The 60,948-nt window shown below is 34.1% G+C and overlaps 4 protein-coding genes across 4 annotated transcripts; 2 read left to right on the top strand and 2 right to left on the bottom strand.

The window, feature by feature from the left end:
* Positions 1 to 2,220: 2,220 nt before the first annotated feature.
* Positions 2,221 to 4,891, top strand: LOC131618559 (uncharacterized). The gene is made up of 6 exons (XM_058889756.1): positions 2,221 to 2,818; positions 3,001 to 3,173; positions 3,261 to 3,339; positions 3,434 to 3,613; positions 3,747 to 3,919; positions 4,465 to 4,891. Exons 1-6 carry the CDS (start codon positions 2,348 to 2,350, stop codon positions 4,520 to 4,522), a joined length of 1,134 nt encoding a protein of 377 aa, XP_058745739.1. The 5' UTR covers positions 2,221 to 2,347; the 3' UTR covers positions 4,523 to 4,891.
* Positions 4,892 to 13,549: 8,658 nt separating this feature from the next.
* On the bottom strand, positions 13,550 to 18,162 carry LOC131644367 (uncharacterized). The gene is made up of 4 exons (XM_058914850.1): positions 17,648 to 18,162; positions 17,423 to 17,536; positions 15,456 to 15,833; positions 13,550 to 14,003 (listed from the first exon to the last, which is right to left on the bottom strand). Coding segments are annotated over exons 1-4 (750 nt in total). The 5' UTR covers positions 17,649 to 18,162; the 3' UTR covers positions 13,550 to 13,746.
* A 28,829-nt stretch (positions 18,163 to 46,991) lies between these two features.
* On the top strand, positions 46,992 to 51,387 carry LOC131644365 (pentatricopeptide repeat-containing protein At1g25360-like). Its single transcript, XM_058914848.1, has 4 exons — positions 46,992 to 49,624; positions 49,743 to 49,894; positions 50,183 to 50,381; positions 50,842 to 51,387. Exon 1 carries the CDS (start codon positions 47,086 to 47,088, stop codon positions 49,471 to 49,473), a length of 2,388 nt encoding a protein of 795 aa, XP_058770831.1. The 5' UTR covers positions 46,992 to 47,085; the 3' UTR covers positions 49,474 to 49,624; positions 49,743 to 49,894; positions 50,183 to 50,381; positions 50,842 to 51,387.
* A 1,400-nt stretch (positions 51,388 to 52,787) lies between these two features.
* LOC131644366 (plasmodesmata-located protein 2-like) lies at positions 52,788 to 54,796 on the bottom strand. The gene is made up of 3 exons (XM_058914849.1): positions 53,760 to 54,796; positions 53,251 to 53,358; positions 52,788 to 53,128 (listed from the first exon to the last, which is right to left on the bottom strand). The coding sequence occupies exons 1-3, from the start codon at positions 54,544 to 54,546 to the stop codon at positions 53,121 to 53,123; spliced, it is 903 nt and encodes a 300-aa protein (XP_058770832.1). The 5' UTR covers positions 54,547 to 54,796; the 3' UTR covers positions 52,788 to 53,120.
* Positions 54,797 to 60,948: the final 6,152 nt, after the last annotated feature.

The following is a 60,948-nucleotide window of genomic DNA, read 5'->3' as shown; positions in this document are numbered from 1 at the left end:
TCAGAAGTTCATCTCCGAAAACACCCCCCATTTGGTGTTTTCGGAGATGAACTTCTGAATTGTGAAATTTTTTTTTAAAAAAAGTGCTTCGGAAGTTCATTTCCGAAGCAGGAGTAATTTGGGTTTTTCGCTGGGGTGACACCCATAGGGAGGTGGCTAAAGAAAAAACCAATATTTATTATAAATTATAAATTTATCGTTGACTACATATTTAAATAGATTGAGACAATCGTCTCGCCTGCAAACAATGCAAGAGTTGTGATTAAAATGTTTAAAAATACCAATTCTCATGGTTCGGTGTTCCTAGGTTGATAATATACAATTGATTGAGGATCACACTTCATTGCTAAGTAGTTTGAGAATCTCTAAAAGAAATATTTAATGAAATACAGAGTTGCAACACTTTACCATCCGCAAACAATTGGCTAGGTGAAAGTCTCTAAGAGAGAAATTAAAACCATCTAATAAAAGACAAACTCCCTCTCAAAAAAAGAAAAGATTAATCCGTAAACTCGATAACACGTTGTAAATATCTCAAATTGCTTTTAAAGGGTGGTTTTCCCTCGGGGCCGGCCCAACGAATTTGGAGGCCTTTTGCAAAATTTAGAATTTTTTTTAAACAAAAAATATATTAAATTTTTTTTATAAATTTTTTAATTTAAAATAAGAAAACCATCAACAAATTTTTTAAATTATTATTTTCTATAGTTAAATCTCTAAATAATATAAATTTAATATATTAGTTTTATTAATTCAATCTTTAATTAATATAAAAAATCATGTTATTTTTTATCATCTAACTAAAATGAATTAAACTTACCAATTTTATGTACTTTTGAATTACATAATAAAATATATGTTACTTTTTATATAATTTAAGAATTATATTAAAAATAGAATATTATATTAGAAATTTAATTTAAAATTATTCATCAAAAATATTTGTTTTTATTAGTGTGGAGATAATAATAAATCTTAGTCAAGTTTGTATGTCCAAATAAAACTAGATAATGTATCAAAATCAAAATTATATATAATTTTCTCAAATGACAAATAAAACATAACTATATTTATAAGTTTTAAAATAAATGATTAATCATATTAGAAATGTGTTGTTAGATTGTATTGAATGATAAATGATTTGTAATAAATAATAATGAAAGAAAAGAATGAGTCTCCAAAATTACTATAGCATGAATTGAACCCTGCCTAGAGAGAAAAAATTGATTCTCTGTTACCGCTTGGATACCACATATATTGGGCTTTGTATTCATTTTCTAGTATATAATTGTTAAGATATTTATTTGGAGGCCTCATATATAGAATCAAAAAGTGAGGCCCAAGGAAAAGGCCTTCCTTGCCTTGCTCTTGGGCCGGGCCTGCTTTCCCTAGAATATGTGTAGCATGTGCCAAGTATGATGAATTTAAGATTTGGATTATCATGTGTATTAGAATTTGTGTAGCATGTACTAGTATATAGAATTTGACTTATTTACTAGAATTTGTGTAGCATGCCAAGAATTCTTTAGGATATTGAATATTGATGAGTACATTTTAAGCATTTTAACTGTGTAGTCATCAATATTTAATGAGTCTTGCTAATCAGTACGTTCATGATAATGGTTAAGCATTTTAAAAAAATATTTTATAAAAAATTTAATATTTTAATTTTCGAAACATTAAATATGCAGATTATCGAAATAAATTTGCCTCGAGGGCACTGGTAAGCATTTCTCATATTTAATATACTAGTATGTGATTAAACACTCCTAGTTTGGATCAAGAATTTATAAGTCAACTCATTTATTTGCTTTAAGAAGCAGACAAATGCAATTTTTCTTAGACTACTTTCATGTGATGGGAAGTGAGACTTTTCTTCTGATCTTCTTTAACATACTCACGTTCATCTTGTTTTGCCCCTTGAACTAATTGTTTCGAATTTCAATCTCAATCCTTATATTAAATTAGTCTATAGAGTGAAGATTTCTCTATTCACTACAATTTTTTTTAAAATATTACTAATATTTTTAACATTATTGTCATTTTATATTTTAATGTTTAATTTTATTTAGAATTGATTCTTATATATATTTCTATACCAAAATCTAATCATATTATATTCATTATCTGGATTTTTTTAAACATATTCTTAAAAGGAATAATATTATAACATGAGTGCCAGAATCACAATATCTCAATACTTTTGTCTCTTTTCGCAACACTGCTAGAAATATAATTATTATCATAAACCAATATTGCTTTATAAACACACAAAAAACTAGATTCTAAATTTCTCAACCTCACAAATCTAGTAACTTTTAAACTATATTGTAGTTAATTAACCACCATGGAAGACGAGACTCATTCAACATTGCGTTCAGCTCCCTCATTTGAAATATACAACAAATCTCATCATCATGAAGATCATGATTACAACAACAACATCAACGATCCAGAACAAGTTTTGAGAAGAACTGCTTTGAGTTTAGAAACCATTGGTAGTGATGAGTTCACCTTTGAAAGAGGCAATATGGATTTGATTGAAGAAACTGAGAATGAGGTTGAGAATGATTGGTCAACTGAGATTCAGAACTTGAATATTGATGATGATGAAGATGTTCAACCTTCTACTCCTCCTATGTATCTTGCAACAGGACTTGGAGTTGATGGTGGTGAAGTTGCGGTATCTGGTAATAATGATATGTTGTTTGTTCCCAGTTTGCAAGAAAGTGAAGATCTTCAAGAGTATTACAAGAAAATGGTTCATGAGTATCCCTCTCACCCTTTGATTCTTAAAAAATATGCACACTTTTTACAAGTGAGTTGTTTACTTTTTTTAGGGATTTTGTTTCTTATTTTTACAACTAGTTGACTTACATAGCTCTCATGAAAACGGTTTTAATCGTTTAGATTTTAGTTTAATTTGCATATACGTTGATTCTGAGTGAATAGATGTAGATTTTAGTTTTCGAGCTGTGTTATTTTGATAAATGTTTTTAGGGTAAGGGAGAACTTCAAGATGCGGAGGAGTATTTTCATCGCGCTACTGAAGCTGATCCTAATGATGGTGAAATCTTGATGCATTATGCAAAGCTGGTATGGGAGAATCATCATGACAGAGATAGAGCATCGGTCTATTTTGAACGAGCAGCTCAAACTTCGCCGCAAGACAGGTAACAACAGTGTTATGGAAGAAACTTGCAAAATGTTAAGATTTCTATCAAGAAAATATAACAGTTAACATGTATCATTCTTTTCAGCGATGTTCTTGCAGCATATGTAAGTTTTCTTTGGGAAACAGAAGATGATGAGAATGAAGATGGAGATTGTCAAACTCAGGTGTGCTTATTTCTTTTCTCTCTATCTTAGGGCCCTTGTTTTCCAAATGACACACATTGTGTATTGAGTACTTAAAGAATGTAATTGAATACAGAATGACATGGAAAAACAAGAGAATGTACCTGTCAAGACCTCAAAAGAGGAAAACGGTGTAGAAAATCTTACAACAACTAATTTTAATGAAGACAGTAATGATGCAGATTATTTGAAGTTGATCGATGAGAATCCTAAAAACCCTTTGTTTCTGAAAAAGTATGCTCAGTTTCTGTTTCAGGTGAGACTTTAATATCTTTTTTTCACGAGGCGCATACGCATCATTTAAGAATAATGTATGGTATGATTCAACATTGTTACTTGGTATATGAGGCTTATAAAATTGCATTACTCCACCTTAAAATAATGTGCAGACCAAGAAAGATCTTGAAGCAGCAGAGGGTTACTACTCAAGAGCAGTTTCAGCTGATCCCAGCAACGGTGAAACCATATCAGAATATGCTAAACTACACTGGGAGCTTCATCATGATCAGGAAAAAGCCTTGTCTTTGTTTGAACAAGCAGTTCAGGCTACCCCTGAAGATAGGTACATTTCTTGAGATACATCTTTAAGATATAGAAAATGCTTTGTTACTTCACATTCCTATTAAAGCTAAAACTAGAAGAAGAAAAATGGAACTCATAGGTTGTTACAGAATATTACGAGCAAGGCCGTCTCAAATTTTTGGAGGCCCTGTGTAGATTAGCCGCAATTTAACCATAAAAAATTATTAGAGACCCTATGTACTCACAATTTAACCTATCTGATATTTTATGAGGCTCTATTTAGTTATAGTTTAACTCTGGAAAACTTGAGGCCCTGTGCGGTAGCCCGCTTTGCACGCCCTCAAAGACGGCCCTGATTACGAGTTTAGTTAGCTTGTTATTCATCTTGCAAGGTCTATAAATGGAGAAATTGTATCTCCTTTCCTACATCTTTATTAACATGATTCCTTATGAGATTTTCCCTCAATTTTGAAGCTCTCGGACTTCCTTTTTCACTTCATTTGCCAAGTCCTTCGTCGTTAAGAGTACCTTACTAAACCAATTTAGATACAAAATACAAGGGCTTAACACTTTTCTTTCTTCCAGCAATGTTCTTGCAGCATATACATGCTTTCTTTGGGAGACAGAAGGCGGAGAAAGCTGAATTCAAAAGCAGAACCAGGTTCAATAGATCTTCTGCTGGAAAATGACATAACATGACTGTTGCTACTTTTCAAGACAGGTTGCTTGAACAAATGCAAATAAATAGATGAAGCAACAAGATTAGCTCCTCTATAGCTTAAAGAAAACTTACTGTTATTCTTTTTTATTTGCTGGATTTATTTCTTTTTTCTAGAATAACAAAGCTAACTACAACCTCTTGACTCTTTGCACATATCATTACTTTTGTAAGGAGGAATTTGAAAAAATTTCACCATAAGTTTACCATCCATTATTAGTACTCTTTCTTGAAAGATCAAGGTTCTAAAACAAATCAATTTATTTATTACTAAAAGGAAAATGCAACAAATCATCAAAATGTTCTAAATAATAGGATAAAATTAGGTAGGTTATTTGAGATCAGAACTAATTTTGAATATAATTGTAATGTTGATAATTATATTATATGTCATATACATGATATAAAAATTAAATTAAATTGCTATGCATTATCAATAAATTGAATTGCTATACATCATCAGTGTAACTATTACACCGTTCAGCACGTCACAAAAATAATCTTTAAAAGTACTTAGAAATAAAAGTCAAATATTTTTAAAAATTTAACAGTTGTGATTGATCCATAGTATAAATACTTTTTACATTGATAATATATATATAAATTGAATTTTACAAAAATTATATTCAAGTACTTCAATAAAAAAAATACTAAATAAATAAGTCCTTTAATAATTTTAAAAAAAACTATAATTAATTATTAAAATCAAAATACTAAACAATTTATTTAATATGTATAGATAAATCGATTAAACTTTTATTAACCTCTTTTTCAATTTTAACTAAAAATATATATATATATATATAGGGAGCGTATCCGGTGAGAACTGATATCTTTTATGAGAAATGAGAACTATTGATATCAGCCGTCAGATTTAATTAACGTTTAAGATTTATTGATTCCATATTAAGAACACCTTACTGAATTTTTATCAATTATGATCGATATTTAAAAACTTCCATAAATAAAATATCTTTTCAAAAGAATATTTTTATTTTTTAATTATTAAAATATGATCAAAATAAGAGAATCTTTTTTAGAATTATTATGCTTAATATTTAAATGTTGTCGCAATTTTTTTACTAATACTATTATTACTTGGAATTAATAAATCTTATGAGTGATAAATAAGATTAAACTTTATGTGCTTTTTTATCAAATAAAATTAAAATATTGGTGATAAATATATTTTAATCTTATGAATGAATAAACAATATTTTAATCATATTTATCACTCATAATATTTATTAGTTCCATACAAGTAGTACAGTATTGTCTTTTTATCTATTATGCTCAGAATTTAAATTTTTCATAAAAAATATATTATTTCCGGAATTTATTTCTTGTTTTAATTATTAAAATTTTAACACAATAATATAATTTATTTTAAATATTGATGATTGTTAAAATTTTAAAAAAAACTACCGAGCTTACAAATTAATAATTCAACCAAATCTATATATATCTAATAATTTTAGATTCTTAATACTTTTAATCAAATTAAAATATATTTGATAAATCAAAAATATGTTTTAATTTAAAATAATTGCAATAATAAATTGCAAAAACAAAATATTCCGAACTTTAAAATAAAAAAATCAACCAAATTAAAATATAAGTAATAATTTCGTTTTCTTCAATATTTTTTATCAAATAAAAATATTAAAAATAAAATTAAAATATAAGTAATAAATTTCATTTTCTCCCTTATAGAATTCAAAAGAAAAAATTAAATCATCCGAATCAAAATATAAGTAATAAATTTACATTCTTAAATTTTTTTAATTAAAGGAAAATATAAGTGCCAAATTAATAATAAGTTATATTTATAATTTTGTGAAGAATAAAATTATATGAATTCTAAAGTATAAATTAAATTTTATATTCATAGTTGTGGACCTCCGATTTTTAATCCCGGGCCATACCTCTGTTCTGTAGAGATACGTGAACTGACTCTTTTTTATCGCTTAATGCTTTCGCATTTTTAAAAATTCACAGAGTCGCCACCGACCTTTTATTTTATCCAATTAAGGAAAGGTTTATAAAAGAAACAGAAAAAAGACCTTTAAGAAATTCTGGGTAAGGGGGTAGGTTATACAAAGGGAAGGTGTTAGCACCCTTTGTATCCATGGTTATCCATGGGCTCTTAAGTTTGCTTAGCTCAATTGTTTTTCGATCACTTTTCAATTGCTCTGAAATTGCTCATATGTGGTTCCAAATACTTTTGTAAATTGAATTTTGTAATGATCCGTGTGTGGATGTATACAAAATGTTTGTTTATCTTTCGAAAGATGTATTGAAAAGAACGTTAACTTTGTAATAATCCGTGTTTGGATGTATACAAAGTATTGTCTTTTTGGAAAGTTTTGTTTTGAAAAACAACAGTGTATTGTTTGTTTTGATTTGAGCAAGCAAACTAGGAGGTCTACCCTGAGTTGTAAGGTCTTTATCCTATTTCCTTTAAAAATCTATCCTTTCACCGGATATAAACGCAAGGTTCGATTTTGTACTCAAAACAGTGGAATTTTGACTTTGATTTTGAAAAGAATGAGAAGGGTTTACCTTAAGAGGTGCAAGTGTGATTGTGTTTGTATTCAGATATTTTATCTTTGAAGTTAGTGATCTAACGGTTCAATTTTATCTTTGACATACACGCAGTTTATATTTGCTGGAAATTAAAATGCGGAAATGTAAAGTGCGGAAAGTAAATCTACGCTATTACATCGATTGTGCAGGAAATGTAAACTAGCCTATTTACATGAATTTGACATCCTATACATTTATCTAGGAATTTAAATTGCAAGAAAAATAAAAGGGCATGTTTTTGGATTTTTTATGATTCATTTTAATTATAATTAATGCATGATTAATTAAATTAAAATGAAGAAAAAAAATGAAAATAGATTTAAACCTAGAAATTAAGTTTAAAATATGTACAAAATATTTGTTAATTAATTATGAAACAAAACTAATTTTTTTGGAATTTTTGAAATTGATTTAAGTTAATTAAAACATAATTATGCAAATAATTATACAAATAATTAAAACTTAAAGATAAAATTATTCAAAATATGTACAAAATTAGTTTATAATATATAAACAATATTTAACATGAAGAACAATTTTTTTATGATTTTTTGATTGGTTAGAATAATTAAAAAGCAAATATATAAATATATACTAATTAATAATGCAAAATATTGAAATTTTGAAGAAAAATAAAATATTTTTATTTCAGAAAATAATATATTATTTTAGAAGTCTAAAAATATTTTTTGTGTATTTTTTGGATTTTTAAAACTATTTTTAATTAATTTTGTAAAGAAAATCAAAATAAAATAGAAAATAAAAGGATACATGATCCTGTGTGGTATGCATGTGAGTCCATGGTATCGATTGCTTGATCTGGTGCGTTGGATGAGCCATTAAATGAGATCAGATGGCCCAGATGGTGAGGGAACATCACTTATGACGCGCCTGCAAACACTGAAACCAAGGGTTATATTTAAAAAAACGCGCGCGTCAGAATCAATAGGGGGTGACACGTCTTCGTCTTCAACCTCCAGACAAGACTTTTAATAGCGCTTTTATGAGAAAAGCGCTGTAATTGGTTCTTCCTAAACCTGCAAAATAGCGAATAGGGTCAAACGTAACAATAAATTTGGCGCGACCTATCCATTTGATTCGTCTGATCCATACGAACTCAATGGTACCACTTAGAACCTCTAATTTTGCCTATTTCAGAAAGCCCTAATTTTGAGATTATGAACCCTAGAATGGTAACTTCGTGTGTAAACGTCTAAAACTCAATTAAAGTTCCAGAAATGATCTACACACCACACCAAGTTCAAATATATGTCTACATCGTGCTAGATATATGTGTGTTATGAGCTATGAGTCAGTTTTAGTTTGAACAAGTCGTGACCTGTAGTGCTTGATTCAATGAGTTTCAAAGCTTGCAAATGATCTGGATAGGTTCAGTGAAGTTCGAGGAACGTGTTTGAGTGTTTATTTTGTACTGAAACAAGCTTAAACTTAGAATTCGAATTTCAAAATTCTTTGAATATTTTAAGATGTTACAAGTGTGTTACAAGCAAGAGTTTGATTCTGAATTCGTGTCTCTTTCATTACTGAAGTATTGGAGCCTATTTATAAGCATTGAGTGCTTAGAATTGAAGCTAAGAAGCAACTAGTTGTCTTTGTGGAATTCTTGCATTTTTTATATTAAAAAAGCTTTGAATTATTGACCAAGTCTTCTTGCCTTCAATGCACCTGCCTTGCTCTTCAATTCTCTGCAGAAAGATGAAGATTCCTTGGGTGAGTCATGCTTGGAAGTTAAGCTACCATTTATCCATCCATTTTCCTTTTAATTTTAATCTTAAAATAAGATAAAATCATGCCAAAAATGGATAAAAAAGGTGTGGGCCTTGTCTTGCTCGTGGGAGGCCCATAATAACATGGCAAAGATGTTTGAACCATGAAAACTTGGCCCCATTTGGAAAAAATACATTTTTGAGCAATGTTGGTTTCATGCATTTTCCCAAAATTTAGCCAACTTCAACAAGGTGTAAATCCCTCAATTTTTGTCATATGAAGGAGATCTTGTACTTTTTGGAAACCTCAAAGAGTCCTTTAACCAATGTCTTTGGTCTCATGTCAAAATGATTTTTGATGCTCCTTGTGTGTCCTTTTGAAAAAAGTGTCTTTTTGTTGACTTTGAAAATGACCTGTAATGTCTTTGATCATATTTTTCAAATGGTGAATCCAATGACCATGGGATCAATGGCATTTGAAAGATAATTGAATTTCCTTCAAAATGAGCTTTGGTTTGAATTTTTTGGATGAAGGATGAGAGAGTTATGATCAGTCAAAGTTGAGTTGACTTTTCAGGCAAAAACCCTAATTTTGAATCTTAGGGTTTTGTTGATTTTTGATCTTTCCTTAATGAATTATGATCATCCAATGATCAAATGATGAATCCTTTGACAAAATATGGACTTTGACAAAAAAATTCATTTTTGACTGTCTGTTGACTTTTTGGTCAAACGGGTCGTCTGTTGACTGTTTGAGCTGCTGACGGTGCGTCTGAGTGAATTGAAGTTTGAAAATTTGTATGATGGTACTTTGAGATATATGGATGTGTATGAAATCCATTTGAGCTCTCAAAAACTTGTTGCTCCTGTAAAAACAAGAAAAACCCTGATTAGGGACTGTTTGTGTAGGAGACAGTTAAGCGTACCTGATTTTTGTGCAGTGCTGAGTTTCTGCTAATCGCGTGATATTCAGAAGACTTCTAGCACAAAGATCTTGGAATTTTGAATTGTGAAAGATTGATTTGATTGATGGTACAAAACATTGAGAATTGTACTGCCAGCAGTTTGGCTGTCAACTGACTGTTCAGGTAGCAGTTAGAGTGAAAAATCAACAGTCAAAGTTAATTTTCTTTTTTGTTGTTTTTGTTTTTATGTGAGAAATGAAAGTTTATTTACATGACTTGTTAAAAAAACACACACATAATAAATAACTAATATTTACTGTATGTGGGCAAAATTACCGATAATAACCCTGAAAATCATTTAATGCACAGAAAAATGAATATTTGACTGGCAGAAAACACACAAAATATTATCTTAGTAATTAAGCAATATTATGACAAATAGTACAACATTTAATACTGACAGTACAAATATTACATACTATATTGAACAGTACGACGAATAAATGGTACATTTAAGAAATAAGAAATACGGCAGACTTCAGGAATGACGGTTAATGACCCATGCTATGAACAATAACATGTAGATGATTGGGAGTGCAACCATTGCAGGTCCACACTCTTCAGGACTATGCAGGCAGAAGAAAGTCATGATCACCGTAGCAATGGTGATGACTGTAAGAGACAGTGTCTCTATCCACTTTGCCATTCTTGTCAGGGAAGAAGAGAAAATAGATATGAAGTAGGAATTTGAAAGATGAGTTAGAATTTGATGTGAGATTTTATGGAAAAAATGAGGGGTATTTATAGAATGGAAAGAAGGATAGAGACGTTGGGGAATGATGTGATTCCGTACAAAAGAAAAATTTGAGTGGAAGTAAGATTTGAAAGAAAGTGTATGATAGTGTTGGGAAAAAGAGAGATGTGGAGAATAAAGTTAGGATTTGATTTTTGAAAAAGAGATTTGAAAAGATTTTTGAAAATAATGGAATATAGTAAAAAAATTAGTGGGAAACAAAAGATAATAATAATCTACTTGTTACCAGTACAGTCTGAGTTTCCTGATTCTGCGCCTGCAAAAAAAGATTCAACTCTGTACCAATTGTGTCAGTACTATTTATCTGTAAATAAATAAATAGCATGTGTGAAGTAATAAACAGTATTTGGCGTTTGCGTAAGAATAAATTCCACTGCAAGCCAAATTACTGTATAAGAAAAATTCTAAAAACTAAGTATTTCATATATCAGGATATTTGTTGAAATAAAAATCCATGATTATATGAGACTCTTAATTTTCAGATTAGAGTTTTCTTGAAAAAAGATGCGGGCAAATTTTGGGGTATAACAATAGTATTATTCAAAATGAAATAGTTAACAAATCAATATCAATTATGAAGAATAAGTTTTTTTTAATTATAAATAAAATAATTTATTTTATTCAAAATAAATTATAGATCAAAATTAAAATGGAGTTAGAATAATAGTGAAAATAAAAAATTATTGTGATTACATTTGAATATTAAGCATAATAATTCTTATAATGGTTATCTCATTTTGAGAATATTATAATAATTAAAAAAATAAAAATATTTTTGAAAAGATACTTTATTTATGGAATTTTTAAATATTGATCATAATGGATAAAAATTCAATAAGGTATTCTTAATATGGAATCAATAAATCTTAAACGTTAATTAAATCTGACGGCTGATATTAATAGTTCTCATTTCTCATAATAGTATCAGTTCTCACTGGATACGCTCCCTATATATATATATATATATATATATATATATATATATATATATATATATATATATATATATATATATATATAGGGAGCGTTTCCAGTGAGAACTAATATTTATGTGAGAAACGAGAACTATTAATACCGATCGTTTGATTTAATTAACGGTTATGATTTAAAAATTCCATATAAAGAACAATTTACTTGATTTTTTTCTAGAATGATTAATATTTTAAAGAAAATTAATCAAAGATATTCTTACCAAAAATATTTTTATTTGATTTGTGAAATATATTTATTATAATCAAAATGTATTTAGTATTTTTATTTTAAATTAAAATTCTCTAAGCTATATATACATTTTCAAGACTAAAAAACATACTAAAAAATAATATAAACTTTAAAATAATAAGAAGTATAATTTTTTTAATCATTTTATTTGTATTTAAATTATATTCAATTAAAATTATATCATCTAATGTTTTTAAAAAAATATTAGTTCTTACAAAATTAATATAATTTATAAAAAAACATTTAACGTTTAATTCTTACATTTAACATTTTTAAAACAATATAACAAGTCCTTCTTTTTAAAACAAAACATGCTACCAAATATTTTAATCACAATTTAATTAAAGTATATGATTTAAAAGTGTAATTTTTCAAATTATATATACCGATTGTAATTAAATTTAAACAAAACTTATCTAACATTGTATCTCATAGTTTATAGAATTATATTTTTTCATAATTTATTTAGGTAAATAAATTGTTCTAAGGTCAATTTAATTTCCATTGTTCTATATAATTATTGTTAAATTTTTACTTATTAATTTCCATTGCAATGATTAAATTGTTTCTAAAATATTTGGTAGCATGTTTTGTTTTAAAAAGAAAGACTTGTTATATTGTTATAAAAATGTTAAATGTAAGAATTAAACGTTAAAATTTTTTTAAAATTATTTTAATTTTGTAAGAACTAATATTTTTTTAAAACATTAGATGATATAATTTTAATTGAATAGAATTTAAATAAATTAAAAATATTAAAAAAAATTATACTTCTTATTATTTTAAAGTTTATATTATTTTTTAGTATTTTTTTTAGTCTTGAAAATGTATATATAGCTTAGAGAATTTTAATTTAAAATAAAAATACTAAATACATTTTGATTATAATAAATATATTTCACAAATCAAATAAAAATATTTTTGGTAAGAATATCTTTAAATGATTTTCTTTAAAATATTAATCATTCTAGAAAAAAATCAAGTAAAGTGTTCTTTATATGGAATTTTTAAATCATAACCGTTAATTAAATCAAACGATCGGTATTGATAGTTCTCGTTTCTCACATAAATATTAGTTCTCACTGGATACGCTCCCTATATATATATATATATATATATATATATATATATATATATATATATATATATATATATATATATATATATATATATATATATATATATATATATATATATATATATATATCCTCCTTCAATCAAATTCATTACTCAAACTATGAACTTTGTTAGTCCAATATCAAATAATTATAAAGTTGTTTTTATTTAAACCTTAATTTCACTTTATACAAAATAGTTCAATTTTATTTTTACCAAATGTCATATTCTAGACCTTTTAAACAGTTTCTTATTCTAAATATATCATAATTACTAATTATTATAGAAACTTTGACTATATTGTAAAAGAAAATATTGTAAAAAACCATCAAGACAAATATGTGTCCCAAGTCCCAACCAAAAACACCGCAGATTAACCATTATTGAGATATTGACATTCATTTTTTTTTTTTTGACAAGGAGATATTGACATTCATTTTAAAAATTAATATCTTCAACATTTGATATTATGAAAGAATACTTTATCTCTTTGATATCCTGATAAATTAAGATAACAGACATCAAATTCTTTATCCTGAAACACTCTTTCTAAAAAAAGCTCAAATATAAAGCAAAATAAAAAGAAGAATATAATACCTCAGGCATTGACTTATTGCTTAATAAGCTTACATCCACACAGCACACACAAGTAAACATTGAAAATCAATGCTGAAGTATTAAGCATGTCATCATATTTCCATCAAAACATGCACTATATTATTCTTTTCTTTTTCCTTGGGATGGAACCTAGTCCTACATTAAGATCATAATATACTGGAACTAAAACTTCCAGGGCCTGTGTAAATTTTCAGATTTTGTGATGCCTTTATGGACCTTTTTCTTTCCTACAGGTTCAGTTTTATCTTTAGACTTAGGCTCCACGCTTTTTCTTGTGTCTGAAGCAATATCATTATTGTCATGTGATTTCACTTTACATTGAGCAAGAGAATGTCTATTTGGTGAAACATTACTATTCTTCGGAGTAGATGGTCTTCCATTTCCAATCTTGTTTCTGTTCCCAATCAATAGGTCATTCTCTGAAAATTAAATTGAGACAGAACTTTATAGTCATGTCAATAAATCGTGAGTAACAGATAAAACAGATGCAAAATGAGGAAAACTAGAGTTAGCATGCATTAGGTATAATTGATGGTCGATGGTGCTTTCAATAATTACAAAGATGCAAAATGAGGAAACACGAATTAGCATGCATTCGGTAAAATTGATGGTGCTTTCAATAATTACAAATATCCAACTGTGTTGGAGCATTGTATTGCACAGCGACAACCAATGAATAGAGTTCTCTTCTCTATCAGCTAGAAGTGAAAGTTATTTTAGAATATTATAAGCTTCTTATAGTTAATCAGAAGTTAGAATCTTGCATATCTTCTGTAAATATCTTAAGAGGTTCTATTCTCACTTTATGCATACCATATGATTTGAAGCAAACCCTGCTGATCATTTGAACAAAAAGTGATTGGCCACATGATTCTTGCAATTGTTATCACAATGATATTTTATGTGTTAGCTTGCATTAAATTTAAGATAGAATAATGAAAAACCAGCTTACATATGATAATCTTGCTATTCGGGTTTTGAGAACAGGAGAATGAAGACTCTAAATTGATTAAACTGGTATTCTAATATAATATCAAAATTAAATATATTTTTTATACTTTTTGAAGAAATGTAGACAAGAATACAAGTCACAAAGAATAGGGATCTTCTCCATTTGACAAAACAAATGGAGAGTTCCATTACTATAGTTTTGTGTGAATATAGGCACACAAGTTAATAAGATGTGACATGCATTAAACATTTATGTGACTTTATACTATAGTGATGGAGAGAATCACAACTTGAGCACAGAGAGATCTTCCTGATAAACATAGAATGCTTACTGATACCTTGCATGATCCATAGTTCTCCATTTCTATTGCACTTTTACTGCACAACAATACTAATACATTTTCCCATTGAGAAGACCCCTAAATTTGTCTCCTAACAATATAATATACTACTACTCAATATTCCTTAACAGATGTAACTGTCGCCACCATAAGCTCAAAAGTCCAGTTTTCCCTAAAACATTCTTTTTCAGCTCTCCAATGTTTCTTTTCTTGTTTGTGACTGAAGCAATTTTGAATTATAAATCATATGAAGTGTGCTTCAGTTATGAGGTTGGTATACCCCTTCAAGTTCAAGGTACTTCAAGTTTGCTTGACTCTTTATCTAAAAACTCATTTTAGAACTACTTTTATAGTAAATATTTAAAATAAAAGTTATTTATGTATTTTCTAAAGGATCTATTCTTTACCAGTCAGTAATGTATATCACTTCGCTTCAAAGCAGCCTGTTATCTACGATATAAAGTATAATTGTTCTTGTGATCTCCATACCAACTTTTAGTTATAGCTCAGACATTCAAATTGCAAAAAGCAATAGGTATATAAATATAAAACAGAAAATTGATGAAGTATGAAATTTACCAGGACTTGAAATGACAGCACGAGGACGAGGAATTGAACTGGCTCTAATGTTTACTTTATTCTCATCATCAGTATTACCATCCTTTTCAGGTCCACCATCCTTCTCTAGTCCCCCTGGTCCTGACAAATCGGTTGTCAAACCGCCATCCTCAAAATCTTCAGTAACAGATACTCGTGGAATCAAATTGGCTCTAATATATACTTTACTCTCATCACTATCTCCCTCCTTCTCTGGTTCTGGAGAACCGGAGGAATCGGATGTCAAACTGCAGTCCCCAAAATCTTCGGTTACAGATACTATTGGAATCGATACTTGTGGTACGTTACAGTTTGGAACTTTGACAATAGATGGCGCAGAGACGACTTTATGCTCCTTTACTGCAAAATTAGACTTAGCATATTTACTAACTGCTAATCAGATGATGACCACAGCCAAAAGAATGAAAAGGTTCAACATAATGATATCAATATCGAGTTCAATAAATGCGAATCACACTCTAATTCTCAAAACATGTGATTGATCCTTGTGATTACTGCCTAAATTATTGCTTCACATAAATTTCCTGCTTTTCAAGGAAATAACATATTTTACTGTATTGGAGAACATGTTGAGCAACCAGTGCTGATTCATATGCTCAAGCCACATAAAAGTAGAAAGTCTATGCATGTTATGGACATCATTTTAAAAAGTTTCTATTTCACGTATGGGCCAATAGTTACCCCCTCTTCTCAAGATTCAATGTTAATCCTGAGAAACAATATACAGAACCAAGATGATGCTGTGTGTGTGTTGAGGGGTGAGCGAACCATAAGATTCCATCACTTCCCCTTTATTCAAATTGCAGTGTCGGCCAAAGCACTCTAGCTCACTACAGCGTTAAAGTATGATAGACAACTATGGAATGTAAGAAATCCATATCAAATGCTGATATACTCGTATACATACTCTTGTGGTTGATCCCTGAGTTAATAATAGCGGCCGCACTAGACACTATCACGGGATTCTCTCCCGGTGCGGCAACCCTCCGCTACGGAGGAGGGGCGCACATCCCAGTTTTGGATAGTGGATGGGAAAGCTGGGGTAGCGGGTTGCGGGAGCGGGGCATTTCCTGGCCTGGAGTGGTTTCTTGCTTTAAGAGCATTTTTGGAGTGTGAAAAGACATGTTTACCCTTAAAAAAACTAAAATTGGAAAATTTATTATAGTCGTTCGTGTTTTCTCCTCTCTCATTCATGTTTTCACCTTTCTCCATCGCGTTTCTTCTGTTCGCTGCTTCTCTTGCCCTAACTCCTCCTCCATCTCAACTGCTTCAAGCTTCTCCCTATTCTTCTTCTTCTTCGCTACTTCTGTTTTCTGCTTTTCTATTTTGTTCTCTATCCTGTTGTTCTCTACTCATTACATTTCTATTCGTTTTTAGTTTTTTTTTTCTTTCTTTTAAAATATATTGATTCTGGGATTAATATACGTAGTTTATTCATATATTACTCCAAAAGGTTATTTAATCTACATTAAATATATAGGTAGATTATTCGCATAATTAGTCCAAAAAGTTATCCTGCTATTTGCTATTCCGCTATCCCATTTTTGGGGTCGGCCACTCCGATCCGCTATCTGGGATTAATAACTCTAGTTGATCCATGTCATAGAGTTTCGACAAAATTTTATGTTGGTTGTCAACCGCCTAACACAACCTTCTCCTTTTATCCAGTCTTAAGATCGAATATACATAGCAAAGCTAACATAGGCCATATGCATACTCTTATAAAAACATAATATAAGACTATTTGGGAAAGCTTATAAAATCAACTTCCTTATATAAGTTTTCCAAGATAACTTAGAAAAACAGTTTATTATGAAATATGAATTCTCGATTTGATCACTTTCGATTAGCAAAATTGGAAAAGAATCAATCAAAGTCAAAATTAGCAAGTAAGAAAATAGAAGCGGATGATTTAGAAATAAAATAACCTGGAGAAGTAGGTGAGTGGAAGGATAGAGAGAGGAAAGCCTTCAAACCAACAAGGTCTCGTTCATCACCACCGTCAAATTCATCTTTCTGTCTTAATTTCACCTTTGGATACACTGAGAGTTTAAGTTCCAATCCAAAGTCCAAACAAAACAATCAAATCACGTTTCATCAAAATTATCAACAAAAAAAAAAAACAGATTAAAAAAAGAAATCGTTGAACTTACTTGATGATTTGCAGAAAGTAAACGGTGATCGGTGGTGAACGTTGTTGTGAGAAGAATAAGAACAACAAATAGAAGCGTTTGATGATGATGATGAATAGAAAATAAAGGAATAATAATATGATGATGGTGTTGGGTCAAAATGGAAAGAATTGATTGATTCCTTTCCCGCGTTCCACTTGCACCTTCACGCACACCATTACTGTTTCTTCATGCCTTTTGACCAACGCCACGCTAAATTCATCCCTTTTTCCTTTTTCTCACACAAACTAACTCCACCCTTTATACTCGCCCACGTTTTTAATATACATGACTAATATCTATTGGAAATTTAAGGATTTTTTATTTTGATTGTGTCCCCTAATTCCTTTTTACAACTACTTCTACCTCGTCTTAATGTAATATACATTTTATTTCATAAATGAGAAGAAAAGAAAAAATAACAAGGGAGAAGTTAAGGGTTAAGCTTAATAAGGTTGTCTAAAATATTTGTGGGAGTACAAAGATAAAGCTAAGAGTAAGAAGGATGAATGTGAGGAACCAGCTTTTTAAATGTTAGGTCATTTTGGACATTAATTCAAATAAAAGACTTCGGAGCACAATATAAAATTAAGTCGAGTTTTAGGCAACTTCTAGCAAAGTTGGAAGAGCTCCCAAGGTGATGGGGCAAACTATCATAATTTAAGGTCAGTAGGACCTTTAGGAAAGCAACTAGTTCGATTAACCTAATCTGATTATAGATAATTAAGTCAATGGACTTTATTGTGTTGACAACACATTCAAGACAAATTAATGGTCATTAATGAATCAGGTCCAAACAAAGAAACAATTGCATAAATAGATATTAACAAGGCTTTATATGTTGAAAATTTCTTTAGACACCTCCCTATGGGGGTCACCCCCAGCGAAAATCCCAAAATACCCCTGCTTCGGAAATGAACTTCTGAAGCGCTTTTTTTTAAAAAAAAATTCCATAATTCGGAAGTGCATCTCCGAAAACACCTCATGGGGGGTGTCTTCGGAGATGAACTTCCGAAAACACCTCATGAGGGTGAATTCGGAAATGAACTTCCGAATTATGCAGAAACTGTGTTTTTTTTTATGTTTTTTCTTAAACTGTCTCGCATTTTAATTAAACGCAAACGCCAAATATAAATAAGCAACAGATAAACTGAAAATACTAAGATGATAAATCCAATCCAAAAACACTGTGCAAAAGATACAATCCGAAATCAAAACAAAACAAAACACGTCAAACAAAACAAAAACACGTTATTCTGCCCGACGAGCGTTACAAAATACACATCAAACAAAACAAAAACACGTTATTCTGCCCGACGAGCGTTACAAAATACACATCAAACAAAACAAAAACACGTTATTCTGCCCGACGAGCGAACTCCTCCGAATGAAGATAATTATACCAATCCTCATCCCACTCAGTCTCAGAACCATCAGCGTTGATCATGACTCTCACGCCTGAAGACTGAGCCTGCACGTCCGAGCCATGGACCCCCAGGAGACGAGAAGCAGAACCAGTCAAAACCTTCTTCTTCTCCTTCACCTCCTTCACCTCCTTCACTCCGCGAGAGCACGAGGTTGAAGAACCCTTTCTTCCCTTAGCGCCACCCATTCCTGCGTAAAAATGAAGAAAGAAAGGTCCATGAGACCTCCTTTTATAAAAGAAGAAAGGGGACAAAAAGCGCTTGGGAAACAGACAAGTCATTAAAGAACAAAGACGTTGGAAACCAGCGACACGCCGTCAAAGAAGTCAGAACGCATGCACACAAACTTCAAAGAAACAGGCACAATAAACAAAGGCGTTAAAAATAAAGTACTTGCAAATTAAAACGGACACTGTTAGGAGTAAATTAATGGTAAATTCATGTGTTAATAGAAGTGATTTAGTCTCCAAACCAATGAAAAATGTGATGAATCCATAGGTTTTTATGAAGAATTGAACTGAATAAGTTTAGTTCATGCATAAAGCAAATCGAATCACTTGTGGGTGTTATTGTTGCAGGTTTTGAGCTGAATTGGAACTTAAGAAGAACATGAGGAGGATAGAGAGCTTGAAGTCTCAAAGGCAAAGGAAAAGTTGGTTTCTGCAAAGGTCGCGCCGCGAGAGTTCTTCCTTGCGCCGCGCCAAAGTTTCTGTTTGTGAGCGCGCCGCGCCAGTCCGATGCCGCGCCGCGGCCTCGGCGTTAAAAGCCCAAAACTTCTATTTAAAAGCCCTAGCTTCCAAGAGAAAGGGGGAGATCTTTTGTGAGCGAAATTAGGAGAGCATTCTGAGTTTGCAGTCAAGAACAACAATTGAAGGCCAATTCTTTACCAATCGAAGACATTCCATTGATGAAGATGAATCCCTCCATTAATTCTTGTGTGTTCTTCATGTCTATGGAGAGCTAAATTCCTCTTGTTGAGTTTAAGGTAGTAGTTAACCTATGAATATACAATACCATTGATTCTTTCCTATGAACAATTGTTTGAATTTTATTATCAATAAGAAACCTTGCTTTTAATTTACATCATTGTTGAATCCTTGATCGAAAGAGAGGATTTTTACTTTTGCCCTAGGTTACTATATTGATTCAATTGCAATTTGCAGAGATGGAATTGTGATTGGGTTTTCATAATTATCGTTCCTAATTACTATTATCGTTATTGATATTTGGAGAGATCGAATCTCATACCGGTAAAAGTTATCTAATTTGGTTTGCAGACATGGAATCATATTTGAGGATAAGTGAAGATAATAGTTCAAATGATTGTTCAATTGTGAATTAATCCATAAGTTGTATAGGAATAGGTTGATGAACCCTAAAAGCTCAACATATTTCCTTAATCGTTAACAAATTCTCATTATTTGCATTCTTATTATTGACAATATTAGAATCATAACACAAATCCAATTACTTTTTCTAACTCAAAATAATTAACTATAGAACGGCAGTGATATTAACCAATCCCTGTGGATACGATATATTACCGAAAATATTTACCCACGAATACTTTCAACAAATTGGCGCCGTTGCCGGGGATTGGTGTCAATATTGCACGCATTGCAATAGTTCTTATTCTGAGTTTTAAGTTTTATTTTCTCTATTTGGTTGTTTCACGTGTTTGCTAGTTTTTGCAGAAGATCGTGTATGCGCAGCAAAGTTTCTAGCGATCAACTTCTTTTTGATCCCGAGATCGAAAGGACCGCTAGGAGGTTAAATAGCAAAGCACGAAGAAGAGCAAACATAGCAAAAGCAAGAGACAACGCAACCGCGACATCGTCACAACAACTTGAAACCATTGACGAGTCGCAAGAAGGATTCTTCTTTCACGAACTATTCACGGAGGAAGAACCGGAAGTTTTTATACAACCTACTGTTGTCAACATGGCTGCTAATGGTCCATGTGCTAATAGTCCAAGACTCAATCCTCAGTTCGCTAGAACTGCCGCCAACGGGCGACCGACAGAACTGAAGACCGGTATCATACAATTGATTTGTGCAAGTCCTTTCGCCGGATTGGACCATGAAGACCCGTACACGCATCTTACTCGATTCTATGAGTTAGCAGGTACTACGGGTGTCGCTCAAGCTGATGAGGAAGCATTATTTAAGAGGTTGTTCCCACACTCTTTGCTATCTAAGGCAAAAGATTGGTATCTGGATCAACCCGAAGCAGTGATGACTAATTGGAACACATTGGAAGAAAAATTTCTGGAAAGGTTTTACTCTCAAAACCGATTCTTCGAAGCAAAAACAGCAATAGCAGTATTTTCTCAAGGTAGTAATGAATCCTTAAATGAAGCATGGGAAAGGTATAAAGCTATGTTGAGAAAGTGCAAAGGACACGGCTTTACAGACGTCGATCAAATCCATATGTTCCGTAACGGTCTCACAGCCACAAACAAGACACTTTTGGACGCCACAGCTGGTGGTTCTCTCATGTCCAAAACACCTGAAGAAGCTACTCAGATAATAGAGCGAATGGCTCTAAATGATCGTCAAGGCAATCATGATCGAACAGTAAGAGATAAGAAACCCGGAATGTTAGAGTTGAACAACAGTGATGCTCTACTTGCTCAGAACAAATTGCTAACTTCACAAGTGGAACTTTTGACACAACAAATGTCTAAATTATCACAACAGATCAAGGAGCTGAACGGGGTATCTAATTCATATCAAGTTGCTAAGTGCGAATTATGCAAGGGAGATCATCAAACAGGATTCTGTCCACCAGTGCAAGAAGAAGAAGTGAATTACATGAATAATAACCAAGGACAAAGGCCGAATCAATATCAAAATCAGCCATACCAACAAGGTTATCCACCAAGATATAACAATCAAGGGTACCAACAAAGGCCACCGAATCAAGGGTATCAACAACAAGCATTCCAACCGTACACTCAACCACCACCGCAACAAGGAGGACAATCAAAGCTAGAAGAAACTATGACACAATTTATGCAAATGTCCATGACAAATCAAAAGAATCAAGAAGCAGCTATAAAGAGTTTAGAAACTCAAGTGGGCCAACTTGCTAAGCAGATTGCAACTAATCAATCAAATGCAACTTTCTCGGCCAACACTCAAGAGAACCCAAGGGAACATTGCAAAGCAGTGGTAACAAGGTCTGGACAAAAAGGTGGCAAGGATGAGACGGAAACTAATGAGGTCGAAGACGATAAAGAAAAGGAAGATGAAAAACATGATGGAGAAGATGAAGAATACGAAATTATTAACAAGGGGGCTAAAGAGGAAGATATGAGTAGAGAAGTCAAGAAGGAGAAATTAAAAAGAAGGAGTGCTAAAGATAAGATGGCGAACAACACGATTCCAAGTCAACATTTGCCATATCCTCATGCTCCTTCAAAGAAAGACAACGCTAGACAATATGCCAGGTTTATGGAAATTTTTAAGCAACTACAAATTAATATTCCATTCTCTGAAGCTATTGCCCAAATGCCAAAATACGCGAAATTTATGAAAGATATCTTGACAAAGAAGAAAAGACCGGAAGAATAAGAGGTTATTATACTTGATGCACAATGTAGTGCTATCATATCACGCCTCCCTCAAAAGGCGAGAGATCCTGGAAGAGTTACTTTACCGGTCACAATAGGAAATCAAAATATTGGGAATGGATTGATTGATCTCGGATCAAGCATAAATTTAATTCCTTTATCAATAGTAAAGCGGCTGGGAAATATTGAGATGAAAGCAACAAGAATGACTTTGCAACTAGCAGACAAGTCTACCACTCTCCCATATGGAATTGCACAAGACATGTTAGTAAAAGTTAACAAATTTTTGTTTCCGGTAGATTTTGTGGTGATTGATATGGAAGAAGATAAAGATTCACCTATCATTCTTGGAAGACCATTCATGAAAACAGCCCGGATGATGATTGACATCGACGACGGTATAATGAAGCTAAGAGTCCAAGATGAAGAGGTATGTTTTAACCTTTTTGATGCTATGAAACAACCCAAAGACAAGAATGATTATTTTCGCATGGATGTAACTGAAGCAAGTGTCGAAGGAGTGGCGAGCCAAATTCATCTCTCTAACCCTTTAGAGAGGTCTCTTGTTGATTCAGTTAATGTACTCACTCAAGAAGAAGAAAAAGAAATTGAGTTGTTTCTAAAAGAATTAGAGAAAGGTGGCAACATATCCAACAAAGAAGACAAAGTGGAGGATTTGGAGCTAAAAAAAGAAGTAAAAGAATCAAAGCTAGAATTAAAATTGCTCCCAACTCATTTGAAATATGTATTTTTAGATGAAGAGGGAAGTAAGACGGTCATTATTAGCTCGAAGTTAAATGCTACAGAAGAGGCAAGACTCATACAAATCCTTCAAAAGAATAAAGCAGCAATCGGATGGGTATTGGCAGATTTGAAAGGTATCAGCCCTGCATATTGCATGCACAAGATCATGTTAGAAGAAGACTTCAAACCAGTAGCCCAACCACAAAGAAGGCTAAATCCAACAATGAAAGAGGTAGTAAGGAAAGAGGTGATCAAACTCCTAGAAGCAGGAATGATTTACCCAATTTCTGATAGTGCATGGGTAAGTCCAGTACAAGTTGTTCCAAAGAAGGGAGGCATGACGGTAATCCGGAATGACAAGAATGAACTCATACCAACTAGAACTGTGACCGGGTGGCGCATGTGCATAGATTACCGGAGACTCAACAAAGCAACGAGAAAAGACCACTTTCCATTACCATTCATGGATCAAATGCTTGAGAGATTATCGGGGCAGAATTACTATTGCTTTCTGGATGGATATTCCGGATACAATCAAATCGTAGTCAACCCAGAGGATCATGAGAAGACAGCATTTACATGTCCATTTGGAATCTTTGCATATAGGAGGATGCCATTTGGACTATGCAATGCCCCAGCAACCTTTCAACGATGCATGCAAGCCATATTTTCTGACCTTATTGAAAAGAGTATTGAGGTATTCATGGATGACTTTTCAGTGTTCGGAAAGACGTTTGATACATGCTTGAACAATCTGGACGTGGCACTTGAAAGGTGTATTGAGACCAATTTGATACTTAATTGGGAGAAGTGTCATTTTATGGTAACAGAAGGAATTGTACTCGGACACAAAGTATCTTCAAGAGGACTTGAAGTAGACCAAGCCAAGGTGGAGGTAATTTCAAAGCTACCACCTCCAATAAATGTCAAAGGAGTACGAAGCTTTTTAGGTCATGCAGGATTTTACAGAAGATTTGTTAAAGATTTTTCCAAGATTGCCAAGCCTTTGAGTAATTTACTCAATCAAGGTACGTGTTTTAATTTTGATGAATCTTGTGTTAAAGCCTTCAATGACCTGAAAGAACGGCTAGCTACCGCACCTGTGATAGTAGCACCAGATTGGAACAACCATTTTGAACTTATGTGTGATGCTAGCGACTATGCCATAGGTGCGGTGTTAGGCCAACGGAAAGGAAAAGTTTTTCATGTCATACACTATGCAAGCAAGGTATTAAATGACGCTCAAGTCAATTATGCTACCACAGAAAAAGAATTTTTAGCTATAGTGTATGCCCTTGAAAAATTCAGATCCTATCTCATTGGGTCAAAAGTGGTGATTTATACTGACCATGCAGCAATAAAATATTTGCTCACCAAACCGGATTCGAAGCAAAGACTCATTCGTTGGGTCCTTCTTTTACAAGAATTTGACATAGAAATCCGGGATAAAAAAGGGTCAGAAAATGTGGTAGCAGATCATTTATCCCGGTTGGTCAATGTAAATGTCACCAACCAAGAAGCTGAGATAAATGAGACATTCCCGGATGAACAACTTTTTGAAATACAAACAAGACCTTGGTTCGCCGACTTGGCGAATCATAAAGCAACCGGTATGATACCGGAGGACTTTGACTGGAACAAAAAGAAAAAGTTGTTAGCAGATGCAAAGTACTATGTGTGGGACGACCCATACTTGTTCAAGATAGGTAAGGATGGAATTCTAAGAAGATGTGTGACCGAAGAAGAAGCCCGACAAATCTTGTGGCATTGTCATAATTCACCAAGTGGTGGTCATTTTAATGGATGGAGGACGGCAACAAAGGTCCTCCAATCCGGATTTTTCTGGCCAACAATTTTCAAAGACGCCCATCACCATGCAAAGAGTTGTGACAAATGTCAAAGAGTTGGTGGGATAAGTAAACGGGATGAGATGCCACTTCAAACCATCATTGAAGTAGAAGTTTTTGATTGTTGGGGGATCGATTTTATGGGGCCATTTCTTCCTTCTTTTACTAACGAATATATTTTAGTTGCAGTGGATTATGTTTCCAAGTGGGTTGAAGTCATCGCTACACCAAAGGCGGATGCCAAAACAGTGCTAAAATTTTTAAATCGTAACATTTTCACACGGTTTGGCATGCCTAGAGTGATCATAAGCGATGGTGGATCTCATTTTGTTAATGAACAGGTGGCAAAAGTGCTGGACAAATATCATATCAACCACAAGATAGCTTCACCTTATCACCCCCAAACCAACGGGCAAGCAGAAATCTCAAATCGAGCAATCAAAAACATTCTCGAGAAAACAGTGTCAGAGTCCCGTAAAGACTGGTCGGTAAGGATAGACGATGCCTTGTGGGCCTATAGGACAGCATACAAAGCACCAACTGGTGCATCACCTTTTCAAATGGTTTATGGTAAGGCATGTCATTTACCGGTAGAGGTGGAGCACAAAGCACTATGGGCCCTTCGTTTCTTCAATAGAGATGATAGTTTGGCGTATAAGAAGAGGAAGAATCAACTCCATGAACTTGAAGAATTCAGGTACCTAGCATATGAGTCTAATAAAATGTATAAGGAAAACATGAAAAGGTACCATGATAAGAGAATCAAAAAGAAAGAGTTCAAGGTAGGCGACCTTGTATTACTATTCAACTCCAGGCTCAGGCTCTTCCCAGGAAAATTGAAGTCTAAATGGTCAGGACCGTTGATAATCAAGGAAATTAAACCTTACGGGGCAATTACTATTGAAGATGGTAAGACCAAAGACAGTTGGACCGTTAATGGAGAACGGTTGAAAAGCTATCTTGGGGGAGAGTTTGATAGAGAAGCATGCACAATCTCACTGTTGAACTCCTAGTCAGAGGAGTTGGACCGTCGAGCCATGCGACGTTAAACGAAGCGCTTGTTGGGAGGCAACCCAACAGAGTAAGTTCCTTTAATTTTAAGTAAGTTCTTTTATTTTTTCTGTTAATTTCTATATGTTTATCATCAAATCAGTGCAATAAGCACAAGGAAGGTTATAACGCATTGAAGTGGGGAAGCAAGCAGAAAAAAAAGAAAAAAAAAAGTTTAAGACCGCGCCGCGGACCTTTTGTGGGGCGCCGCGACGCCAAACAGAGATATCTGCGCGTCGCGGGAGTGACCTTGCGCGCCGCGGTAGGGTGAAAATAGAAAACAGATTTTAATTTGAAAACTGCTCACTTCCCCCTCATTCTGTGTTTTCAAACCTCCAACTCCTCAGAGCGAAATTTCGCGAATCTGCAGTAATACCCACTAATCTTGTTCATTCTCACTCATCATTACTCAATCTACAGCAAGGTATGTTCCTCATTCTCTACTCTTGTGTTCTAGCCAGTTTGTCTTACTCAAAGGTAACCCTAAATCTTAGGTATTAGGATTTAATGACATTTGTGCGAACCCTAGGGTAGAAGACATTGATTTGTTGTTCAATTGCTCTGCTATGGTCTGATTAAGGGTGTTAGGGCCTTCAAAGAAGGTCCAGTGCAGGGAAGGAAACCCTCTGATGCGCCGCAGCCGCGCCGCGGGAAACCGCAGTCGCGCCGCGGCTGGAGTTTTTTGAAAAATTTTGCTTTGTTTTTCTGACCCTATATGCTGCTCTGTCATTTGTTGTGATAATTGCAGATGAATCCTGCCAAGAGAGTACGCACCAAGTCCACAAGCTCTGGTCCTAGAGGTTCCCGTGCTACTGCAAACCAAGCTGATCGATTTATGGGTCGGGCCCAAGCAGACAGGTTCAAGAATCTGGGTTCCCGCACCATTTTAACTGAGAAAGTGGTTGTCCCCTTAGGACAAGGAGGGGGTCCTTATGCTGCTATGTGGGATTTTCTTGAGAATAGGAACTGGCAACGTGTGTTTGAACCACACACTGTAATTGACTACGACATCGTCAAGGAATTTTATGCCAATGCCATTAAGACTACTGATGAATCTGTCGCTTATTCATATCAGTGCTATGTGAGAGGCAAAACTGTGGCGTTCGACAGAGAGTCAATCAGTGAATTTTTAGGGGAACCCCTCCAATTGTCGGAGAATGAAAGATGCTTCTACCGGCAGAATGTCAACAATTGTGCCAACATGGTGGAGATGATATCTGAAACAATTTGTATTCCAGGGAGAGGACCAGAGCTTAGCCGGCAAGGGAACCCAACCCATTACAACAGGAAGGATCTGAGTATTCAAGCAAGGGGAATTCTATCGGTGATCCTCTACAACATCCGGCCAAGGACTCATGTCACCACCATTCCGCTTGATGTGGCTTTCTTAATAACCGCCATCATGACCGAGAACACTGTTGATGTTGCCTTCATTCTTTCGAATGAACTGCGCCGAGCTGCATTGAGTGACACACAGCATGGCATTAATGCCAAATGTGTGCTACCCCTACCCGGTTTGATTATGGGATTATGCAAAGAGGCAGGGGTAGAAATTCCAGGACAGGGACACCATGTGATTAACACTTTCATTGATGATGTTTTTATTGACAGGTTCTGTGCAAAGCCATATTACAGGGATCAATCAGCAGCCACCCAAGCTGGACCTTCTGTCTCTGCAGCACCACCTAATAGTGGTGCAGGGCCTTTTGATCCTCTAGTGGCTCATCACTATTATTCGGCTATGTTTGAAGCGAATAAGAGATCCCAGATTTTCCTGCACGATGCCATGCAGCAGCAATTCAGGAACCTATCTGTTGCCCCTGAAGAGAGAACTTTCCCAGCCCGGGAGAGCTATTTCACCTACTGTGGTTGGCCGGAGACCAACCCTTTTCCTGTTGGGGGGGATGCAGGTACAGGTGCAGGTGGCGCTGGGAATAATAACCCAGAACAAGAGGATGAAGACATTGATGCTGATATTGATTCGATGTTTGTGTGAGGAGATATGAGAGAGGAGAGTTTATTTCTGGTAACTGATGCGATGATAATACTGCTGCTGTCTTATTTGTTTTTTTTTTCTGACCTGTACTCTGGTGAACCTTAGGGTCACTATGACTTGTTTATTTCTTTAAAGTATTTGTTAAGTATTGCAATTAGTTTGTTTCTTTTCTATCCATTTCGATTTAGAGTAAGTAGTCCCACAACAGAATGAGAATCTCAAGCAAAGCACCGACAAAGGAGCAACATGCATGAAAGTGGTAGTGAGTGAAATTTTTTTTCAAAAATTAAGTTTTCACTTTCTTTTTCAATAAAAGTGACAAAGCAGGTATGAATTTTTGAACTCAAACTCCTAATGTGTGCATGAAACTTAGGTTGTTAGTAAATACCTAACAGAAGTTCTTTATGGTACACTATTTTATTGGATCGGTTTAGCCTTAACCATTATGAGGAAAGCTTTCCATTGTTTACTATATGCAGGAGACCATCAATTGTTTTGACTTGTTTGTATCATGCTAAACCGTTTGTTGCATCATTTGTGGAAATCTGTGAAAGTGATTTAGGCACTTGTTTGAATCTGAGAGTTCTTTTAGCCTATTCCAACGTAAAACTTATTTTCTTCTGTGAGAGTGTGATCCTTTGCTAACCATTCTTTGAGCCTGAGGTCAAGATAAGCATCATAATATGCACCAAGGAAAATACCTGGTGAGTTTTGATCTCAATAAAAAGTTTTGTTTTGGACCATCAACCATAAAATTTGGTGATGTGTTTTCTCTTTGACCTTTTTAGAAAGTAGGGGAGCATTCATACAATCTAAATTCAGGTTGACCTCCAAGTTGGGGAGAGTCACATTCAAAAGAAGAGTAAGTGCATGTGGTAATTGGTGAAAGATTAAAGAAGTCGTAGCTTGAAAAAAAATTTATGGAAAAAGAACAACGTTTGAATAAAACGGTTGTTGAAAAAAAAAAGGTGAAAAAGAAAAACCAAGCTACGAATGGAAAAAGATGAACGGGTGAGAGAATTAAAGTATAGAGAAGAAGGAATGAGTTATTGTTAGAACAAGATTTGTTCTTATCAATTATCTTAGTTTTGATGATAACAATAATATGAATTTTGCTTAAGATAATATGGTACTCTAATCCAATGCAATTTCCCTTTCAGGAAATATATATAAAGAGTACGCATAATTCAGCGCTCAGAAGTTGTATCTCAAATGGTTCAGCATGCAACATCAGAACATGGGTCTATGAAAGCATCAGAAGAACATGAGATCAGAAGCACTGAAGATCAGAAGATGGTATCACGCTCAGAAGCACTTCAAGGTCAGAAGATCAGAAGATGCTATGCACCAAGCTGTTTTGACTCTGATGATATTCAAACGTCGTATTCACAAACATCAGATCAGAAGGAAGTACAGGTGGCAGACTACGCTGACTGACAAAAGGAACGTTAAAAGCTACTAAAGGCTACGTCAGTAGACACAGCGTGAACAAGGCTCGAGGTAGTTGACAAAAGCGTATAACATTAAGTGCAATGCTGTACGGAACACGCAAAGCATTAAATGCATTCAACGGTCATCTTCTCAACGCCTATAAATATGAAGTTCTGATGAGAAGCAAGGTTAACGATTCTGCACCAAAACAACTTATATCAAACTTGCTGAAACGCTGTTCAAACCTAAACTCAGAATCTTCATCAACTCACTACATTGCTGTTGTAATATTTTAGTGAGATTAAGCTTAAACGTTAAGAGAAATATCACAGTTGTGATTATCGCTTTTAAGAAGCATTTGTAAACTCTTGAATAGATTACATTAAGTTGTAAGGAACTAGAGTGATCGTGTGATCAGTATACTCTAGGAAGTCTTAGCAGTTGGCTGAGCAGTTTGTAACTAGAGTGATCGTGTTGATCAGAATACTCTAGGGAAGTCTTAGGAGTGAACTAAGCCTAGAGTGATCGTGTTGATCAGTAGACTCTAGAAAAGTCTTAGAGGGTATCTAAGCAGTTGTTCCTGGAGTGATCAGTGTGTGATCAGAAGACTCTGGAAGACTTAGTTGCGGACTAAGTGGAAAACCATTGTAATCCGTGCGATTAGTGGATTAAATCCTCAGGTTGAGGTAAATCATCTCTGCGGGGGTGGACTGGAGTAGCTTCGTTAACAGCGAACCAGGATAAAAATAATTGTGCAATTTATTTTTATCGTCCAAGATTTAAAGTCACACTTATTCAATCCCCCCCCCTTTCTAAGTGTTTTTCTATCCTTCAATTGGCATCAGAGCGCCGGTTCTAAGGTGCAAGCACTTAACCGTGTTTAGAAAAGATTCAGGAAGAGAAAAACGCTTCATTTAAAAGATGGTTGATGAAAGTGAAAAGTCTACATCTACACCTGCATCTACATCTGGCTCTGCTGAGCAATACAACGGTAACAATGGTTATACTAGACCGCCGGTATTTGATGGTGAAAACTTTGAATACTGGAAAGATAAACTGGAAAGTTACTTTCTGGGTCTAGATGGTGATCTATGGGATCTTCTAATGGATGGTTACAAACATCCAGTAAATGCCAGTGGCGTGAAGCTGTCAAGGCAAGAAATGAATGATGATCAAAAGAAGCTTTTCAGGAATCATCATAAATGTAGAACTGTTTTGCTGAATGCTATCTCTCATGCTGAGTATGAGAAGATATCTAACAGGGAAACGGCCTATGACATATATGAGTCCTTGAAAATGACTCATGAAGGAAATGCTCAAGTCAAGGAGACTAAAGCTCTAGCCTTAATCCAGAAGTATGAAGCCTTCAAGATGGAGGATGATGAAGACATTGAAAAGATGTTTTCAAGATTTCAAACTCTTACTGCTGGATTGAGAGTTCTTGACAAGGGATACACCAAGGCTGATCACGTAAAGAAGATCATCAGAAGCTTACCCAGAAGATGGGGTCCTATGGTGACTGCATTCAAGATTGCAAAGAATCTGAATGAAGTTTCTCTGGAAGAGCTTATCAGCGCCTTGAGAAGTCATGAAATAGAGCTGGACGCAAATGAGCCTCAAAAGAAAGGTAAGTCTATTGCATTAAAATCAAATATCAAGAAATGCACTAACGCTTTTCAGGCCAGAGAAGAAGATCCTGAAGAATCAGAATCTGAAGAAGAAGATGAACTGTCCCTGATCTCCAGAAGGCTAAATCAACTCTGGAAGACCAAACAAAGGAAGTTCAGAGGCCTCAGAAGTTCAAGGAAATTTGAACGTGGAGAATCTTCTGATGAAAGAAGATTTGACAAGAAGAAGGTCATGTGCTATGAATGCAATGAGCCTGGACACTACAAGAATGAATGTCCAAATCTTCAGAAGGAAAGTCCCAAGAAAAAGTTTCATAAGAAGAAAGGTCTTATGGCAACCTGGGATGAGTCAGAAGATGATTCAGAAGATGAGCAGGCCAACTGTGCGCTGATGGCGACAGAAGATGACGGATCAGAATCTACATCAGAATCAGATTCTGAAGAGGTATTTTCTGAACTTACTAGAGATGAGTTAGTTTCCGGTCTAACTGAACTTCTGGAACTCAAGTCTCAGATTAGTCTCAAATACAAAAAGCTGAAAAAGCAATTTGAATTTGAAACAAAGAAGCTTGAGTTGGAGAATTCTGAATTAAAAGAAAAACTTTTAAAATTATCCAATAATGTTGGATCTCCTTCTGATTCAGAAAAATCCACTCCTAGTCTAAACCATATTCTGAAAGAATATGATTTAAGTTTCAGGAAGTTCTTATCTAGAAGTATTGGCAGAAGTCAGCTAGCTTCTATGATATATGCCGTATCTGGAAACAAAAGAGTTGGCATTGGTTATGAGGGTGAAACCCCATACAAACTTGAACCTGTTGATGAAATGAAAATTACATACAAGCCATTGTATGATCAGTTCAAGTATGGCCACTCTCATGATATTAGGCACACTTCACATGCTCAAAGTTTTCACATAACACACACCAAGAAGCATGTGACACAACCTAGGAAATATCATGAAACTCATATTAAAAATTATCATGCTGTTCCTCCTATTGCTTATAATGTTAAACCCAAGTTCAATCAGAACTTGAGAAAATCTAACAAGAAAGGACCCAAGAAAATGTGGGTACCAAAGAAAAAGACTATTTCTTTTGCAGATTCTCTTGGTGACAAAGAAGATAAAAATCAACATGACATGTCTCCTGGACTCAAGTTGGTCTCAACACTTGAAGGGAAGAAAGATTGTCTTCCAAGTTCTGGTTCTTAAATTTGTTGAAGAAACTATGCTTGTAGGAGATCAGAAAAGAAAGTTGTTAGTCTTGGAACCATCTATTTTGTTTGTGTCTATAGCAATGATGTAAAATGCTACAGAATAGACATCGTTGAAACATTGATTGTGGACAAATCAATAAACATCTGTTTTGATGATAAACTTGTTTCTGATAAAACAAAGAGCTTAAGAATTTCTGCAGATACAGTTTTGTCTTATCAGAAGCTGCAGAACAAAGAAGTGAACCTCCAGAAGCTGTGTATATCAGAAGTAATGAATCAGAAGATCATTCAGATTTATATCAGCACACTTCAGAAGAAGTGTTTCCAGAAGAGAAACTTGATCAGATCAGAAGCAGTGATCAGAATCTGAAGGCGTAAAGTCTTTTCTGAAATTTACAGCTGTCATCTATTATCTGATGGTGAACACGTATCTGTACGGTTAGTACAAAGCGTGCAGTTGAAAAGACGCCGACCTAGGTAACTGTATTAAATCATTTCATTTACTGTGTTCTCTCTCCTAATGTCATTTCTCATTAAATGCATAATGATTTCTTTTTAAATCTTTTAAATAACCCGCTTCATCTTCATTCCCTCTTTTTCTCTCTTTCTCTCTCTTTCGTGCATTCACTTCGTTGCATCTCTCTTCAAACCCTAGTTCTTGATTTGATCTCAAAGCATTATCATAATGAATCCATCTTCTCGTTCATCAATCTCTAAAGATAGAATCACTTCCACACAGAACCGTTTAAGCAAAAATGATGCTCCATTGAAAACATGCTTAATACCCACGAAAGAACTGGAAGTTCTATGTGAATCGGCTGTGGACGTCAACAACCTTAAAGCAAATGGCTTTCAGTGTGATGCAAGAATCTTTGAGCAAGGATGGTCTAAATATCTTGATAGATTGGTTGGTCCAATTTATCCTGAACTTGTAAAGGAGTTTTGGGTACATGCAACAGTTACCCCAACTGCCATCATTTCATTCGTGCTAGGGCATGAAGTGACTATCACTGAGAAACTCATCAGAAAGCTGTACAATCTTGATGATGAAGAAGGTTGGTCTGAGTTTCAACCCCATACAGTTGACTGGACTTTAGTTGAAAAACAAATCTCTACGGTTGTTGGAACTGATTCTCATTTTACGGGCAACTTAAAGCCTTTTTATAAAGTATGGGCTGAGATTATTCTGGGTTCTCTTCACCATAGAAAAAAGATGCGCTGCTCCTCCTACATCAGTCCGACTCACAAGTATACTCTTTTCTGCATTGGCAAAAAGATAGAGATCAACATCTCTCATATTCTATTTGAGAATCTGAAAACCTCTATCTTTGAGTCAAGAGAAGATGAAAGGGCGAAGTACCCTCATATTCCAAGAACAACCATTCCTTTCGGAAGGATGATTTCAGACATTCTGATTGAAAGCAAAGTGGTGGACTCCATCAGAAATCGTAATGCCTCGCATTTTCTTGGAGTAACTCAAGGTCCCATCTTCAATGGTGTTGATCTGTTCGGACTGGAAGTCATTAAGAATGTACCTGTTATGTGCACAAGCTTTCCTGACATTCTGTCAAGAAGAATTGCTGTTGAAGGATTCATATCTTTGTATCATAAAGAACTTGATCAAGTTGTCAAGTTTTACTTGGAAGATTGTGTGAGGAATCAATCAGACGTTGATCCTGCTTGGATCCGTGGCAGAGTACTTCCATCCAAAGATGATATTCTGAAGAAGGATAAAAAGGAACGTCAGGCAAGGCTAAAAAGAAAGGCACAAGAAGATGAGGCTGAGAGAGCCAAGAAGTTGAGGGTCACCTATGATCCTGACAAGGTGGACTCTAAAGAACGAAGAGATAAAAGGATCAGAGATTCCTTTCGCAGAACCAGATCTTCTTCTTCTTCTGTACAAATCTCCAGAAAGGTCTTTACTCCACCTCCTTCTGTCCCTAAACCATCTTTCCAATCACCTCCATCTGAACCAAAAGTAAACTTCACCCTACCAAGTCCTTCTCCATCATCTTTCTCCTCTCCCATACTAAACCCCACACCTTTAAGTATTCTTCCCCCAACTCCTTCTGATAAATCTCTCTCACCAATTCCCTTTACAAACACTCCATCCTCGTCTCAATCCATCATTTCTGATATTCCATCCTCATCAATCATTCTCTCAGATATCCCCTCTTCCTCATCCACCGTTCCTCCAACTCCTATATCTCATCCCTTACCTATCGAAAATTCCGAACCTTACTGTCTTCTCTATCCTGACTACAAATTCACCTTCAATCTGCCTGAACCTGAACCCTATACCTACCTGGAACTTTTCAGACTTGAGGTGATTAGCAGTCTAGACCTTCTGAAGGATGCATTCCTAAATGGTCTGGATGATGTTTCTACAAGAAATCTCTGGAGAAGATTTCGCAAGGATTTTCAAGTAGAAGCAATAGCAGTACAGAAAAGACTAGTGGCTGCTGCCCCTGGTTACCCTGGTTACCTTCTGGAGGGAGATAATGGTATATACTACCATCCTCTCAGAAATTGTGTTGCTGCTGAGGAGAAGCCCTTTGTGGATGAATTGGAAGTATTAAGACTGGCTGCTGAAATGGAAGCAAATCCATGCAGGGATATGGTTATCTTTACTCCTGACTATCCTGTTCTGCTCGGAGATTTCAAGACTCTCTTTGACTATCTGAGGGAAAACCCGTCTGAGAAAGATCCAAACTTGGTCATTCCAGAAGTTGTTGACCCACCAGAAGTTGAAGGTCCCTCTGCTCCCAGGAATTTAGCTGCCATTCTTCAGGCACTAGAGAATGGAGACTCTGAAATTCCTGCTGCAGAGTATGGAGATGCTTCTATGCAAGAAGCAGATGCTGAAGATCATGTTGCCAAAACTGTTCCTGTTGAGGAAATCCCTGCAAATGATCTATCTATGGAAGCTGCAGATCAACATGCCATTCCTGTAGTTGAAAGCCGTGAAGCTTCTTCTGATGAACCTTCTCGTCTTGCAAGGACTCTAGAAGCGATTCAGAGGAGACAGGATGAGCAAAGCTCACTCAATGACAAGTATGATGCTTTCATTGAAAGGCAAGAAGGACACAACAACGATGTTAAAGAGATGCTGGCCAAGATCTTGTCAAGACTAGGGCCATCTTAGATTGAGTCTGTGTTGTTTCTTTCTTTTCTTTGCATCTGTTTTGTTTCTGTGCATCTGATCTTATCATTTTGTACTTCTGTACCCAATGGTTGAACCTTAATGAAATCATCTTCTTCCTCCATGTGTTCTGTTTTATTCATCTGAATCTTTTCTATTTTTTGATGATATGACAAAAAGGGGGAGAAATACTGTGATAAATGATTTGATTTAATCAGTTGCATTCACTAACAAGAACTGCAAGTTCTACATGGTTTAAGTGTTTTGCAGGTACAGAAGTGAAGTGAATCTTCAGAAGCAAACAATAGAAGCAAAACCATAAGAAGCGTTATTCTGTAAAAGGAATAAGCTCTTGGAAACTGAAGCAAGCTGAGTGCTGTCAAGCTTCAGAGATCAGAAGCAAGAAAGAAGAATGAATCAGAAGCACTGATAATAGAATTTGAATATCATTGTCTATCCTGTTCTGACAAAATTCTATTTGCTATGATACATATAATGTTATGGCTCTGATACATTATTTGCTATGATACATTATTTCAGCCTATATGGCTCTGATACATATAATGTGTTCAAACATACATTTTATGTTCTAACTCGTTCATGCTGACTTTTGTCGTTTAGTTTTTGTTCTGTAACATTTCAGGATGTAGAGATGCTCTGATGATGCTCTGGTACATTCGACAATGTTCTGATACAAATCTAGCATGAAGTGATGTTGGTAGACATTCAAAGTTCTGAAGCTATCCGAGGGAAGCAGAAATCAGAAGATGTGAATGTTCTAAAAGATCCAGAAAATTCAAGTTCTGAAGCTGTCCTGAATGGAAGCAGAAGTCAGAAGCTGTGAATGTTCTGAAGATCAAAGAAATTCAAGTTCTGAAGCTGTCCACGATGGAAGCAGGAATCAGAAGCTGTGAGTGTTCTAAGGATCTAAAGAAATTCAAGTTCTGAAGCTGTCCAATGGAAGCAGAAGTCAGAAGCTATGAATTCTCTGAAGGCAGAAGCTTATATGATCGTCTCTACCGAAATAATCAGGGAAGTCTTTTATCAAAGTTCTTCGAGTATTTATTTCAGGGGGAGATTATTTATCTCAGGGGGAGATTGTTAATCTCAGGGGGAGACATATTCATATGCTTATGCTATAGCTGTGTAATTTGTCTTTTGCCGTCTACTCTTTCTGATCGCAAATTCATATCATTTATATATGTTTTTGTCATCATCAAAAAGGGGGAGATTGTTAGAACAAGATTTGTTCTTATCAATTATCTTAGTTTTGATGATAACAATAATATGAATTTTGCTTAAGATAATATGGTACTCTAATCCAATGCAATTTCCCTTTCAGGAAATATATATAAAGAGTACGCATAATTCAGCGCTCAGAAGTTGTATCTCAAATGGTTCAGCATGCAACATCAGAACATGGGTCTATGAAAGCATCAGAAGAACATGAGATCAGAAGCACTGAAGATCAGAAGATGGTATCACGCTCAGAAGCACTTCAAGGTCAGAAGATCAGAAGATGCTATGCACCAAGCTGTTTTGACTCTGATGATATTCAAACGTCGTATTCACAAACATCAGATCAGAAGGAAGTACAGGTGGCAGACTACGCTGACTGACAAAAGGAACGTTAAAAGCTACTAAAGGCTACGTCAGTAGACACAGCGTGAACAAGGCTCGAGGTAGTTGACAAAAGCGTATAACATTAAGTGCAATGCTGTACGGAACACGCAAAGCATTAAATGCATTCAACGGTCATCTTCTCAACGCCTATAAATATGAAGTTCTGATGAGAAGCAAGGTTAACGATTCTGCACCAAAACAACTTATATCAAACTTGCTGAAACGCTGTTCAAACCTAAACTCAGAATCTTCATCAACTCACTACATTGCTGTTGTAATATTTTAGTGAGATTAAGCTTAAACGTTAAGAGAAATATCACAGTTGTGATTATCGCTTTTAAGAAGCATTTGTAAACTCTTGAATAGATTACATTAAGTTGTAAGGAACTAGAGTGATCGTGTGATCAGTATACTCTAGGAAGTCTTAGCAGTTGGCTGAGCAGTTTGTAACTAGAGTGATCGTGTTGATCAGAATACTCTAGGGAAGTCTTAGGAGTGAACTAAGCCTAGAGTGATCGTGTTGATCAGTAGACTCTAGAAAAGTCTTAGAGGGTATCTAAGCAGTTGTTCCTGGAGTGATCAGTGTGTGATCAGAAGACTCTGGAAGACTTAGTTGCGGACTAAGTGGAAAACCATTGTAATCCGTGCGATTAGTGGATTAAATCCTCAGGTTGAGGTAAATCATCTCTGCGGGGGTGGACTGGAGTAGCTTCGTTAACAGCGAACCAGGATAAAAATAATTGTGCAATTTATTTTTATCGTCCAAGATTTAAAGTCACACTTATTCAATCCCCCCCTTTCTAAGTGTTTTTCTATCCTTCAGTTATGATTTGGATGCTTCCCTAGATTAGGAACAACCCTTGACTATCTTCTTTTCTTTGAATCTAAACCGCATTACAACCCTAGAAAGACCTTCTGATTCTCAGATTCCACACGACTTGATGCTAACAATTTGGTGAACGTATGATATGGATCTTTGTTAATTTAATTGTTTGGATGAGTGTTTAACCCCTCTTTTATTCATCATACTTTTTGATGAGAGTGATTAGTGCTGATTCAATTACAATTGTGTAGTGTTTTGAACTTCTGGAGGTAATTTGCTTTCAAAGTTTGTTTCATGTGTATACTCTGAGTTTGCAGGTAGAAGAGGAGTATTTGACTTAGTTACTGTATTGAACCACTTGAGAAAAACTTTTTGAAAAACCTGTTGCATGATTGTTGGTAAACTTTGCTGGAGGTAAGTAATTTTGTTTATGGACAAACAAAACTCTAAGTTGGGGAGAGTTTGTTAGGAGTAAATTAATGGTAAATTCATGTGTTAATTGAAGTGATTTAGTCTCCAAACCAATGAAAAATGTGATGAATCCATAGGTTTTTATGAAGAATTGAACTGAATAAGTTTAGTTCATGCATAAAGCAAATCGAATCACTTGTGGGTGTTATTGTTGCAGGTTTTGAGCTGAATTGGAACTTAAGAAGAACATGAGGAGGATAGAGAGCTTGAAGTCTCAAAGGCAAAGGAAAAGTTGGTTTCTGCAAAGGTCGCGCCGCGAGAGTTCTTCCTTGCGCCGCGCCAAAGTTTCTGTTTGTGAGCGCGTCGCGCCAGTCCGATGCCGCGCCGCGGCCTCGGCGTTAAAAGCCCAAAACTTCTATTTAAAAGCCCTAGCTTCCAAGAGAAAGGGGGAGATCTTTTGTGAGCGAAATTAGGAGAGCATTCTGAGTTTGCAGTCAAGAACAACAATTGAAGGCCAATTCTTTACCAATCGAAGACATTCCATTGATGAAGATGAATCCCTCCATTAATTCTTGTGTGTTCTTCATGTCTATGGAGAGCTAAATTCCTCTTGTTGAGTTTAAGGTAGTAGTTAACCTATGAATATACAATACCATTGATTCTTTCCTATGAACAATTGTTTGAATTTTATTATCAATAAGAAACCTTGCTTTTAATTTACATCATTGTTGAATCCTTGATCGAAAGAGAGGATTTTTACTTTTGCCCTAGGTTACTATATTGATTCAATTGCAATTTGCAGAGATGGAATTGTGATTGGGTTTTCATAATTATCGTTCCTAATTACTATTATCGTTATTGATATTTGGAGAGATCGAATCTCATACCGGTAAAAGTTATCTAATTTGGTTTGCAGACATGGAATCATATTTGAGGATAAGTGAAGATAATAGTTCAAATGATTGTTCAATTGTGAATTAATCCATAAGTTGTATAGGAATAGGTTGATGAACCCTAAAAGCTCAACATATTTCCTTAATCGTTAACAAATTCTCATTATTTGCATTCTTATTATTGACAATATTAGAATCATAACACAAATCCAATTACTTTTTCTAACTCAAAATAATTAACTATAGAACGGCAGTGATATTAACCAATCCCTGTGGATACGATATATTACTGAAAATATTTACCCACGAATACTTTCAACAGACACTCCCTACCCTCTCTAGCCGACGCAGTCTGGGTCTCCCTACCCTGTCTGATGCGTGCTGGTTGGTTGTCTGACATGTTCCTGTAAACAATTGAAATCGATTAATATGCGAGACAAAATAAAAAACTAAAAAATTTGAACTTCTGATACAATTCGGAAGTTCATTTCCAAAAACTGGGATGGAGGTGTTTTCGGAAATGAACTTCCGAAACATCCCTGCGATGGAGTTTTCTGCAACTTCCATGGCAGACCCAAAAATCAAACATAAAACCAATTCAAAAAGCTTCTAAACAACCTAAATACTACTAACAACCAGTCCATATATCATTTATGCAATTGAAACCCTAAATAACATGCATTTGAATAATGAATCTAGCAAATTTAAAACTTACAAATTGAGTGATTTGTGGGCTTTTGAATGTTGTATAGCAATGTGATTGGAGCCTTGATGCAGCCTTGGAAGTGTGTTTGCACAAATTTTCGCCTTTGCTTGTTTTTTATTTGAGTTAGGGTAAATGAATGGGGGAGGGGGAGTGTTTTGATAAATCTGCATAACGCGCAGTATTTCGGAAATGAACTTCCGAAATACTGTTTTCGGAAATGAACTTCCGAAATAAGACAATTTTTTCAAGAAAAAAGGCGTTTTCGGAGATACATCTCCGAAAACACCTTTTTCTTGCATTTTCGGAAATGCATTTCCGAAGTCAGGGGTAGTATGGGGTTTTCACCAGAGGTGGACTAGAAGGTAGGGAGGTTGGCAAAGAAATTTTCTATATGTTTCTCAAAAGAGATGTGTGGAGACTTATAAAAGCCGAATCGCATGCAAATGAGAAAGTGTCATCCTTTAGAAAAGAGATCGTTCGTTATCGTTATTTTCGAAATAGTATAAATAGGGGTCTTAGTATCAATTTACTTACATTAAAGTCCTTTTTATTCCGTTTAAATTTCCAGTCGAAGTTACATTCTTTACCTTTTATTTTCACAAACAGTCTTTAATTTATCTTTAAGTTTGCCATTACCATCAAATAACTTAGTATTGAGAAAATCTAAAACAAAAACTCTACACATATGTCCTATGATCAATCTAGTCGATTCTGTAAGCAACTAAAGTATCAATTTTGAAAGACTAGCAGTTGTTTACCAAAATCCAAGGTAAACAAAGATAACTATATGGATTTAAACCCTAGGGTTGATTCCTTGGAGGATAAGCTTGAACCAATCAAAGAGCTAAAGACAATATATATAGATCCCAAGAATCATCAAACCACCCAGACAAGAACCTCATTAATTGAGGAGGAGGAGAATGACATTGTTCACCTACTTTAGTAAATGTGGATAAACTCGCTTAGGCACCATCCGATATTCTTGGAATAAATCCAAATAAAGTGTGTCATCATCACACAATCAAGCCCAGTTGCAAACGTGTTACCTAGAGAAAACACAAGGAGAGAGAAGATAAGAGAGAAACCATTTCTAAGGACGTAAAAAAGTTAAAAGATGTCATATTTTTAGTGAAAGTCTTGATTTAGGAAAAATATATAAAGGATAGTTGGACGACATATTTCTAAAATTTATATCAAAATTATAATTACTACCATCAAATTCAAAAACAAGAGGTCAAATGAGCATTGAAAAAGATGAGTAACAGTAAGGTGGTTGAGCCAGACAACATACATATTGAAGTGTTAAAATTCTTTGAGATGGATGTATTGTGTGGGTGTTTACCGTGATTTCTGGTAAACAACCGCTAGTCTTCCAAATTATTAGATGAATTTTGGTAACTTGCAGGATCGACTAGATTGATCCTAGGACATGTGTCTGAAAGTTTCTATTTTAATGACCGAATTCATATTTTAAAAGGATATTTCGAATGTGTAATTAATGTAAAGGCAATACAGTATGTAAAGATGAAATTCGAAGAAAAAAGACTTAAAAGGCTTCGATGATAAATGTAAAAGACATGACTCGAAAAAGAAATGTATGTAAATGACTTAAATTTATAAAACTGAGAATAATATAAAGGTACAAATGGTGTTACACGTACATTCTCAATGAAACTCTTTCTCATTAACTTGGTACTTGAGCAATTTTTGAGTGATTTGTACAAAATGAACACCCCTGAATCCTACCACTAAGATCCCTATTTATACTAATTCGACCCTAACGGTCATACTTTAAAGGAATGTCATGTTTCCCTTTTGCATATACCTTGATTCCCTAATGCTATCACGTGTCTTTCTGACTGAATAAATCATTTTGAAATTCGAAACATTCTTGCTCGAAGTTCTGATATGCGAAACAATGTGACTTTGTCAATCGTATCTTCAAAATATCTCGAAATAATCTAAGTCTTTTATTCCTTCGACTTCGAAGATATTACAATTCATGCCTTACTTCGACTTATAGAAAATCTTCAACATAAAGAATCTTAAAAATAGTCTTACAAAGTTATTCTCCCTTCGAAGCATAAAGTTCTTAGAACATCTTGTGTCTACTTGTCGAAATCTCCAGCTAACAGTGGATCACCAATTTTTTTAATGAAGTTATGAGATCATAGCAAATGTCAATTGAATGGAGAAGAATAGCTTTAGCTCTAATTTATAAGAACAATGGGGATTACGATATCTCTCCAAAGAAATGGAGCGACAATTTCTGTGAGACGGGGGGTTACCACTTCAGCCATGCACTCTAAACCTTCTTAGAGGTGAGGCTGAGTCTTTATATTTTTCTATGCGATAAAAATGTTGCTTTTATAATACGATGGGTCACCACCTTCACTGGGAATAAGATTTTGGCTCATAAGGATTGTATCTTTAGTTTCAGACATTAGGATGCAATACGCCTTGTGTAACACCCCATTTCACCATCGTAAATTAAATAATAAATTAGAGTAAATAGAATTCAATCAACCAACGTTAAATAGGATGCTACATCATTAACGTACACAAAGTTGCTCAGGTATTTAAACAAAGGATACATAACACGTTGTTTGGATGAAATAATATCACAATCACCATATTGTTCCATTTCACTTTATTAACACAGCGGAATAAATTAATTCATAGTAATCATCATATTCAAACATCGCAACAAAATCAAAGAGAGTTTAGAATCCTCTCAAAAACTTCCAAAATCAAATCATAATATAAAATTGCAAAAACAAGCGTTCAGCCCCAGTGTTACGTATCAGAGCAGAACCCGACTTGATCTACGCAATACTAGGTGTCGCTCCATACCTCAGCTACTCTAATCCTTGTCACATGCGTGTTACCCATGTTGAGGTAACATTCAAACAGAAGGGGTGAGATATCACAACAATATAATAAATCATATAATAGTAACTATGCGACAGATATATCATATAGGTTAATATATTTCTTGCTTCAACAATTTATATCATCTTTGTCAACCCACACATACAACATCATACGCAAGCACACTCAAGCCATCATGCAACATACACTTTCATGTTATGGGACTGACTCGACTTCATACATGTGGTACCACCAGGGCATGAGCCCTCTCCAAAATGCCAGATGATAGGCAATAACAATGTATAAGCCTTCAACAACAGGGCATAAACCCTCAACATTTCGCCAATCCATACCAACAACAAGGCATAAGCCTTCAACCATCAATGCATGCGACATCGATAATGCAACAACGAATTTTTACAATTCCAGAGCGTAAGCCCTCAACATTATTTTCTACCCTTTCAGGCCAACAATAATAACAACATCATTGCAATATATTCTACAATATATAGGATCATCATCCCTGCACATCATCGTTAATCATCACTAAAATCATCACACTTCACACGGCACTGACACACGAAGCATAATTCACTAACAGAAAAATATTAATTTTAAACCTCAAAATCATAATCATGTTAAATAGAATATTCTTAGCTTCCCAATGGTCTAAACGGCGCGTCAAACAGACACCCGGTTCGAAAGTTACAAGTTTTCAAAGTTTTAACAAAATTACAAACACTGACGTAATACACCAATTCCACAATCACTCACTACACACTAATTAAATTTATTTCCAGAACCTGAGACCATTTTTATTGGAAAGAATATTGTGTTAGCTTTCTAACTCTTCGAACGGGAACCCAAACAGAGTTACGGTTTGTAAGTTATGAATTTTCGAAGTAAAAGATTTTCTGCCAGACTGTAGTAATCGATTACCCATAAGTGGTAATCAATTAACACCTTCGAAATTTTAAAAAAAAACTGATTTTTTAAGCCAGTAATCGATTACCAATATGTTGTAATCAATTACCACAGAAGCACATCAAAAAGATACATTTCAGTAATCGATTACCAATATCTGGTAATCGATTGCCAGTGCAGAGAACTAAAAACAACTGCGTTTCAGCACCCTAAATTTTCTCCAAACCCCAATTTCAACCCCAAAAATAGGTTTCTCATTACCAATCATCAACACCCATCATACCCGACAATTCTAACACAAACATCACTATAATTTCATCATTCACAATCACATTCAACAATCAATTTCACAATAATTTATCCCAAAACCTAACATTTCAATATCATCATCTACCCACTATTATACCACTTATTAGAAAGTTGGAACCCCACCCTTACCTTAGCATTTTTTTTCTTCAAAAACCTCTCTATCGAAAGATGTTCCTCCTTGCCCTAGCTCTGCTTCCTTCTACTTTCACATTCTCTTCAACTTCTCTAATTCTCTTTATTTTTCTAATTCCCTCTGTTTGTTAATTCTTCACTAATTCCTTCACACTAATGGGCTTAACACACCCCCCACTAATACTCATACAAACACATCCTTATGGCCCAATTAATTAAATATTCTACATTCTATTATTATTAATATTATTCAACTATATTATATAATTGCATAAATATTAATAAATCCTAATTTCACCAATTAATTCATAATAAAGAAAATAAATAATCAAATAGAATATAACGGGTGTTACACCTTGGACGCGGTCAGAGAAACACCTGATTCGAGGAAGAAGTTTTTTATTCGTTTTGCTTTGTGGTGTCATGTTTGACTCTAGAGACCTGACTAGTGTCACTTGAGTAAGGTATTGTCCGACCTACACTTGAATTAGATTGTCATTCTGCTTTTGGATGATTTTTGTTTGTCTCTGAATGACTTGAAAATGTTGTTGGTCCTGTGGTTAGCTTGGCCTGGGACCTCATGGCTCCCATAATCTCAAAAGGGTGCCTCTTGATCGGGTTGGGAACCCCTCTTAACTGTGGTTGGAAAGGATCTTTAGGGAAGGAGGATGACATATCCTATTGTCGGTGACGCTTCTTAAGATCTTGTTTGCAAAAGAATGTATGTGCAAACACTACAACAATCCAGTTAATAAAGACAGTGAATGAGAGATTTTAGAGTTTAGAATCGTGTACTCGAGTCTAAACCGTTTTAGACTTTGTAGCAAGGAATTAAGTTTTAGAGATCCTAGAAGCTTTTATAAGACAATTGTTTTCTAAGAACAAATGTCACAAGATTTTTCTATCTCTTTCATTCGGCGACCTTTAGAAGCTTATTAGTTTTAAGACTAACTTAATGACGCATGTTAAGAACTAAATTAAGAAACTTTATCTTAAAAATTGTGATTTGAATTTATTACAAATACATAAATAGTTTTATTTTTTATTTTATTCAAGACAAATTTTCTATTTATAAATTTTTTAACATGTGTCCTAATAGCATTACCCTGATTTTAATCAGGCGTGCCTCTAGAGTCCACCTATATACTTTAGATTTAAGTGACTGTGTTTGGATTGGCGGTGAATAGAATTGATTCTAACAGGATTGAGTTTGGTTGAATTGATTTTATCAGAATTGAGTTTAGCATAATTGATTTATGTTTGGATACATTTATGTAAAAGTGAGTTAAATAATAAATTACAATGTAAAAATCATTCAGAATCAATTCTGGAGGCAGAAGCTACAAATTCTAGTTTTAAATAGAATCAATTCTAGAGACAGAATCAATTATACTTTTATCTAACCAAATATCTCAAAATCAAATCAAACATGCAAATAATATGGAACTTGTCTAATGTTGTAAAGGCTCCACTAAAATTTATTATAGAAAATGACTATGAAGTAGGGCACACCGTAGAGGCATAATAGTTTTAACTATTTAGAAGCTGGGCACGTGCATTGACTCCAGTTATTGACTTGTCCGATTTTTCATGCTATTTTTTTATGTATTAGACCACTTGTAATGGGGATGTTGAATATATTTTTCAATAATTGATTGCTTGTAATGGATGGTTGAATGAGGTGTTAAAAGTGACATAGATTAATTTGTGTTAAAGGGAGCCACTTATAATACTTTGCAAAATCTTATTGGTCGTTGCATGTGATTATTTATATTTTTATCTCACCTTAATCATTTTATAGAAAATCAATTTTTTATTTATTTTTATTTTACTTAAAATTTATCATTGTTTTTGTCTATAAATAGAGTCTCGGTTCGTTTGATTTGGACAAAGGAAAAAATTCATTTTTCTCTCTAATTTTTCTATTTAGCCTCCAATAAATTATTAATTGTGAGTTGAATCTATTGTATCTCTATATCTCGTCTTTATTTTTTGCAAATAAAAAATTAATTAAAAATATAAAATTAGAAAATTAAAATTAAAATAAATTATTAAATTAGAAAAATAAAATAAAAATAAATTATTAAATTAGAAAAAAATCAAAATAAAATATTTAAATCTTAATTATTTTAATTTAATTTCAATCGACAATTGTTATTAATATATAATCACAAAAATATAAAATAAAATAAAAATATGAAATAAAAGTGGTCGGGTAAGATGTTGAATGAAGTGTAAAAAGAAGGATGTTAAATAACCATTGTAGATAGTCTTATATAGTCTAATAAGACTTCTCCCGATCGCAGTTACGGAGGATCGAACAGTGGTTCTCCCTACCAAGTCCAGCGCCAATCACCACTGGACCAATTAACGATTGGTCACAGCAAACAAATTTAGGCTATGTAATCTTCTATGTTTTGAAAAGTTCAAATCTAATTTCTTTTTATAAAGTCCTCTCTCTACCTTGCATTGAATCAAAATAAATTAAACCGATAGTAATAAAAGGTCCTCTGTAATTCAAGTATTTAAATATTTTACAACAGAACAAAACAAATTTGTAAGTTCCCACAAAAAATAAAAAAGTGGCGGTAGTAATAAAAGGTCCTCTGAAGTTCAGTATATGGTTTGCATGCGACAGCATCGTATCGCGTTTGTTTCATTTCCAACAAAAACATGGACGTTCGTGACATGGCATACCGTTACTTAACCCAACTAAACCATGCTTCCGCCACTCAAACCGTCGCACGTGCTGTCCATGCACACATCCTCACCTCCGGTTTCAAACCAAACACTTTCATCCTCAACCGTCTCATCAACTTTTACTGCAAATCCTCCAACATTACTTACGCTCGCAAACTGTTCGATAAAATTCCCAAACCAGATATAGTCGCCAGAACCACTCTTCTCTCCGCATACTCCTCCTCCGGTGATATCAAACTCGCTCGACAACTCTTCAACGCCATCCCACTCGTTATTCGTGATACAGTCAGTTACAATGCCATGATCACTGCCTACTCTCACGGTAACGATGGTAACACTGCACTCAATCTATTTGTTCAAATGAGAAGACAAGGCTTTTTGCCTGATCCTTTTACGTTCTCAAGTGTGCTTTCAGCTCTCTCCATTATAGCAGACGAGGAGTGGCATTGTCAAATGCTGCATTGTGAGGTTATCAAATGGGGAACAATGTCGATACCTTCTGTTTTGAATGCGCTTTTGAGTTGCTATGTTTGTTGTGCTTCTTCGCCTTTGGTGAAATCATCTCAGTTGATGGATTCTGCTAGGAAGGTTTTTGACGAGGCTCCTAAGAATCAGGTGTATGAACCCTCGTGGACTACCATGATTGCTGGTTATGTGAGGAATGATGATCTCGCTGCAGCGCGGGAGCTTCTTGATGGAATGACTTACCCTATTGATGTTGCTTGGAATGCTATGATTTCTGGTTATGTTCGACGTGGTTTATATGAAGAGGCATTTGACATGTTCAGGAGAATGCATTCGATGGGAATGCAGGAGGATGAGTATACTTACACCAGTTTGATTAGTGCATGTGCTTCTGGTAATGTGAGGAGGGGGATGTTCAATTATGGAAGACAGGTGCATGGTTATATTCTCCGGACAGTGGTGGAGCCATCACAGCACTTTGTTTTGTCTGTTAGTAATGCTTTGATTACTTTCTACACTAAGTATGGTAGAATGGTGGAGGCGAGGCGAGTCTTTGATAGAATGCCTGTGAGAGATATTGTTTCCTGGAATGCTGTTTTGTCGGGGTATGTCAATGCAAGACGCATTGAGGAAGCTCATTCTATTTTCAGGGAGATGCCAGAGAGGAACGTGCTGACTTGGACAGTAATGATATCTGGTTTGGCGCAAAATGGTTTTGGAGAAGAAGGCTTGAAGCTGTTCAACCAGATGAAGTCAGAGGGGCTAGAACCCTGTGATTATGCTTATGCGGGGGCGATTACATCTTGTGCTGTTCTTGGGTCGTTGGACAATGGACAACAAATTCATTCTCAGGTTATTCGATTGGGCCATGATTCAGGCCTCTCTGCAGGCAATGCGTTGATTACCATGTACGCGAGATGTGGTGTTGTTGAATCTGCTGAATCCGTGTTTCTCACAATGCCTTATGTGGATTCAGTATCTTGGAATGCTATGATTGCAGCTCTTGCACAACACGGACATGGTGTCCAAGCCATTGAGCTTTTTGAACAGATGTTGAAGGAAGATATTTTGCCTGATAGGATAACTTTCCTCACAATTCTTACTGCTTGCAACCATGCAGGCTTGGTCAAAGAGGCACACCATTATTTTGATACGATGTGCTCTCGTTACAATATAACCCCCGGAGAGGATCATTATGCCCGTTTAATTGATTTGTTGTGTCGTGCGGGTATGTTCTCAGAAGCAAAGAGTGTAATCAAATCAATGCCTTTTGAACCCGGTGCGCCAATTTGGGAAGCTTTTCTTGCTGGTTGTCGGATTCATGGGAACATTGAATTGGGCATTCAAGCTGCTGACCGACTCCTTGAGCTTATTCCACAGCAAGACGGAACCTACATAATTCTTTCCAATATGTATGCTGCTTTAGGTCAGTGGGACGAAGTGGCTAGGGTGAGGTTGCTGATGAGGGAACGAGGAGTGAAGAAGGAACCTGGTTGTAGTTGGGTTGAGGTCGAAAACATGGTCCATGTCTTTTTGGCTGATGATGCTAGACACCCTGAGGTACAAGCGGTGTACACATATCTGGAGCAACTGGTACATGAAATGAGGAAATTGGGGTATGTTCCTGATACAAAGTTTGTATTACATGATATGGAATCTGAGCATAAGGAACAAGCCTTGTCTACCCACAGTGAAAAACTGGCTGTTGTATACGGAATTATGAAGCTTCCTTTGGGAGCTACGATTCGTGTTTTCAAAAATTTGAGAATATGTGGAGACTGCCACAATGCATTCAAATTTATTTCCAAAGTAGTTGGACGAGAGATAGTTGTGAGAGATAGGAAGAGGTTTCATCATTTTAGAAATGGAGAATGTTCTTGCGGCAACTACTGGTAGGAAGAGGTTCTGTTATTTGATTGTCATCAAAGGTTAACGAATGTCAAAATTGATCAAGTGGATTTTGAATATATATGAATGGAGCCTGGAGCTTTCACAATATGAAATTCAAAATCAAGACTGATATTGGCCCCAAAATGTTTTCCAAAAGGTTGGTCGATGGTCTTATGAATACTTGTTTTACCTCCCTTCTCTTTCTCTCTGTGATTCTAATTTATTTGCTTTTGCTAAACTGAATGACTCATCTTTTCAGTAACTACTGTTTACAGGACATGCCAAAGCCACATTGGAATGGATGTCCATGATCCTCAGTTTGTTTTGGCGGTCTACTGGTTGGAAATTTGTCTTCTCCTATTGCACCTCCTTGCACACAAATGCTAGAGTTGGTTATTGCTATTTCATGTCATAAGGAATGGAGGTGGTAAGAAAAATCAGTTTATTGTTCATGTTGTGCCTCTATAGCAAATGCCATGTCATACGTGCTATCATTTTTACTTCTGTTTCCCTTTATTTATAGAAACAATCAATGTTAATATTGTTATTAATTGTTAACATTATACTGGGAGTGGAGATCGAGCTCTCAACCTCCTTATCACTCAAATTCTTAACTCCCCCATCACAACCACCAAACCAACCTCATATTCCCTCAGTTTCCCTTTATTTTTTGTTTCAGCTTTTTGGTTCATGTGTTTGTATTTTTATGTATCAGGTACAGTGATTAAACACAGCAGTACCTTCTGGTTGGTAGCTGTAGTGTTGCATGCCATCTCGGTGGCCATGAATTTGGCAGGGTGGAAGGAGCTATGAGGCGGTGCTAATGCCGTAGCTTCTTTGATTTGAAAAAGGGACAGATTACAGAATTTTGTACCCTGTGATCGATTCTCTGTTCAGTGCTCATCAATGTTAAGGTAAGAGTAAAACCAAAGAACTGCCTAAAGTACAACACTGTATCAGTAAATGTCTGAGAAGCTTTAGTTATGCTCTCTATAAACATGACTCGGACCATGTTTGAATTGACTTATTTGTATTTATTTGCTGACATAAGTGTTTGTGACACTTTGAGAGAGTTACAAAATCAGCTTAAGATACCTTCATAAGTTGTTTTCAACTTATTTTCAAAAAAACGCTTCTGACTAACTTATAATATCAACTTATAACTTCTATTAAGATAGTTTGACTTTATTTTATCTTTTGTTATAAAAATAATTCTTGCTTAAAAATGATGTGATAAACACTTGTATATACTAAGTTCTTAACTAACTTGTTTATTCAAACGAAACCTTTTTGTAAAAGGAAAAGTGAGATCAGTAATTCCACATTCTATCCTGAAGTTTATGTGAATTAAACTTTATTCACAAAAATTTAAAGGTGGATTTGTTGCTGCCTGGTGATTTTACAAAGAAGCTTACTTTAGAGGAGCTTTTTCAATCCAACATATGGACATTGGACTCTAGTATGAAGTGGAGATTCTAACTGAACTAACCGAGGATGCACAACAAACAAGGAAAGAAGCATTCTTATGGAGTACTTTTAGTTTTATTGTTATTGTCTTTTCAAAGTTGAAGGCCAGTCAACCAAAAATAGCAGTGAGAATCATCCTGATTGCACACATATACTTCTTTTCAGGAGTGCTAGACAATGGTGCTAAAGTAATGGCCTTTACCGCATCTCCTTCTGGGTTCTGCTGTTTTTTGGGCTGCCTCAAGGATCTGATAAAATTAATAAATTTTCATATTTATGCTATCATACATAAAGTGAAAATCATAGATATATCTATCTCTATAACGCTTGAAATTGAGGAAAGGACTTTATAGTGTCTCCTCGGCAGTATTAAAGCAACGTAGAAATATGTATTCTGTAATAAACAATTCTGTGCTTCCTTTGTCACATGTTCAATGAATTCCTCTTCAACAACTTCTTTTTCCTTAGTCCGTAGTCAAATTGAAAGAAAAATAAATAATCCACATAATCTTTAATTGAGGTATCAGCAATTGGCTTAAAGCATAATCTTTTTAAATTGACAGCAATGAAATAAATTTACTGAGGAATTTGATATAGTGCTATTTTTGTGTCAATATATATTTAGGCCACAGAAGCATCGTACTCACTTGATAATGATAGTATCAAATAAAGCATCTTTTTGCTCAAACCAAGACTCATTGAAAATGCCTCTTCGCTTTTTTGAATCACTGAGCACTTCGGACTGGAAAAGGTCAGATGCTGACACTAATTTTCTGTTAAAAATTGGACCACTCCAATGAACTTTCAGTTCTTGAGAGTAGATAGATCAAAATTTTGATATTTAAAATTACAAAAGTTGTTTAGTTCTTAAAGCTTGAAGCTAATTTATGTGGTGCATAAGCCTGCTTAAGCGTAATCGTCATAGTAGGAAAAGTTGGTTAGCATTAAAATATCTGTTAATCAATCAAAATCAATAAAGAATTGGAAAGTATATAATGGCATTTTTTCACCCTCCTCGATTTGGTGAGAGACTGAAAAACAGAAAACAGGCCAAAACATTTTCCAAGAGAACGTGAGAGGAAAGCAAAGCCTTAAAAGAAGTCACATGCTAGTAATGCGAAACGATTCCTTTTTGAGGTTAATATCATAAAGTAGACCCCAAAAATATTGTGCCTACTTTTCCTTCTCCCCTCAATATTTAGAGTCTTGACTTGTGAAGTTATGTATCTGTCATTGTCCACACTAAACACAAAAAGCAAAATACTCCCTCCGTCTCATAATAAGTGTCACATTTGAACTTTTCACGGTTCTTAAGAAAATGATTAGATGTGTTGATTTTAGTGATAAATTTAATACCATTTACTAAAGTACCCTTATTTATTATAGGTAGCGGAGTAGTTGGAAAACGTAAAAGTTAATATATAGGGGTATAGTAGTGGAAAAAATTAATAAATGTTGCATTGATATTCTAAAGGGACATTTATTTTGAGACACAGGAAAAGTGCAAATGAGACACTTATTATGAGACGGAGGGAGTAATTGAGAACATCTCTCAATTTTCCTTAAGTTTGACAAAAAAATTATAATGTACAACTATGAAGCACAGACACACCAATAAAAATTTGAACAAACGAACCAATCAAATGTAATTACAAGAGTCAGTGTCGAGCCGGACATTAATGTGTGTAAGACACCGGACACACTTTGTCATTGTAATTTCGTCAAAGTCATCGTAGTTTCAAACAAGCGCTGAGTTGGAGGGGGGTAAAAGGAAAAGGGAAAGAGTGAAAGAAGCGCTACATGCAACTTTTTAAAAAGTTAAAGTTATCAAATAAAATGAAGAGTCAATAGTATAAGGAGACGAAGAAAAAGAGAATCATTCACATGGCTAAAGGGTAAGACACAAAATTTTCATCCAAAACATTCATTCTTCTGGGTATATCCTTTTTCCCTTGTAATAATACCAAAAAAAATCTCACTTTCATGAGCTAATTACACCCTTTTTTTCACAACAAAATCTTCTTACCTAACTACAAGAATTAGTCTTGTCCCCACATTCAACAGTCCTAGATGCTTTCTCTATCTCTCAAGTCTATTTACCACAAATCTCTTTCATCCAAAAGATATATATCATCAATCACCTCAACAACAATTCTGCCTCCAAAGTAAACCATCTTCTTCTACTGTCAATAATCTGTACAAACAAAATAACATTGCAAAATGTAGCATAAGCATGACTTTAATTAAAGTACTATAAACTAAGTAAAAAAATTTGATTCCAAAGTATATATAAACCATGTACAAAACAACACCTACCATCACGTTTCTTGACCAAATTCCTAGCAAATAGCAAGCATATAACCAAAAACGCCACCCCAGCTATACCTCCTAATATTATAGCCACTGTCTTCCCTGTATTTTGTCCTGTCATTGCATCATTTAGCCACAAATCACTCAATAATTCATGTTTCATTCATAGTAAGTACTAGTATTTAACAAAATAGCACCAATGCTTTAAAGTCTGAACAACTATGGAATTCTATATAGCATGTAAATTCGAGATTGAAGGCGTATCCGGTGTCCAGACATCTACTGGACACCGACGCATGTGATTCGAATCAATAATTCAACTTTTCCAAAATGATAAGGTGTCACATTTTACTGTCTATGGCATGTCACATGTCTGGTCCATTCTCAAAGATGTCAAATGGAAAACACAGAAACAGATTCAACATAACAACAAAGAAAAATGAAAACTTTTTACTGACCCAGAATTCAAATCAATCTTATCTACTAATTCTGAGTGATTGGATATAAGTTCTTACCAGTAAAAGATGAAGAACCAGAAGGGGATGAACCACCATATGAAGAGTGCCTTGGAACCCCATTAGGATAATAGCTAAAACTAATGAAACACTTATGCAAATAAACTTGTCCAGAAATAGAACTTCCACATTCAACTTGAGCTCTCTGAACAGCAGATTTAACACACTCACCACAATCAGAATCACCAACATCACCTTCACACTGTCCCATAACATACATAGATTGATAGCTAGTAGCATAAAAACCATGACCACTAATAACCCCATTTTCCATCACAGAAAGAGCAGTGTCCCTCCTCTCTTCAAACCCTCTTCCAGCAGCATTCGTTGTTCCGCATGTTTTGTAAAGAATATCCATCCCTGAGATTTGAGGAAAACCAGAAACCTCGTACAGCATGTAACAGCCTAGAAGCTGGACTCTAGCAGCTATGGTTTTGCCACAGAGTTTGTCCGAGAGAACCGGGAGTTTGCTAACACAGTTGTAGCAATCGGAGTTTGTGAGATCTCCTCTGCATTGGAAGATACCTGTGATGCTGTTTTGGCCATTACCGGTTGTGGTTTTGTAGAACTTTGTTTTTGTGGACTGTGAAACGAGGGAGCCAAAGAGTGCTGAGAGGGATTGTGAGTATGCACCATTTGGATCTGTGAAAGTGCTGTTTGAGCAACCCTTGTAGACTAAGGTTGTGTAATCTGAAGAGGATGATGATTCAGAGAAATGGGGTGTGAGGAGGAGGAAGGAGAAGAAGAAGAAGAGAAGAAGGAAAAGGGACAATTTGGGAAAACCCATTTTTTTGGTTTTTTGAGAATGGAGAGAGATAACTAAATCATGGTTTTGAAGGTTGGAAGTTTTTTGTGAGATTGAGAGAGGGGGGACAGGTTAAGGAAAAGAATCAATGGTTTTGTTTGGGTTCATGGTTGGATTTTTGTTTGTGAGTAGAGTGCCTTGGGATTCATTTACTATGGATGAAATGCAAAGAGAGGTTAATGTGAATGCTATGATGCCTCTATACTACTATAGTACTAGTTTAGGCTTGCAAGATTATTAATTAATGCTAGTACTCTCTTTCTCATTTATTGTAAAACTCACTTCCACTTCAAGTGATACTTCTGATATTCTTTTCTTTTCCTTTTTTAAATTTATATTTTTTTATGCAATAAATGTTAATTCTTTTATGAAAAATAATTTATGTATATATATATATATATATATATATATATATATATATATATATATATATATATATATATATATATATATATATATATATATTAAAGTCTTTGAAATAAATTAAAATTAGAAAAGTGATGTAGTAGATCTGATAAATTGATGTTGTAATAAGAAGTGAAATTAAATAAAATAAGGGTTCAATTTTTTAAAAATTGTATTTATTTATTTTTTTACAGAAATACAAAGTTTTACTCCAACTCATCCTCATTAGCTTCATGTATCTTTTTTAGAAAGAGTGTTCTAACAAGTCTCCTAATCTAGGCCTCAAATTTGATTTTTATCAAACTTTTGGAATTCTTGTAGTGACAATGTGTTCATTACATATAAATTATGGTTAGATAATAGTGCGACCTCGTCAAAAACACATATAAAGTATTGTTAAAATGATTCATTCTTGGGGACAGAACAACTCTCTGATCCACTGTCAATCATGAGTCTTTATACAAGATATTCAAGTTCATAAGAACATCTCTTGTTTTCTACTTAAGTATTTCTCAAATTCTCTTTTTCTCAATATATGAATCATATAATTCCAAGGTATTATAAAGTATTTCCCAACCCTTAGATAAACTTGAAAGATTAACAAAATCTTATATCAACGAATCCTAAGAAGTTATCTCTTTGTCTCTCAAGTCTCTCTTGAAATCAACCATGAGCGCAAAATGGACAAGATCACCATTATCATTTACTTCATTATCCAAAAACAACTCACAATCTTGTAGTCTTGTGGGTATGCCTCTTTGCTTCATTGATCTTCTCAAAATTTCTTCAGCTTGAACTTCACCGACTGCATTTTCTGCATTTTCAAACACCACAGAAATAGTTCTAACACCATTTAAATTAAATTTTGCATGTTGCCAGTCCTTTAATTCATCAAAAGTCACGTCCCTACTAATTACGACTATTTCGTTAAGCGCGTCATAGAGTTTATAGGTACCTGTATAGTGTGATACCCAACAAGTATCATTTGCTCTCCCTTGTCATTCAGCTTCTTTCTTAGCTGATATGGAACATATCTATACGTAATCGATCCAAATACCTTCAATCGACTCATATTTGGCTTGAATTCGGACCAAAATTCCTTGAGTGTAATATTTTCCAGCTTCTTTGTTTGACACCTACTCAACAGATATGCAGTTGTGGACACCCCTTCCCCCCATAATTCTTTTGGCAAGTTTTTCCCTTTCAACATGCTTCTCACTATATTCATAATCGATTGATTCTTCATCTTGGTGACTCCATTTTTTTGAGGTGTATAGGGTGGTATTACCTCATGCACAATGTCCTCTTGATCACAAAATTTCCCAAAACCGTTTGAGACATATTCACCTCCATCATCTTTTTTTTATTATTTTATGATCACTTTATCTTTCCACCATGGATTTGAACTTCTTGAATACTTCCAACATTTCATATTTTCTTTTAATCAAGTAAGTCCATAATTTTCTACTAAAATTATCAATGAAAGTGACAAAGTACTTATTGCCTCCGATTGAGTCAACTTACGTCAAACGTCTGAATACACCATCTCAAGATGACACTTGGTTCTGCATCCTACATCTTTGCTAAAGTTGTCTCGGTGTTGATTGGCCTACACACACTCTTACTTTGAATCTTGACGTCAACGATCTCAAGATTTTACCAACCACATACTGCTCGGTGATTGTCTCTCCGCAAGCTTTCACTTGATTCACCAATCTTGCGATATTAACTAATGGTTTTGTTCTCCTCCATTTGAATTAACTCTAGTTGCCTCTTGTGAGTTTGTAACCTCACCATCTTTGCCTTATCTTCTCTCGTATAACTTTTCTCCAAGATTTCCCAAACTTCCTTTGAGGATGTGCAGTCACTAACCTTCTCAAAATTATCACCATCAACACATTGATGAACGAGATACAAAGCTTTAAATCTTTCGTCTTCTCCTCCTTGTGCACAATTCTTTGTACAACTGATGCACCTTCTACAAGTGGATTAATATTGTCCTTAATCACTTCAAGAACATGTTGATAACTAGCACCTCTGTTTGCAACACTTGTTATAATTCTTCACATCGAGAATTGAGAAATTTGTAGGAATACGTTCATTAGAGACGAAAAGCATTTTCGCACACTAAATGTTCAATCAAAGAACCAGACTCTTGATGCTAAATATTAGGTTAGAACCACAATCACAAGAATAATAGTGTAATGGAGAGAATGAGAGAATTAGAGAGAATTAATGTTAAAATATGACATTCTAACATAAAAAATCCAACATAGATATTTAAATCATCATACAAAACTATACAACTAATCAATTAATGATAAAAAAGAAATTCAAGAGACCTGCCACCGGTTGCACATTTGATACAATCGCTTTGCGTTAAATCTCTGTCTCAAAAATACAAAAAATTGAAAAGAATATAATTTATTGCACATTTGGTACAACCGATTGCATCAAATCTCTATCTTGTATTGAACGATGCAAAAGAGAGGTGTAACTTAATGCATATTTATTGTAATATATTACACAGGCTGAAATTATATTATTTTCTCAACAAGTCCATGTTGTTTGTAAGATATAAAAAGGATTTGTAAATAAATATTTATATGAAATATAATCAGAAACACTTTATAATCGTTAATGCCTAAAAATTTAGCAATATTAGAAACTATAAATTACTAGAAGAATGGTTATAGAAACTCAAATTTTCATTATTGTTGGTCAAAATAAGAACTCAAGTTGAGTATTATAAAATGTAGAAGAGGGAGGAGTATTTTATTATTTGAAGAGAATGAGAACATTTGTGGTTGAATTTATAAGTGTTGAAAGTATAAAGAGTAAAATATTCACCATCTAGAAAGAAGAAATTAGTTTTGGAGTGATATTTTGGAGTGCATGAATGTAAAGGAATCTAGTTTTTGGTAGAAGGGAAGGGAACAAACATCATGCAGTTTGACTGTAGCAGATCGTCCTTTAACAAGGATTTGAATAAATTTTCCACATATTTTAATAAATATTATAATAATATATTGAAACTTAAGGCACATGGAGAGAATATTTTGTTCAAAGAAAGGAGCGTTTATTAATTGAAAATTGGGCATTCAATAAAAGAATATTGATGTCTTCAATGAGAAAGAATTGTAATTAAACCTGGTTGGTTGGTAATATTGAGCACCATGGATCGGATCTTAACAGCTTTAGAAGAACAGATAATTTCCAGCAAAATTACAAATGTGATGATAACAAAAAACGTCAAACCTGTTCAGCTGGCTGGCACATAGCTACTTTTGGGTTGAAACAAAATTGAATTTGGACAAAATTCTGCACTGTTGTTGAAGCGGTGAGTCAAAGTAGGGTACATATATATATATATATATATATATATATATATATATATATATATATATAAAATTAATCAATAATTTTTTTTTTTTGAATTATAAGATGAAAAAAAACAATATAAATTCTAAAATTTACAATAAAAAGGAGTAGTAACTTTAAAATTCCAACGCTTAATCATAAATAGTCACTGTTTCACAATACTAAATATAACAAGGGAAAAGCTAACATGTGCCCCAATGGCACAAGTTAATAGGCTATTTATAGAAATATTTTATTGAAACATGTGCATTAAATGCTTCGAAACTTTAAATATGACTTTATTACATTTAATTCTATTTAACTTTTTCTGATTATAGTATGCTTAACATGTGCCCTTAGGACACATGTTAGCATGACCCATATAACAATTATCTTCTAATACTAATAAATTTTTTCAAACTATATCAAACACATAGAAAATAATCATGTGTGACACGAAAAGATTGAAAAACACAATAAATGAGTTCAAGCAAAATTAATGTGTCAAACAATATTAAAAATCTCACACAAATAAGAATATAATAAAAGATAAGCACACACCAAATTTATTTACTCACTTCGATCAATTTAATTTTTTCTGAATAAAATATCAACTCTCCTATTCACTATGATTCAAGAGTTGTTATATGAGATTACAAGATGAGTTAAAATAAAATAATCTTCAAGTTCATAAGAACATTTCTTATTTTATATCAAAGTGTTTCTCAATCTCTTATCCTGTCACTATTATGGATCACACACTCGAAATGCGCCTCACGCTCCCGCCCCACATGTCAATCACATGCATTACGCAAACATGACACAAAGACCATATTTATATAGGGCTAGTCCAATTCACAGACCTTAAACTCGCCCCGTGGTCTAGCCAACGCGTCAAGAGTTTTCCACGTGCGTCATACTAGCTTTATATTGAACTTGGCAATTGTATCAAATTATCTATTAATAATAATAAATTATTTTTTTGTTATGTTTATTTTTTGAAAATAATAATGTCCCTAGAATAGCTAGTCTGTTTAGTAAAACATTAAGCGTAACTTACTCATGAGATTCTATCTATAATATAAGAAAATTATTGGCTGTGCCCTTATTTGATTTTTTGCTACCACATTAAAATTGTGGTTTTTTAGTCTTTGCACCATAAAGTTCATAATTTTATTATTAAAATAATACAACTCTTATATTTTATCTAACTTATCAAATCTCCCTCCATTCTCTATTTTTTTTCTCTTTCATCAATTTCTCACTTCTTTCTTCCACAAAAAAAAAATTATTAATATATTTTTTTATATACAAAAAATGGTATTTATAATCGAAATATTTTTTAGTCAAAAATGACATACGAAAAAATTTATTCAAAAAATCCATTATTGACCTAAATAATTTTATATACGAAAATTTAATATTGATCCAAATATTTTTGTAAATGATACTTAAATAAAAATAATATTTGTATACGGAAAAATCTATTATTTACGAAAAATAGTATTTATGATCCAAATATTTTTTATTCAAAAATGATATACGGGGAAAAATCTACTATTGAGCTAAATATTTTTATATACGAAATTTACTATTGATCCAAATATTTTTGTAAATGATACCTAAACAAAAATGAAGTTTGTATACGGGAAAAAAATTTATTATTGATCTAAATATTTTTATACACGAAAAATGTTATTTATGATCCAAATATTTTTTATTCAAAAATGGAATAGGCCAAAAAATCTATTATTGATCTAAATATTTTTATATACGAAATATTTGATATTGATCAAAATATTTTTGTAAATGACACCTAAGCAAAAATAATATTTGTTTATGAAAAAAAATCTATTATTTATGAAAAATGGTATTTATGATCTAAATATTTTTATTCCAAAATGGTATACGGGAAAATAATCTACTATTGATCTAAATATTTTTATATATGAAATTTACTATTGATCCAAATATTTTTGTAAATGATACCTAAATAAAAATGAGGTATGTATACTAGAAAAAAATTTATTATTGATTTAAATATTTTTATATACGAGAAATGGTATTTATGATCAAATATTTTTAATCTAAAAATGGTATACGAAAAAAAAAATTATTATTGATCTAAGTATTTTTTATACGAAAATTTAATATTGATCCAAATATTTTTGTAGCTGATACCTAAATAAAAATAATATTTGTATTATTATTTACGAAAAATGTTATTTATGATCCAAATACTTTTCATTCAAAAATGTTATACGGGAAAAAATCTACTATTGATCCAAATATTTTTGTAAGTGATATCTAAACAAAAATGAAGTCTATATACGGGAAAAAATCTATTATTGACCTAAATATTTTTATAGATGAGAAATTGTATTTATGATCAAATATTTTTCATCCAAAAATGGTATATGAGAAAAAATATACTATTGATCTAAAAATTTTAATATACGAAAATTTAATATTGATCAAAATATTTTTGTAAATAATACCTAAACAAAAATAATATTTATATACAGGAAAAAATCTATTATTTACAAAAAATAGTATTTATGACCCAAATATGTTTTATTCAAAAATGGTATACGGGAAAAAATTTATTATTGATCTAAA

This window comes from Vicia villosa, linkage group LG1 (genome assembly GCF_029867415.1).
Source record: "Vicia villosa cultivar HV-30 ecotype Madison, WI linkage group LG1, Vvil1.0, whole genome shotgun sequence".
Classification (NCBI taxonomy): Eukaryota; Viridiplantae; Streptophyta; class Magnoliopsida; order Fabales; family Fabaceae; genus Vicia; species Vicia villosa.
Note: the sequence above shows the minus strand (reverse complement) of the source record. Positions and strands in the feature narration are given on the sequence as shown.

What these genes read in the sequence shown, in the direction of transcription:
- LOC131618559 (XM_058889756.1), top strand. Translation starts at nt 2,348, where the DNA reads ATGGAAGACGAGACTCATTCAACATTGCGTTCAGCTCCCTCATTTGAA. An exon ending in CAAACTTCGCCGCAAGACAG is followed by an intron (nt 3,174 to 3,260) that starts GTAACAACAGTG and finishes CATTCTTTTCAG; the next exon opens with CGATGTTCTTGCAGCATATG. An exon ending in CAGGCTACCCCTGAAGATAG is followed by an intron (nt 3,920 to 4,464) that starts GTACATTTCTTG and finishes TCTTTCTTCCAG; the next exon opens with CAATGTTCTTGCAGCATATA.
- LOC131644367 (XM_058914850.1), bottom strand. An exon ending in CCACTCACCTACTTCTCCAG is followed by an intron (nt 15,834 to 17,422) that starts GTTATTTTATTT and finishes CTAATTTTGCAG; the next exon opens with TAAAGGAGCATAAAGTCGTC. An exon ending in TGCTGTCATTTCAAGTCCTG is followed by an intron (nt 14,004 to 15,455) that starts GTAAATTTCATA and finishes TTTAATTTTCAG; the next exon opens with AGAATGACCTATTGATTGGG.
- LOC131644365 (XM_058914848.1), top strand. Translation starts at nt 47,086, where the DNA reads ATGGACGTTCGTGACATGGCATACCGTTACTTAACCCAACTAAACCAT.
- LOC131644366 (XM_058914849.1), bottom strand. Translation starts at nt 54,546, where the DNA reads ATGGGTTTTCCCAAATTGTCCCTTTTCCTTCTTCTCTTCTTCTTCTTC. An exon ending in TGGTTCTTCATCTTTTACTG is followed by an intron (nt 53,359 to 53,759) that starts GTAAGAACTTAT and finishes ATGCAATGACAG; the next exon opens with GACAAAATACAGGGAAGACA.